Source organism: Acomys minous (genome assembly GCF_964271855.1).
Source record: "Acomys minous genome assembly, chromosome: 3".
Taxonomy (NCBI): Eukaryota; Metazoa; Chordata; class Mammalia; order Rodentia; family Muridae; genus Acomys; species Acomys minous.
In genome coordinates this window covers 24,809,973-24,882,061 of record NC_140485.1, presented here as the reverse complement: position 1 = coordinate 24,882,061, position 72,089 = coordinate 24,809,973, and the positions used below count along the sequence as shown (strand labels likewise).

Genomic DNA, 72,089 nt, shown 5'->3' with positions numbered 1-72,089 from the left:
GAAGCTAACATCTCTGTAACTGCTGGAAACAGAAGACGGGAAAGGCAGCATTAGCCAACATGGGTGGAGGACCAAAAACAAAACAAACAAACAAACAAAAAACAACAAAAAAAGACCTCACTTATGATCTGCCCCTCAGAGAAAATAGATTGCAGCTAGACAGAAACGGCATTACTAATTGTGTGACTGAACGCTTGTGCCAAGTCCTTGCCTTGTGTACAAGTCCCAGCTCTTGACGTGGTAGTTTCCCAGATAAGGCTTTCAGCATGTAATTTTATGATGAGGGCAGATCCCTCAAGTATATTTGTAAGTATGAAACAAAAGAGAGAGGATTATTTTGTGGCCATGTGAACAGTGAAGACATAAAGCAAGGTAGGCATCCAGCCAGGAACAGTAAACCTAGTACTTTGGACACAGGGTCAGGAGGTGACTACAACTTCCAGATCAGGCTGAGGTACATAATGAGTTCTAGGCCAGTGAGGGCTACATAACAAGACAAGCGCCTCTTCCTCCTCCACAATAAAATAGGAATGAGGAGAGAAGAGAAAGACAACAATTTGCAAGCCAGGATGAAGAACTCAACCTTACTGACACCTCATCTCAGACTGTGAGATTCCTGTGAGGTAAATGTTTTGTCTTTAGGGTACCAAGTCCGTGGAATTCGGTTATAGCAACTGTACTAACACTGACCCCTTGACTGTGGGTGGAGATGGTACTGACAAGGATGCCCTGTGAGTGACTGTTCAGTGTGGGGGGTGGGGGGTTGATAGGTTGTGGAAAGTCAGGCCCATATGTCCTCTTCTTGTATTTTAGGCATCCTTAAACACCCTGTAGGGAAGGCCTTGTATAGTGGTACAGCCTCCCCACAGTAAGTCCCTTTCTGTTCTTTGTTCACACCATCAGTCCCTCCCCAATGGCAACAGCATGGTTAATAATTCTTATTAAGCTCAGTTGAAATCCCTGACTCCATCAAACTGTATGTGTCTAAACTCACTTTGGAGAGCAGAAGGCGTTTTTTTCCCTGCCAGTTATTATATTAGTAACAATTGAATCAAAATTAGGAGGCAAGGCCTATATAAGACACGTCCATCTTGCCAAAATATTAATATTGCAAGCAGTGTACGTTGTGTATAAACAGAACATAACAAATCCTTTAATTTAACACAAGCTCTTCTGGGTATTAATCTTTGTCTTGGTATCATATCCAAATCTGATAAAATCCAATATGATTTTAATCTCATTTGGAAAAAAAATGCAATATACTTATTGAACTATTTTGTAATTGAGCAGAACTCATCGCGAAGCTTTTTCTCGATACTGAGATTAGACGTTTCTCTGTCACTAGTTTGCAATCCTTTTCCCTAGTTGCTAGAAAGTTTGTCTCTGATAAAAGGTTTCTTTCATCAAACATGTTTGATAGGTACCTCAGTTTTCCACCTTTGGCTTGTGCCATGTCCTGGATTTAATCCACCATGTGCCTTCAGTGCATAGAATTTAACACAGAAAGCCACAACTGGCCAACACCCAGAGAACAGAAGACTATGGAATGCTCAGCCCTAATGAGATATCTATGGCACACACCCTCCCTCACGGTTCAGAGATCTGTGTGGAAAGGGGGACAGAAAAAAATGTAAGAGCTACAGGTGATGGATAGGTGGGTGCACATATAAACTTACTAGTCTGGCAGCATGAAAAAGACCTGCACAGATAAAATCCTAGAATGGGGTGAAGGAGTAGTAGCGGATGTGAAATCCCATCCCTAACCAAGGAGCTACAGGCTATTGCTAGCTCCTGCTGGGAATGAGAGAGTTAATATTCTTCTATGGAGTTACACTGGGCACATCCACCGTGCCCCAGGGTAAGCCCCATGCACAGGGGTAGATGGTCAACAGAAAATTGACTTTATGCCTTTATTTTGTTTTGTTTTTAAGAGCAAGAAAGGACATGAAATTGAGTGAGTAGTAGGGTAGGTGGTTTGGTAGGAGTTAGCAGGCATGCACACGTGAAGGCCATGGGCAGATGTTAGGAACCATGCTTCATCAAACTTCTACACTCTTTACTAAGACAGAGTCGCTCAGTCCCACTTGAAGCTCATAGATATGGCTAATCGTGCACCTGCTTGCTTGGAGGATCCTGTCTCTGCCTTCCATAGGCTGGAATGACAAGCAAGCCATCACACCCACCTGACATTTACATGGTTTCTGGAATCCAAATTCTGGTCCTCAAGGACAGACAGCAAGTGTTTTACCCATTGAGCCATTTCCCTAGCCTGGAATCATTACTTTTCAGTACAATGTCACATATGTAGCTGGTGTTTGCTAGTGGAATAATGGTCTAAAGCCATAGAAAAGGAAGGCTGTTCAGTCTCTGCTTAGTCTCTGTTCTCACTGCTTTTGTCTGTCTGTTCTTTTCTGGTATTTACATTTATTTTGTCATCCACAGTTTATGTGTAGTATCTGAAGCAATGTTTTACCCAAGCTTTGACTGATCTAACTGCTAACAATATCTTTAGTAGGTGTTTTAACCGTATCCATGTACCTTAACACAAATATATTTTATTAATTTATTCATATTACATCTCAATTATTATTCCATCCCTTGTATCCTCCCATTCCTCCCTCCCTCCCATTTTCCCCTTACTCCCCTCCCCTATGACTGTGACTGAGGGGGGTCTTCCTCCCCCTGTATATGCTCATAAGGTATCAAGTCTCTTCTTGGTAGCCTGCTATCCTTCCTCTGAGTGCCACCAGGCCTCCCCTTCCAGGGGACGTGGTCAAATATGGGGCACCAGAGTTCGTGTGAAAGTAAGTCCCCACTCTCCACTCAACTGTGGAGAATGCCCTGTCCATTGGCTAGATCTGGGTAGGGGTTCAAAGTCTACTGCATGTACTGTCTTTGGCTGGTGCCATAGTTTGAGCAGGACCCCTGGGCCCAGAACCGCCCGAAGGCCAGTGTGAGTGCAAGGAGTGGAGGAGGTGTGCCACGACTACAGCTTCTGTTACTGCCTATGCCACACCGATGCACACCACCAGAAGTTCCTCAGCCACCACCTAGCCAAGTACATCATGGCGCTCAGGCGTGGGCCCTGCAAGCCCAAGAGGATGACGAGGTCCCCGAAGTCATCGAGGCCAAAGGGGAGCCCGAGGGGGAGGTAGAGAGCAAGGTGGGTAAAGAAGAGAGCAAGTCAGAGGAAGACAGTGAGTCGGAAGAAGAGAGTGAGACAGAGGAAAACAGTGAGCATGAGAGCGATGAGGAGAGTGAAGAAGATAGCAAAGAAGAGATGGAAGATGAGCAGGAAAGTGAGACAGAGGAAGACAACCAAGAAGGAGAATCTGAGGCAGAAGGGGAAACCATGGCAGAAAGTGAATTTGACCCCGAAATAGAGATGGAAGCGGAAAGAGTGGCCAAGAGGAAGTGTCTGGACCATGGGCTTGATTTGAGCACCTATTGCCAGTCAGACCTTAACACTATTTAATGAGTATCATAACCATGTATTCTAATTCGGTTCTCTGGTGCTGGGATAAAACACTGACCATAAGAAACTTGGAGGGGGAAAGGTTTTATTTGTTTTACAGATGACTGACTGTCATCCAGAGATACAGAAACTCGGGATAGGATGTCGAGGGAGGAACTAAAGCAGATGGCATGGGAGCACACTGATTAGACCAGACCGACCTTCCCAAGTATAACACTACCTACATTGAGCTGGGCACTCTACATCAGTCAGCAATCAAGCAAATGCACCCACAGACATATTCTCAGGCCAATGTGACAGGAGCAATTCTTCAGTTGTCATTCCTCCTTCCAAGTTATACTTATGTTTGTACAAAGTTGACAAAAACTGTGGCACCATATCTACCTGCCTTCATAGCATCATTCACTATGCACTGTGATTACATTCACCTACCTCATGCCCTTCTCACTTCTGAATTTCTTTTGTTTTTATTTATCTTTTATTTTCTGTATTCGTGTTTCCTTTTTTAAAGAGTTTCTTATAGTTCTTGATCAAAACCCAGTTCCCTGCAATGAGAAAAGGTCCCCGTTAATTATCACAGTTAAGGTTAGAAACACTTTCAGCATTGCTTAGAATAAATACAGGCAAGGCGCATGAATGCAGGAGTGTATTTCTTAACCAATTTCTGTGATGTAGAACAAGAAATCCCAAAAGATGGAAGATCGGAGTTAGCTTAGTGACGCCAACAAGAGACAACTGCAGCCCTTTGTCAAAGGTAAAGTGGTCATCAGTGGGCTCTATGCACTAGTTTCCACTGAATAACAGAACCAGGAACTGTCAACTCATTGCCTTTTTCATTCCCATATACCTGGACATCTGGGACAAGAAAGAGTGTTTACCAAGCAAGTGAGTGATTATGGCTTCTACCTGCTAGAGGCAGTGATGGGTTTCCCCTTTGCCATAACCAATTTGTAAGAATGTAGATGACTTTTGACAGAACCTGGAAAGAAGTATAGTGTATTAACAGAAAATTAGAGTATAACAACTTTTTATGTGAAGGCAATGTTGGTTGAGTTTGACATAAAAACAAATGTCTAGAAGAGTAAGATAAGTGCATCTTTCTGTACACATGTATTCTAATTCAGCAACTTTGACTGAGTGGCAGTGAAAATATAAGGATGTTGTCTTGTTTCTTCTACCTACTCTTCCTGTCAGACAAGCCTAGCCCAAAGTGTTGTCAGATTCTTAGTCAGTTAACAAGACACGGTGTGAAAAGTACTACATGAATTATTCTAAAAATGCACTGGAGATGTATTTGTGTTTTCTCATAACCTCAAGCTTATAATTCAGTTTCAAGACCATACTATATAAATGTAGAAACACTGTAATTATGTTCATAAATTGTTTTTTTAAACATGCAAATGAGCACAGTACATACTGAATGCATAAGTGAGGGGCATGGTGTAGAGTGATGATCAGTGCCATTGGGATTAATCAGAGAAAAGTTTTTTTTTGGGGGGGGACTGAATTTTAAACAGAGTTTGATATATTTGTTTATGTAGAACTCACTTTATGTTTTCTAATTATAAATATAATGTATTCTCCTAATCTCATGGCAATAAATGTGCAAATTCCAAATTAATAATAAGAGTAAAATGAACTAAGATCCCATTGACCAAAGAAACTGATCACAACTGACAGGCAGGCATACAAATGTCTCAGGAGCTTCATTTTGCATTAATATACAGATCAATATTCTAATCAAACACTGTTACCTGGTAGCTAATCATTTAAGAATTTTCATATTTTTATTAATGTAAACAATTCCCAAAAAAGCACTTTTTTTTGCTGATAACTTTCTTGTCCTTAGTATTATTTTGAGATGCATTTCAAAAATTCAATAAGTCACAATGTGACTAGTTAAAACTTCCTATTTTAAAAAATATTCATGAATAATAAAATATCACCTCGGTAAAGTTATGATTCTATGTGACCCATTTCTATACTTACCAGCATTTCCAGAAATATGTCAACATACTAATTATTAGTTTTCTCCCAATGCTTTCAGTAGCAATAATTTTGTTAGGAAAGTAATTTACAAAATTTAAATTAGTATCATTAATGTATTAGCTAAGGCCATTTTTGCTGCCTTTTTCAGGGAGATATTCCATCAAAGCTCTCCTACATGCTACACTAGCAGACAGCCTTTGGTCTCGCTGACTACTGCCACCCTTGACTTGGAACCATCCCCTTTTCATGTCTTCTGTTATAATATTTACTTCTACTTTTTAATTTTCTCAATGTTGATTTATGTTCTTGAGTTATTTTTTAAAAAGATGCTCATCTTGCTTGATATCAGCTACCCACCGAACTGCTCTATGGAGTAGCCTGAGCTGGGATGAGAGTAAAGGATGCTGTGGGGGTTGTAGGTGGTGACCACACAGGGACACTGCAGAGGTAGCAGAAGCCTACAAGGACAGTCAAGAAATAACAATGTGGATACTTTGTAGATGATTTGATGTTATATGGAAGAAGGGAGATTACAATTAAATTATATTAGGAGGAGGAGGAGGAGGAGGAGGAGGAGGAGGAGGAGAAGAAGAAGAAGAAGAAGAAGAAAGTGGTTATCAAAATTAACAGCTTAGAGAAACAAATCTTGGAAAAATTCTGACGAAGGGATTTGAAAGTAATAATACTAAGATTATAATCCAGAAGGACAATGAAGTTTAGAAATTTTTACATTGTGTCTTTAAAAAAAGAAACAAGGAAATAAATTTCATTGAGGTATAATGAAGATAAAATAGATATTTTAACAGTAGACCTGAGAGCTGGATCAAGTGTAGGTTATCACTGTGGATAACAGTGTGTACTGCTCTTGCATGGGCCCCAAATTCAGTTCATAGCACCCACGTTGGGCAGTTCACAACTGCCTGGTTGAGCACCTTCAACCCTAGGGTGTTCTGTCATCCCTGGCTTCCATAGACATCTTATTCATGTGCACATGCTATTTTTAAGTTAATTTCTCAAGGCTTCTGCAAAGTACATAACAAACGTGGTAACTGGCTTCTATGTGTATCTACTTTATCTTATTATTAAAGACCAAGAACAATTAAACAGACAACATGTCCTGAGTTACCTCCTATCTAGCTTCAGATATCACATGTTGAGCCATCAAAGATGAGAATAATGGAAGCAGGTCTTTGTACAGACCTGCTATCCAACAGGACCTGGTGGAGAGTAACAAAGCATCCTTCTCCATCCACAACCCACCCAGGGGGAGATGTTTGTTCTTTCTTACTTTATGATGGGAATAACATGCTTAGTATTAGCAACAGTACCCCCAAAACCAGAAGGAACACTACAAAAGGTGAAACACTGCAAGTCACAGCCAGTCACTCACTTGAAAATTCACATTTGTTCTTCCCTGTAAACACTTACTCATGGACTAGGAACTAGAAACGTAGTAGTGAGCAAAACAAAGATTTCCTGGCCACATGTGGTCTGCATTCTAATAGACAGAAGTAGCAATCTCGCAGCAGCCAGGGAGTAAGCAAGTCTACCCAGACTAAACCCTGTTTAATTATAGCAAGAATGACACCTGGAAAGGGAATTGTGGCAGAGAGCCAGACTTGAACTCCTGTAGATAAGGAAGGGAAGACTATGTGACTGACAAACATAATTCCTATTTTTGGAGTGCACTGTCCTAGAAAAATACAAATAAACAAACAATGGATGACTCTTAGTGCAAGACACAGCTCTGTGGCATTGCAATTCTGTTTCCCCAGAGAAGAGGGCAGGGTGTAGTTACAGAGAAAAATTGGGAATGCCAGAGTGTCCAGCAAGTTTGTCAGGTGCTGGTATTCATCTGTAAAAGCCAGTTCACAGAGTAAGAAGTGACTGACCCCAATAAACATTTTAAAAAATATTTATATGTATATAGTAAAATGACTGGAGAAATAAAGAAGAGATGAGCTGCCATGTATATAGTACAGTATATAAATGTGTGTGTGTGTGTGTGTGTGTGTGTGTGTGTGTGTGTGTGTGTAGAAAAATAAGCCAAATGGAGACCTGGATCTTAATGAATCACTGCCAGAGCAGAAAATTTCAGGAGAGCTTCAAGGTCAGACTCCATCACAGCAAAATAAAAATATGTTGAAACTCAGAGATAAGTCATTATAAAGGGTCCGGGACTAAGAGGAAACCAAGACTGAGAGTGAGAAAGTCTATGAAATTACAAGTAAGAGGATACCTTATTGTACAAGCTCAAGAAGAAAATGTAAAGCAATAAAACTTATTCAAAAAGATATGATAAAGAAATCTGGGGCCAAAGAGCACCCGGATGAGCGTCCTAATCCAAATGACTCAAGTCAGACTATGGGATGGTTGTACCTAAACAAGTGACCACATAAAAGCCAAGTAAATAGGGATGAAGATTACCTAGGAAAAGTAATTTATCATGACTTGACAATCTTAGATAAGGCTCTGAATAGACATTTTAGAAACAACTGTCATAAGCCTGGATGGTATATTCAAAGAGCTGAAAGAAACAGGAAAAAAATCCTGGAGGTCAAGAAGACTATATATACCCTGTCGGCATCTATCAATGCTGTCCTTTAGTGAAAATGAGACAAAAAAAAATCTTCCCAATATAACAAAATCAAGTTCCTGCACCAACATTAGGCCTTTAAGAAACACTGAATGCACTACTCCAAGTTAAAACTGAAAAAGAAAAAATAGGATGCTCATTAAGAATACTATATTTAAAAATACTGTGTACTGACAAAGATAAATGTTGCTACAAGTACAGACAAGTGTGATATTGAAGTAGACACACATCATGAACTTACACGAAGTGAAGGGGTCGTGGAGAGTGACTGAGGAGGAACCGTTGGTGAAGGTGCAGTCAAAGGAGCAGTGGTAGCCGCAGGATTGAAGAAGTCATGGAGAACCTTTGAGGCTTTGCACCATGAAGAGAGTCCAGGAGAGGCTATTGGTGGAAGTGCAGCTCAGTGGCCATAGGAGATGACAGCATTTTGGAGATGCCAGTACCATGGGATGACCACCAAGAATAGCAGCAGTGGTGAAACAAAGTCAGCCAGGGCCTAGACATCAAACTAGGTGTGCTACAGGAGAGGATACAGCCAGAGAAATGACCCATGGTCTAAGGAGGAACTGAGAACATCATGAATGGATCCCATATATTGAATGTTGAGTTACTTATACTGTTGGAATTTGGGCATTGTTGTTGTTTGTGTTGTTGTTGTTGTTGTTGTTGTTGTTGTTGTTGTTGCTACGATTGTTACTGTGCCCTGGTACTTTCCCCTTGAAGTGAGAAGGGATTTAATTTAATTTTGATTTTTGCAGGACTCTACAGCTGAAAGACTTTGAACTTTTAAAAGAGATTTTGTATTTTTTTAGAGCAATTGAATGTTTTAAAAAGACTGACATTTTAATGTGCTTGAATTTATAAAGACTGTGGGATGTTTATTAAAGTTATTTCTGTTTTTAATGTGAAAAAAGAACTTACATCCAAGAAGTAATCAAAAGTTGGTTACTGGAGTTACCTAACCTGGAGAGTAATTTACATAAATATGTATGTGTACCCATACACACACACACACACACACACACACACACACATATGTGTGTGTGTGTGTGTGTGTGTGTGTGCGCGCGCGCACGCGTGCGTTAGTACCCATCCAATAAAGCCATAAGGGACTGATAATTATCAGTTCCACTTAAAATTCCCAGTGTCTCCAATCAGTTGTCCCTGATGGTAAACACATGGCTATATGGACCAAGTTTGTTCTTCCGAGTTCATTTTTGTGTTGAGGCAATCGGGCCAGCCTTTGATTAGCAATCATGTTTTTTATTTAACACATTTTGGGATGTTGGGGAGACCCCTGGCTTGAGTTAGCATTTCAGACCTATTCAAAACACAGGGGCCATGAAAGAGGGTATCTAAAGCTAACTGTTCTCTAATTTTAACCACCATGAATTTTTCTTTTGGTGTCTCTGTTAGATAAGAACATAAACATGTAATTAATAGTTAAGGTTTTACTATCCCCTGTGAAGCTCCAGAGCCACAGATTGGCTACTCCCCACTGTAGAAATGCTCATTGAAATGCATAGACTTCAGTGCGGGTCAAGTAGTTTTTATTTGAATTACTATGTTAATTTAACTACATGATGTTTTTAATTTGCAAGTTTTTTAAAATAATAAAGTGATGTTTATTATAAAAAAGAATGTTGAAGTTGCAAAGCTTGTTCCTCTGATATCAATTGTCCATCTTCCAGTTTAATTAGAGCTCCCTTCAGCTCCGGTCTGTCATTCATAATTCAGACCAGAGTAAGAGTTCGCTTTCCCAACGCATGAAGTTTCTCTTGGTGTCTACAAGGACCCTCCGGCTAAACTCATAGAGCTCTCAAGCTTAAATGTTCTTTTAAAGATAGTTACTGTTGTTTTTCAAGTCAGGGTTTCTCTGTGTAGCTTTGGCTCTGCTGGACTCACTTTGTAGACCAGGCTGGCCTGGAACTCACAGAGATCCACCTGCCTCTGCCTCTCCAGCTCTGGAGTTACAGGTGTGGGTGGCCGTACATGGTGAGATTGTTACTTTTTGAGTTGTTACTTTTTAATGTGACCGCCAGTCATTCTGACCATTGACTATACTTGTCCTAGTTTGTGTTCAAGACTATAAAATAAGAATTAGCCTCTGCGCTATTAAAAGTCAGTTGAAACTCCCCTGGATTCACATAGAAGGGCCTGGAAGAAGCTCCATAGCTCTTTTCCCAGCTGTGCTGTCTGTGGGATGTTCAGAATTTTGCTAGCTGTGGTTTTCTTTGTTCTCTCCATTGACTCTTCTATCAGAGTGTATATTGTTTACAGTTCAATCTCTCAAATACCCATGGCCTCTCTGATCAAGGAAACAAAGGAATTGTCAAAATATTAGAGCTGTTTCTCAGGGGTTCCATTGACCCAAGGATCCTAAGCATAACACCCTAAAGGGCAATTCAACTGCTTTCTAGTTCTAAGTTTAGAGTAACATTTCAATAAATCTCCATCAAAAAACCAAATTCAAATACATTCAGATATTTTTAAAAGAACATTTTCTCAAGAGGTTAAAAGCCTATAGCCCTAACACAAATTTACAATGACATGAAGGACAGTTGAATCTAAATTACCTTTGTAACACACAACAGTTTCAAGATTCCCTGTTTATATATAAGTAAGCTACAAGGGCCTTGTCTGTTGCAAATGTTAGGGCAACTTCATTAACTCTTGGATTTCCTTAAAGGCTCTTTTACATACTTTTACTTCTCACAAAAGCTTGAGAGTTGAATAGTGTTACATTCCAGCAAGGGCCATCTGAGATGACAACCCCCAATAACATTGGAAGGAAAACTATCTTGGAAGTAAGAAAATTTGCAAAGAGCTGTAAGTCTCCAAATGTTAGCCCTGAAGTTTCAGTTTGGGATATGAAGGCACCATTTCCCGGAAGAAGTGGGGAAGATAACAGAAAGGGAGTCTGGTGACATTGCCTGGACAAGCTTGTTCCTGACTTCATTGATGAAGGATGGACCAGGACACTGGTCCTTTTAATGACTTTTAAATGCTTGCCCAGCCACACTTCCATTGCTCACTGAGTTGGAAAGGGGAGGAGCGTTCACAAGAATTAGAGTACAGGAGGCTGGAGAGATGGCTCAGAGGTTAAGAGCACTAACTGCTCTTCTAGAGATCCTGAGTTCAATTCTCAGCAAGCGTAGGTGGCTCACAACCACCTATGATGTGATATGATGCCCTCTTCTGGCCTGTAGATGTACATGCAGGCAGAATATTGTATACATAATAAATAAATAAATAAATAAATAAATAAATCTTTAAAAAAATCAGAGAACGTTATCTTCTTTCCTCAGAGTAACTACTTACAAACAGGGAAAGCTACCAAGAGAATGCTTGGTTATAGGCTAGCATTGCAAATTGCCTACTAGTCTATGTTAAAATAAAACAAGTTCATACTTAATTTTATTCCCCACAGACTTTTGACAAGTTGTGTAAGTACTAAAAACAACTTGCTCATAAAATAAATCATCCAAATCTGGATCCACTTTAGAACATTCCAAAAGTTGTGGTTGTATCTTAAAGAGAGTTAAGTCTGGGTACAGGGAAATTTTTCCTGTTCACCTGAAGACCAGGTTTAGTTGGAGGGGGATGTTAGAAGTTAGACTGCCATTAATAGATCACATTTCAGGGCTTGGAAAAATGGCTCAGTCTGCAAAGAGCTGGTCATTACACAAAAGGCCACTAAAAGCACAAGCACCTGAATTCAATCCCCAAGCGCCCATGTGAACAGCTGGGTGTGGTCCACATACTTCCAGTCCTAGTAAGGAGCATAGGGTGGTGTACAGGCACAGACAGATTCCTGGCTCTCTGGCCAGCCAGACTAACTGAATCAGTGAATTCCAGGCCAGTAAAAGAGCCTGTCTCCAAGGAGATGGTTCGTATTCCATCCTCTGGCCTAAACACACACACACACACACACACACACACACACACACACACACACACATTTAAAACCAGACAACAACAAAGAGATCAGGTTTCTACATTCCCCATGTCATAATAGGACCACCCCATGTTGTGAAAGAAGCCTCCTTGTTAGGAGAGTGTTTGACTCACACATGTGTGTGTCAGTGGCATGCAGCTAAAGGCATGTTTAAAGAGAAGGGGAGCTGATGTCTCATCTCAGAAGGTCAGGTTTCCTCCTTTGTACAGGAAAACACTAAACATTTTCCCTCAAGGTCTGAGAATCAAAGCAGTGCTCTGTCTCAGGATGCACTTAAGATTGCACATTGAAGAAGATTACTTACCCAGTGGAAAAAATAAAGAAGAAAAGGGTGTCCCTTTGGTTCTGTCTCATTTTTCCTTTAGTTCAAACTCCTCAAGTTTTGGGTGCCTTGCAACAAGCACTCATGTTTGAGGAGGATCACATTGTCAGGAGTATGTGCTTTTACCGATGTTCAACCTGGAGTTTTCTAATCCTCTGCCAGTTTGTGTTTTTCAGACTTAGCAAGCAAAAGCTGTGATTAGAGTGACTGACTTATACCATCTTGTCTTAATACCAGTCTTCTCTTCCTGTGTCCTGGGATGATGTTGATCACACCCCCTTTCAGTGTGTTCTATTGCACACTGACCACTCAAGTTCAAATGCTTTCTCCCATGTCCCTCTTAGCTCCCTTCCCTCTATCACTTCTATGCCACCAAAAGGGCGGCTCCTGTAAAGAAATGCTACCATACACATGCTTGAGGTATCTAGCCATCTTTACTTAACATGCCTTCCTTATCTCTGTTACTTGCTGTTCCCACCTACATCACAATATCTCAAATCTTCCCCTAACAAAAATAATAATAATTTTTCTATACTCATTTATTCTTTTCCTAGGTCCAGAGGTAACTGTTTTTGATGCCCACATACCTGAGTAAAGTTACCCTTTATCTTCTGGACCACATGCCCTGCTCTAATTTTATTTTCTATCTCATTATATGCTTCATAATCATGACACTATAGTCAAAATTTCACTAATCTATTCCGTTTATGGACAGTGGCCTCATTCAGTCTAACATGAGAAACCCAAAGGGAGATTAGCCAGAGTAAGACAGTCTTAAGGGCTTTTGGCATGGTGGTGCAAGCCTGAAATCCCAATACCCAGTATAAAGGCAGGAGGATAGCAGTGAGTTCGAGGGCAGCCTGGTCTACAAAGCAAGTCCAGGACAGCCATGGCTACACGGAGAAACTCTGTCTTGAAAAACAAAACAAAACAAAACAAAATCAAACAGAAGCAAGCAAACAAACAAACCAAATAAAAAAGGTTTTGGTCAAGTTCCGTTTAAGAGAGACGGAAGATAAGCAAAAGGCCAGACTGCAGATCTCCACACAACAGCCCAATGAGTAGTCAGGGACCAAATTCAGTAAAGAAGCCTTCCATCCATCAGTGCTGGGGTGCTGGCCTTTCCAGAAACCTTTACCTGCCTCAGAACCTTAACTCATCTCCTCACAGCTAAGACATTTCCATGAAATGAAGCCATACCAAAACAAGACCAAAATTTCAAGTGCCAAGCATAGGAAGAGATGGACCACGTGGACCTCAGCCAGCCTGACTCCTGGGAATTCACACCAGTAGCCATGTTACTCGTCCTGTCAGAGTTCAGTGCTGTACTGAAAAAGATGAGGGTGGCATACAGAGGCTACAAGAAGCAAAAGCAACTTCCAAACACCTTTCCAAAGAGATGCCATCTGTTTCCCTTCCAAAGTTTCTTTTCGAAGATTTTCCCAACCAATGCACCAACTGAGACAATCACTTCTCCTCTTCCAACAGGGTCCTAGCTGTTTCCTCTCCACGAATTAAGTGGGCAGACAAAGGCAATCGAATAAGAACATGATTAATGTGAGATTGACTATCAAAAGATCCCCACCATGGAGTGAAAGCAGCAATACAGGAACCATGCACAGAAGCAGGGTGGCTTAAAGCTTGATAACAAGCCTTAGAAGTGCTGTAGCTCCTACAGGTCTCAGAAGCTGAACAGTAGGTCTTGGAGGCCACAGGTCTGGTCTTGGAGACAAAGAACTGGTAGGTCCCTGTGCGGCAGTAAATTTCTGTCTATATCCATGTGTTCAGTCTTGGAGCCTGAGGCAGGAACAAGCCCCCATTCCTGAAGTCACAGGTCTCAGACACGGGAACAGAGGAAGCCCACAGGATCCCTGCCATTCTTGGATGAGTATGTCTCCAACAAGTCTTTTTAAAATATATGTTATTAATTTATTCATATTACATCTCAATTGTTATCCCATCCCTTATATCCTTCCATTCCTCCCTCTCTCCCATTTTCCCCTCCCCTATGTCTGTGACTGAGGGAGACCTCCTCCCCTTGTATATGCTCATAGGGTATCAAGTCTCTTCTTGGTAGCCTGCTATCCTTCCTCTGAGTGCCACCAGGCCTCCCCATCAAGGGAATGTGGTCAAATATGGGGCACCAGAGTTCGTGTGAAAGTCAGACGCCACTCTCCACTCAACTGTGGAGAATGTCCTGTCCATTGGCTAGATCTGGGTAGGGGTTCGAAGTTTACTGCATGTATTATCCTTGGCTGGTGCCATAGTTTGTGCAGGACCCCTGGGCCCAGATCTGCCCATCATAATGTTCTTCTTGTAGGTTTCTAGGACCCTCTGGATCCTTCTGTTTCCCCATTCTCCCATGCTTCTCTCACCTAGAGTCCCAATAGGATGTCCTCCCCTCTGTCCCACTTTCCTGGTAAGTGAAGACTTTCATGGAACATATATATCCCTTGGGCTAGTGTCCAGATATAAGTGAGTGTATACCATTTGACTCTTTCTGCTTCTGGGTTAACTCACTCATTATGATCATTTCTCCAGAAAGCCTTAAAAGCAGGCACAGTCTTCCCTTCGTGACAAGTAGCCAGTGAGTCCGATGCAAAATCCTGTCTTCTTTCTTTCTGTAGCACCTTGAGCCAGCTGAGGGCTTTACTCAGGCCTGGATTCAGACCGGCAAAAACACAGTACGTGTGTACACACACACACACACACACACACACACACACACACACACACACACAGAGTTATAGGTAGGCTCTGATTGGCTCGTTATGGATATGTAAATGAAGTATGAACTGAGGACCAATCAAGAGAGAGTTGTAATGCTAGTAGAGGGGAAAAAGCAAGCCTGGCAAAAGGTTTCCCAAGCAAGTCAGTGGTTCTGTTTCTTGCTAAAATGGTGGTAAGGAGTTACAGAGTTAGCTGACAGAAAGATAGTCTTGGTCCAGGAATTTGAAACAGTTTCAGATTGCTGTGTGATGACTCACATTTGCACCCAGGGCTGCTCCAAGCAGGATCTCTGTGTGGACCTATCATGCTGTTTTAAGGGCCAGCTTTAAACTTCAGTCCCTGATGTTGGGTATCAAACCAGTTCCAGTTGCATACGAGGCTTCCACACCAATCCACTTCCTCTATTCCTTTATTGCTGGCTGCAGGCTAGACAATTCTCAGAACCCTCTCTGGCTCTACCTGCTGGTATGGAGAAGAGGGATGAAACGTTTCCAACACTAAAAAAGAGGGTTGGGAGATGGCTCAGTGGAAAAGGCTTTCACTGTGAAAAAATTAAAAAGGCAGGAGTTTGGACATCCAGAACACACATAAAAGCTGGGAGGGTGCAGAGGCCCCTATAATGTTAAAATTCTGAGGCAGAAGCAGGGCATTCCCAAGGCGAGCTGGCAAACTAAACTAACTAAACCATTGGGCTCCATGTTCAGCAAGTGACCTTGCCTCCATGTATAAAGTGGAGAGTAAAGTAATGTGCCTTCCAGATATGTGTGCTTTTAAAGTGCCCTGTGCCTCATGGGGTGACACACTACTACCGGGCTGTGCTGAGAGCCTGTGTTAGCTTCAAGTTGTTTTTTCCTCCTCTAAAGCAATAAGAAGACACAGAGTGCAAAGCCTACCTCAGATTTCTGTCTCTTTTAGGGTGTCTATGGTTCTGAACATAGATTATGAGCCTCGTTTATATACTAGCCTATTAAATATACAGTATCTTGAAAGAATACTTTTGAAAACTTTTAAATAATATAAATGTCATATCTAATTTTGAAATATATTTCACTTGGCATTTGGTGAGTTTTACACATATTTGTGTTTGTATAAGTCATTTGAATTCTATGCAATATTTACTTAATTAAATAGACTTTGTCTTTAGAAAAAGTGAAGTTTTTTAAAAGCTTATTTAAAAATGTGCTTTAAACAATATCCTACTCCTGTAGGAATGGGAAAACATTTCTCTAGAGGAGAAACTCCATAGAGAATTCAATAAATCTCAAAGTATGCTCTTTCTCAACTTTAAATGGTATTGCCAAATAGCTCCTCAAAGAAATTATTTTAAAGCTGTTCTTTGTTTGCAAAATTCTATTATAATGTGTCATGAAGAAAAGCATCAATTTTTTCTTGGAAGAAAATTGAAAGTGTCATATGGGTCAGGCCCACTTAATTTGCAAACTCTGCCACCTTCTTTTTCTAAGATAATTCTTACAACCACAAAGTGGGAAAGACAATTTCATATCTCAGTCAAAATGCCCTCTCATGCACTTCTCCGAAGCATCCCTAATAACACCAGCAAGGGAATAAACTATGAAGACCTCAACCACCCCTAGTGCAGAGTTTGTCTTCGCTAGGGAAATGAGATGGATACTTGAGCAAATTATAATACATAATTAATGGCAGGGGAAAAACCATCATGGTCTTTGACTTGAAACTGTGCAAGTTTGCAACCCAGTTGGTTCACAAACCTGGTCTTCTTGCATTGTACATAGTTTGGAAAGTGACAGAACTTATAGCTATTGGCTCATGGCAATAACTATATTAAACAAATACAACACATGTACTTTCCCTGGACTGGCAGGCCTCTGTGACTCTGTGATGTGGAAGGAGAGTTGTGGATGTCTCCAGACAGCATTACAAGTGGGAAGATGAGGTTTACTTGTTAAGCAACATTCCAATTAACCTTAGAATCCTCCAAAAACTTTACAGCATTTTTCTATTCCTAGACAAGATTCATTTACTGTTTAGTTGGTATGAATGTATTCTTCTCTGTTTTTCTCTTCTTTCTTCCTTTATCTTTTTAAGGAAAAATAGGTGAAAATTTTAATGCACTTGAATAATATTATCAACAAATTGACATTGCAAAAATATTCTAGCCAACATTTATAGAATGAACAATTTTCAAGTACATCAGGAGTGTTTATTGTGTTAGGCTTTACTCTGGGAAATAAAAAAAGGCTGAACAAGTATGACAGTATTCAAGCCATATAAAGTATGCTTCTGACCCTAAAGCTTTAAAATTAACAGTATAAACACAAGTGTGTGGAAATTCTTTTGATACTGAAAGCATAGATTTAATTGTCCCAGGGGTTAATAAATATATCTCAAAGGGAGTTTACAAACATATTGAAAAATTAAGATAAAAATACAGAATACTAAAAAAAAAATGGCTACTACAAAGCTATGCAGAAGGTGGGGGGAATTCAAAATAAATCATTTAACTTTCTTCTCTAAAATACTTGACAAATAAGATCAAAAAATGAAAAAAAAGAAGGTAGATATTTAAACAAAATGATAGCACAGAAATTTAATAAAAGCAAAATAAGGCCTTTGAGAAATGAACAAAATCAATAAACCTGTATGTAGATATAAAAAGTTACAAATGAAATGTTTGTTGAGGGAGGAAAAAGACAGTTCCAAGTGTAGAAGCATTATGTTGCTTTCATTGAGATTGACTGAAAATAAAGAAAGAATAAAAACAAGAGTACACCAGCAAATTAGAGAAAATGAACAAACCCTTTGAAAAGAACAAATAAGCCAGAACTGTTGTAAAATAAACAGCACTAACAGCTATCCACCAACTGGAGAAATTGAACTTATAGTTCAAACTACCAAAATATTAAATTCCGTGCCCATCTAGCTGCCCAGAAAATTCTCTGGACTTATAAGTAAGAAATAATTCTAACTTCTAAATATCTTTTCCACAAAAAAAGGCACAAGTCGTACTAATTTTGTGAGGCTAGCAATATTATAATTCCAGATTAAGGCAAAGACATTATAGAAAGAGAAATATAAAATATAGAAGTATCTAGAAAGATAATGCAACATCTACAAGGACAATGTATTATGTATTATGTATTATGTATTATGTATTATGTTCAGATGTGGTCCATTCAAATTGATGAAGCTTTTCTAACAATTAAAATTCAGCACATGTGATAATAAGGATTACTTCAACAGAAGCAAAGTGCTAAGAAATTTTTATGGAATGAAACATCTATTCATAATGAACACCACCCAAAAACTTACAATACAAGGTAATGCCTCTTTTATAGTGAGGGAAACCACATGCTTTCTTAAAATGTGAGCTATGTCAGTATTCCTAAGAAAATAAAAATGATTCAATGATCCTAGGCTATTTGTGAAGAGCTTTATTTTTCTATCAAATGTTCTCAAAGTTGGTCAAAGGTAAATAGAACACATTGTTTGGGTATATTTCTGGTCTCTTTCTTGTTCCATTCTGTTCTGTAGCCTTTCACAAACCCCACATTTTCTTGTTTATGATAGCATTAAATCAGTTTGAAATTGGATAGTTTCAGTCATTCAGTTTTGTATTTACTTTCTTAATTATTTACTCATCCCAGTCCCTTTGCTTTCCATATTAATTTAAGGATCACCTTGTCTTTGTCTATATTTTATGTAATTCACAGCTACATTTTCACTGGTGTTAGGTTAAATCAATAGGAAGTTCTCAGCAGCTACTTGCACTTATTAGGCCAAAGCTTCTCGTGATGGGAAGGTAGAGTGTGCCTAGAGCTAGCTCAAATTGAAATATTAATACTTAGTCTCCAAAGTCACAAATTGTGAATCTCTCATACCATATGGTAAGGCATTATAGATTTTACTTTTTTGTCTGGAATATAGCTAAGGAGTAGTACTTTAAAGACAATATTTTGTTTATTAATATCCCATTAGCAAGATTTAGTTGTAATAGTTTATTTGACATAATTCCAATGCTCATTAATATAGCTCTCAATAATTAATAAATGCTCTCAAAAGTAGAGAGAAAGTTGATACAGTCGTGTGATTGAATAGCAATGGAAAGAATGAAATCAATATACACACTTTATCCAATGGCCAAAATGAACACGTTAACTACAGCAGCCTATGCAAACGGGCACGATTCTACGATCTCATTTATCTGAGAATACAGAAAAATGTGAGCTAATTAATAGTGACAGAAAGCAAGTAAGGTATCTCTAGGGATAGGGTAGTGGTGGGAAAAGAGAGTGGGACGGAGGCTTTAAAAACTGCAGGTAAACTTTGGGAGTGGATGCATCTGAACTCGGACCTCCTCCTCACTATGCTGGTAGTGGAGTCATGGGACAGAGATTAAGGTCAAAACTGACCCCATTGCATATTTTAAATGTTCACAATGTGTTTTCTGGCAATTGTAACTCAATAAATGTTTGAATTTGTGACTGCCTATTTAACAGCACACTAATACCTACTGTGCCGCCTGCTCTTTACTCTGTCTTCATGTAGCTTTTTGGAAATTTGATGTAGATAACAAAATATATAACTCAATGACACTCTACAATGGGTCTATTTTTCTCTGAATTTATTCCACTTACAAAGCAACAATCTGATCACACATTTATAACTAAATGCTCAGGAAGTTAAAGTGGTAATTTTGTCCCATAGAAGTCATAAGTGGCAATGCTATATTGCATTAGGCAATTACAATTTTGAGGAATAGATAGTGTCCCACTCAGAGTGGTTACTTAAGACCTCGTAATGGCAATGTCATGCTTATCACAGCACATGGGAGGCACAGTACTTAAATGCAATGGAAAGGCCATTAACTTAGAAACGTTTTAGAACTGTCATCAGATCCATTAGAGTCAATACTAGTATTTTACATAAAAACTGCCTGACATAAGGAGTCTGAAATCAGATCATTTAAAGAAAAGGAAATCAGCTATGTGATTGCTAGATGACATGGCTGTTAAATGGATGGACACACACACACACACACACACACACACACACACACACACAAACACTGCTCTCCTCCTCCTCCTCCTTCCCTCCCTCCCTCTCTCTCTCCTTCCCTCTCTCTCTCTCTCTCTCTCTCTCTCTATCTATCTCTGTGTGTGTGTGTGTGCGTATAAAAGTTGGATTCACTGAAAAGGAAAATGACAAGAGTCCCCTAAAGAAATGACCTGGCTCTTGGATTTAGAGATGAAATAAAATGGAGCTGTTTTCCAGAACAAACCCAGGGAAAATATTTTTGTTTATAGTGGAAATATATCCAACACTGTGCATTCAGCCAAGTTACTCAATCAAGTAAGTAGTCACCAAAGTGACCTTTGCTCACTTTCTTCTTAAATCTTAACATAAAAAAATATCACTTGAAACTTGGTTAAGTTTTCAATGTCCCGGTAGCATGATTCAAACTCAATGTTAACATTGGTCAAGATGTACTCATATCTATGTTCAGTATGAACAAATTAGGGTACGGTAACTTTGAATTTTAATCATGATGGCTTCTTTCACATAACGATTTGTGTCTAATACCAAATATTATACATCTGGTATCATTCAAAAAACAAAAACAAACAAACCCATGTTCAGTGTCAGCTGATAGGTTAGAGATGTGTGTTTTTATACAGGAAACAGTTGAAAGAAGACAGCCCTGGTTAGTGGTACATATTTATGGGGCAGGACTGTAATAAATATATAATCAGATTGCGGGCCTGGCTGCGAAGCAGTCTATTGTTTGTTCATGATTTCCTTTGGAATTTTCCATGCTTTGTTTACTAACCCAAACCCACACAGGTGCATGCTCTCATTTGAACAGCTAGAATCTGAATCAAGCAGGTGACTAAGGATCATAATTAAGTGGAAGGTGTTATTGATTAGAAGGGCAGTGCTCTGGGGTTTGAGTGGCCACAGGGATGCCTCAAGCCTAAATCCTCCTTTAGCTGTATCTTAGGAACTCAGACTGCTGGCAGCAGATTACCCACAATGCTGACCTCACACAGCAGCCCTCCAAAGCCCCACACCCGTGCCACCTGTGCCTGTCTTTAGCCTGTGGCCACCATCATGGACAAGTGGATTCAAAGTTAATCACACTTGTGGCTGTGCATCGGAAGCTTCTCAGAGGTGTTCTGACCACAGCATGCGCCTACAGGACACACAACCAGACAACGTATTCACCCCAGAAGTCACAGTGAGGACGAACACAGCTTCTTCCACCTACATGGCCTTCATTTTCAGAATATGGTTAATGAAATTACATTCACTTTTTTAAAAACTGAAAAGTTAAAGACAACGTTACAGTGGCTCTTACTTAGAGAAATATTTTAGATAAATTAAGACATGAAATGGTAAGAGTTACTAATTGAAAGGCAATTTAGGAGGACACTATTCATCTTCTGTAACATAGAGAGGCCAAACCGGAAGCGCAATGGCCTACCACCAGTTGAGTAATGGCATCTTTCTTCCTGTAAACCTCTCTAGTATGGGTCATTGCTTTCTAGTTTGTTATTTCATGAGATCAAAGCCCTGCTGCTTCACAGTCCTTCACCTTAATGAAGACTGCTAGCCCTCAGCTTAACACTACTTCCTGCTGACTGTTTTACTTTGCTGGCCACTTTTGGGATTAGCTTCACATGGCTTGGTGCGCTCGGAGGAGAGGGCGCAGTGTTCTCTCTGTTGGTCTAGCTTGTGAGAACCTTCATCCTAATTGCATCTGGAGATCATTTTGATCTTATGCTGCTTTGGGATTTTAATAGGAAATACTCAGTCCAAACCATTTCTACTTTGCCAGGTAGATTTAGACATTATGTGGGCCACGTAAGAGCTTCTAATCATACTAAGAGGACACAATTCTTAGTGTAATCGCTAATGGCACAAAATAAATCATACTTAGTCATGATTGTTTCAAATATATTTTAAGAATAATAGAATTAATTACATCACTCTCTCTCTCTATCCTCCTTACAATACAGCCCAGGCGCTCTCCTTCCATCTCATGCCTCCCACTCACAAACTGATAGCCTCTTTTTAAATTATCATTATATATAAATACATATATTACATACAAATTACACATACTATGTGTGTAAATTATATATTACAATGAATATATTATGTATTCACAAATATATAAATATAATCTGCTGAGTATGGTTATTGTTTGTGTGTACATAGTTTCAGGGCTGATTACACTGCATTAGACAACCAATAAAGGGATAAATTCTCCCTTTTCCACCAGTCATTAGTTGCCTATACTGTTTTGTTTAGGCAAGGATCCTACAAAATTTCTCCTTCATTAATACTGGCATTGTTTCAGTCTTGTTTATGCAGCCATTTCTAGGAGAGACTGTTTTACAGCAGACTTCCTGATGTTCTGGCTCTTAAAGTCTCCCCTCTGCCATGATGGTCCTTAAGCCATAGATGCATTTGTTGGAGCTGAGCTCCTCATGATCCACCAATCTCTGCCTTGGGTGTGATTCTCTGTGATGTTCTATGTTTACAAGAAAGAAGTTAGTTTCTTGGTGATGGGTGGTAGCTACACTTATCTGTGGATATAAGTGTAAGAGTTAGAATGTAAAAAGGAATTATCTAGCAAATTGGTCGATTCTTTTCCAAGGACCATGAGCTTGCATAGTATTTTCTGGAATCTAGATGGCAGGAGAGACATATTGGGGCAAGATCTAGCTTCACTTATAAAAGTCCTGTGCACCAAGCAATAGGGGCCTGCACTCAACTCTGAGAGGCAACCAAGGACTACATCAATAATCTATATTGTTTTGGGAGCCACTTGGAGGATTTTATGTTTGGTACTTGAGTTCTTTAGCCATTGTTTCTGGTGAAGAACACTGAAATAAATTTGAAATGTCATCTCACGTCAGTCAGAATGGCTAAGATCATCATCATCATCAACAACAACAACAACAAAATGCACAAAATTGCTAATGATAGTGTGAGCACTCTCACTGGCTTTGGTGGGAATGCAGCCATGGAAATCATCACAAAGAATTCTCAAAAACATAAAAGTAAATCTACCACATGGCCAAACTTGGCATATGCCACATGGCATATGCTCCAAGGACTCACCACCCTACTGCACAGATACTTACTCAATAGCCATGAAACAGGTGAACAGACAGGGAAAATTGTGATGAATGTACCCAACGGAGTATTGCTCAGATAGAAAGAAACGTGACCCCATGAAAACTTCAAATACATAGATAGAACTATGTGAGCGTGTGTTCAGAGACATAACGCTAACAGCCTCAGAGACTCAAAAAAAAAAAATATATATATATAATGAGGATAGCAGTTGAGGGAGAAACCCAGTGCCAACCTCTGACCTCCACACACAGGTGCACATATGTATATGTGTACATGTATACATACACGAAACACATAAATGCACACAGACACATACACAAGATGTAAATTTTGTTTTATATTAAAATATTTAGTTCATCAAGAGAATAGTTTGCTTCGCACTCAGGGTTGTATATCTGCATATTCTATCTTAAGAATTATATGCACCAACTTATTCATTTTTACTCTTTTGTTTCTTCTAATGCCTGTTTATGACATCACCATTAGTTAACTGTTGACTAAACCTCAAATAGTGCACATGAAACTTAAGAATGAAGTTGCCTTTGATGGGTGCAATTAAAAAAATCGCTCTAAAAGTAACAAAACATCTACATTTAGCTAAATTTTATGCTATCTTATAGTCATTGCAAATTTATTTTTCAGTTGGGGCTGAAAATATTTCTATTTTTTAAAGGGAAATAAAGAAAACACCTGTTTGGGGTCCAATTATGTATTGCAGAGAACTATCATTCCTAATTACTAAATAGCTACAGAATTCCCATTTAAGTCAAATCAACTACACTTGAAAATAAACCCAAAATTCAAATGCTATAATCACTTATAATTCATTCCACTTCTGCACACAAAAATAAGGCTCAATTCAAGGCAAGCCCAGGATAAGATGTATGCCTTACAAGTCTTGCTGGGTGGTTTTTTTTTCTCTAACATAGATGACACCAAGATTCAAAACATGCAAAGAGAGTTATTCTTTCTTACAGTACATTTTGAAAATTAATCTTGGCATATTATTGACAGTTTTAACTCCAGACCTAAACGTGTCAGCTTGCAAGGGTTCTGAACATTTTTAATGTTACCATTTGAATAATCTATAAATTTTTACTATGCAGTCATAATTGAGAAATTTTTGAAGATGAAATAATTACATTTAATTCACAAGGATAGTCATCTCTCAGGGGCTGGAGATATGGCTCAGTGGTTAAGAGCATTTGCTGCTCTTGCAGAACACGCAAGTTCAGTTCCCAGAACTTAGATGATGGTTCACAATCACCCAGGACTCCAGTTCCAGGAGATCTGATGCCCTCGTTTGACCTTCATGTGCACCAGGCATGCCCTTGCTACACATATATGCATGTTGGAAAACACTTATAAATGCATATTATAATAAATAAATCTTGGGACCAGAGAGATGACTCGGTGGTTAAGAGCACTGACTGCTCTTCTAGAGGACCTGGGTTCAATTCCCAGTACATACATGGCAGCTTACAACTGTTAACATCTGTTCCAGGGGATCTGACACCATCACACAGACATACAGACAATCAAGAAACCAATGGACATAAAAATAAAAATAAATTAATTAAATCTTAAATATACTGTTTTAGTTACGATGGTGAAACACCATAACCAAAGCAACTTATAAAGTGAAGCACGTAATTAGGGACTTGTTTTTTTAAACAATTTTCAGAGGGTGAGTCCATGAACATTATGTGAGGGAACATAGCAGATGGCATGCAGGCATGGCACTGAAGCAATAGCTAAGACTCACATTGCAGAGAGAGAGAGAGAAGAAGAAGAGGAGGAGGAGGAGGAGGAGGAGAGAGGAGAAGAAGAAGAGGAGAGGGATGAGGAGGAAGAGAAGAGAGAAGAAGGAGGAGGAGAGGAAGAGGAGAGGGATGAGGAGGAAGAGAGAAGAAGGAGGAGGAGAGGAAGAAGGAGGAGAAGAAGAAGAAGAAGAAGAAGAAGAAGAAGAAGAAGAAGAAGAAGAAGAAGAAGAAAGAGGAGGAAGAGAGAAGAAGGAGGAGGAGAGGAAGAAGGGGAAGAAGAAGAAGAAGAAGAAGAAGAAGAAGAAGAAGAAGAAGAAGAAGAAGAAGAAGGAAGAGGAGGAGAGGAGAAGAGACATACAGAGACAGAGATACACAGACGTAGAGACACAGATACAGAGAGACAGAGACAGAGACAAACAGACACAGAGAGAGACTAGGTCTGATATGGGCTTTTGAAATCTCAATGTCCACTCTCAGTGACAGATTTCCTCCAACCAGGTTATACCTTCTAATCCTTCCAGCTGAGGTCCAAGTATTCAAACATATGAGCCTATGGGGTTCATCCTCATTCAAACCACAACAAATATTTTTCTCTGAAAGGCTAAGGTAGATACCAACCACCACTTACACAACAGTAAGATCAATCACCCAGAGCATTCTAACCATGATGGATCAGACTGATGCCAGACGTTAGTCTTCGCCAAGTGAACATTACCTGGATATGAATTCTTTAATTTGTAGGCACATTCCAGTTTTCTAGTATTACCAGTTTCACCAAGTAAGGAGAATTCATATTTCAGAGGGCATTTCAGTCATCAGTTCATCCATGTGTCATTAAAATGAACATGTCTCTTCTTCAAAAAGGCATCTTATTAGGTTAGAACACTGTGAAATGCAGTAAGTGACTCGAAAGGAAGAAATCAATGGCCACATCTTTTTGAGACTCGAGTTTGTTCACCAAGCATTCTCCAATAGGGTATTTTAGATGTGTTGTTTACTGCTCCTTGAAATAAGGTCACAAATAACTGCTGGTTGCATAAAATTCTCTTTTCATAAAATTCACCTGATCAGCACATAGTCCGACCAAAGCACACATCCCGGGATTGATTTATAGGAATATGACAATAACCTGGTGAGGTAGATGGGAGGTTTAGCACTCCCTCATGATTCTGTGTGTGTGATGATTTACTGGGATCAGTGGAAGGGATCTTAATTAAAATCTGTGTGCAACAACAAAAACAAAAGCATAAATTTCTTTGCCATAGTTACTCAGTTTTTTTCATCTCTGTTTTTTGCTTGGCTTTCTCCTGTTTGGTTTTGGTATATTTCCATGTCAGAGTATTATAGGATTAGCTTCTTTATTGTTTATTTAATTTTCCTTTTTATGGTGGCAAAGAATAATCTTTAATATGTACATTAATTAGTACTTTGTCCCTGAATTTCAGCTTTAACCTAACACTGCTATTTGAGCCACAAACACAACACACACACACACACACACATATCATTCAACACATCTAAATTAGATACACATATTTGTATATACACATATATAGCCCTTTTACATACAAACATCCACACACACATACACACTATCACATGCATATCACACACATCATAAAAAACACTCAAATACAAACATATACACAAACACAATCCAGAAACACATACACACAAATCTTCACTGCACAAGCTACATCAGATACACACACACACACACACACACACACACACACACACACACTCCAGATGCTCCTCTATCTCTCTCTCTCTCTCTCTCTCTCTCTCTCTCTCTCTCTCTCTCTCTCTCTCTCTCTCTCTCACACACACACACACACACACATACACCTTCACACAGGCACACACACACACATAGAATGTGGAGTGTCCAGACTCTTTGTAAGAATTAGAATAATCCTACAGCTATCAATTTCTTTTGTTTGGTATTTAAAAACACCCCTCTACCTTTCTCTTGATGTACAACCTTGAAAAAGAGTGCCTATGTAATAACATGCTCAACTTGATAGGATCTAAAACACCAAAGAGGCAAGTCTCTGGGTGAGTCTGTGATGGGTCATGTGGATTTATCCTAGATAAGGGAGGCATCATCTCCTAGGCTGGGGGCCTGGACCAAACCAAAAGAAGAAAGCCAGCTGAGCACAACCATTTCTTGTTCTCTGCTTCCTGAGTGTGGATGCAATGTGACCAGACAGCAACTTTGGCTGTCATGTCTTCTCTGTCTTCATTGACTATATTCCTTAGACCTGGAGTGAGCATAAACCCTTCCTTCCTTAAGTTTCTTTTTTCTTAGCATTGGTGACATATGATTAATTCACACTCCATTCCCATTTGCCTGTACTCTAATGGCAAAGTTTTTTGAATAGTAGTGTTGGAAACATGTATTTGAGGTTGATCGTTGCCATTAAAAATGTGTTTTTGGAGTAGTCCCTACTATCTTCAGATTTCTGTTATATTTTCCAGTTTAATCAGTACAAAAAATATGTCAAATTCTATAGATAAGCACACATGTCAAGCCTTTGTTCCCTAAATGTTTGCCCAGAAGCCAGTGCACACCAAGAAGGCCAATCACCTGCCAATCACCCTGAAGTTTATTGTAAGCAAGGGAGAAGATTTGACATTGCCTGTAATTCCAAAGGTCAGCGTCTGGACCATCTTGGAGGCCAGTCAGTTGACCACTGAGATTTTGACCTCTGTTCATGGTTCCAGAAGTCAGTGTGAACCCCAAGGCTTTGGCCCAGCTCATCATCCCGACATCAGATCCAAGCTACAGAGCCTTTGGTTTCCCATTTATCAAGCCAGCGGTGAGTTTTCCCACAATAGGTTTGACCCTGCCATTGTCCTATTGCCTTTCACTCAGCAAAGGTGAGATAACTTCACCTACAAAACTCAGGAACCAATATCAATCGTCTCCAAACCGCATGTTAGAACCTCATGCATAGCCAAAGCCAGTAATCTCACACTACTAAAAAACAAACACAGCTTTAGGATGGAAACAGAGCTGAGTCCTTTTGTTTGATTATTTCTTTTGGTTGGTTGGTTGGTTTGTGTCTTGTCTGGATAGTAAGTACATTATTTCATTCCATATCTTTATTTTTGTTGCATATTTGGCTTTTTATTCCATGTATTTATTTAATAAATTTACAACCTGATAGCAAACCCCTCCCTCCTCTCCTCCGAATCTTGCTCTCACTCCTCCTTCCTCTTTAATTCAGAGAATGGGAGGACACTCTTCCCCTCCATGGGTACCAACCCACTCTGGCACATCAAATCACAGCAAAGCCAAGCAAATCCTCTCTCATTAAGGCCAAACAAGGCAGCAAAACTAGGGGAAAGGGATCCAAAGGTAGGCAACAGAGTATGAGACAGCCTCTACTCCCATTGTTAGGGACCCACATGATGACCAAGCTGCACATCTGCTACACATGTGCAGGGGGCCTAGGTCTGGCCTACATATGCTCTTTTGTTGGTGGTTAAGTCTCAGTGAGCCCACATGAGCCCATGTTAGTTTACTTTGTAGCTCTTCTTGTGGTATCCTTGACCCCTCTGGCTCCCTCTCTTTTCTCCCATTCTTCCACAAAACTCCCAAAGTTCAGCCTATTGTTTGGCAGTGGGTCTCTGATTCTATTTCCATAAGCTGCTGGATGAAACTTCTCAGAAGATAGTTATGCTAGCCTCCTGTCTGCAAGCATAGCAGAATATCATTAATAGTGTCAGCAGTTGGCTGTCTTCCAGGGAGTGGGTCTCAAGTTGGACCAGTCACTGGTTTGTCATCCTCTCAATCTTTGCTCCATCTTTATCCCTACACTTCTTGTAAGCAGTATTGGTAAGTTGGTGTCCTTCTCCCTCCATTGGGAGTGCCCCCTGACTATAGGAGGTGGCGACTTGATTACAAGTCAGTTGAACTCTGTAAGCAGAATGGAATAGGGCGTTTTAGTCGAAGCATAGAAGGCAGTAATGCTGAAAGTAATGCCAACAGCAGAGACCTGACTCACAGAAGGGAGCAAAATCTCTATTAACAACTGTGGTAAATGCTGTTCCTTTGATATTCTGAAAACAAACAAACAAACAAACAAACAAAAGCTAGCTGCATTCTGCCTTGTCATAAAAGCTGACTGAAGCCAATTAATCAGTGATGGGCCAATTTCTTTTTCAAAGAAAATTTCAAGGTAGAGTAACATGGGGTCTGTGGCATGATTATTACTGAATATTCTTAAGCTCTAAAATGAAAAAAGGAGAGTGAGAGAGACCACAAAGAAGTTAAAATTTCATACTTCAAAGAGGAAGAGGAATACCAGGAAGGGAAGGATTGCAGCCAAGGCCTGTACTGAAAAGGAGGCTGTAATTGTTAAGGCATGTAATTGTTAATACCTTTGCAGCCAAGCTTAGGGAGAAAAATGAAAGATTGCCAGAGATTCAACCCCAGCCAGCTAAGACTCCAAAAGAGCACAAGAAGGATTTTTCCTTGAAAGCATACAAAAGTTACTATAAATGAGATTAAAAAGGAGTGAAGGTCCATCCCAAGATAGTAGCCTGACTTAGCAAAGTGACCCATGCAGTACTGGTATCGGCGATGAGAAGATTGAAGGGGTCATGGATTCTTCTCATGAGGTTTCAGAGACCTGATGAGGCCTCAGAATGTGTGGTTAGTAGTGTTTGAGTCCTTGCAAAATGCCCCTGTAATTGGGGGCAGTTTTACAGGGGAAGCCTGGGTTTCAGGAGAGACAACAAGATGTGGAGATGCCAGAGAGATGCGACATCTGCCAAGGAGAACTATATACACAGAATAGAACCAGCATACACACACACACACACACACACACACACACACACACACACACACACACACATACACACACACACACACGAATGTTGCAGGCAACAAAGCTTGAATGGCAGAGCCATCTAAGCCCTTTGAAAATTAAGCCTTGGATGTTTGTTTTTCTGGGCTTACGTATTTCTCTGGTTTAATCTTTCCTCACTGTGCATACATTTCCTCACTTGCAGAATAGTAAAGCATATTCTGTACTATTGTATGTGGAAGGTATGAACTTTTAAAATTATTTTATAGGGTTTATATTTAATAAAGTGATTTGAATCTCTAGAGAGATCTTGGACTTTGAACTATTGAGCAGTATTAAGACGGTTAAAGACTATGGAGACTTTGAAGTTAGATTAAATGCATTTTTTTTTCATCATGAGATGGCCGTAAGCCTATGGGGGCCAGGCACAGAATGTGGGGATTTTAATGAGAACTATCCCCCATGAGTTCATGCATCTGAAAAACTGGTCCCCAGGTAGTGGTGATGTTTTCTGACATTGTGCAGCCATCATGAGGTTTAGCCTTGCTGGAGGAAGTACATCCATGGAGTCAGGCTTTAATGGTTTATAGGTTTTTCTTGCTTCCTGTTCTCATCCTCTCTCTCTCTCTCTCTCTCTCTCTCTCTCTATATATATATATATATATATATATATATATATATATGTGTGTGTGTGTGTGTGTGTGTGTGTGTGTGTGTGTGTGTTATGCCATTATGACCCTAACCCTTTGTAACTTAAAGCCAAAATAAACCTCACAGCAGCAGAAAAGAAATTAATATAACTAACATCCTGAAATGTGTCATGCTCATTGTTGACTCACTATGGTTTAACTTCTATCCTTCATGAATGTTTCTAATTCTCACATACTCCACAGAAACCTATCTTCTCCATTTCCACATCTCTAGTAGCCTCCTTACTACCTCTCACACCGCAGTCCATGTTCTAATTTCTATACATTTTTCATTCACACTATACCCACTCTTAAACTGCTTTCCCCATTCCTTCTTCATTTTACTTCTTAAATATTGATACACTGTTTCAAAAAAAAAATCTATAAACTGTACCTCCTCTGACCAGTAGGCCCATATTAATATCTATGAACCAGAAGAAGGACACTGGTTAGATTTAAACAAAACCAGAACTAAGTGGTGGCACTAATGCACCATTGCCCTAAATTGCTGCAGGAAATGCAGTTAATATTGAAGATATCTGTCTAAGAGGACTTGCAGCAAACTAAAAAAAGTGAACCAAATAGATTAGAAAGGAGAGAGATTAAAATTTTAAGAGAAATTATTAATAATGGATGCTAAAAACACAACAAAGCAACACAAAGTGACAGCCATACACCATGATGATCCAAACTGCTCATCTCCCTTTAACACAGGTCAAAACTCCTGAGGTAGCTGGGATGTCTAAGAAAGAATTCTGATTTCTACATTTGAAGACAATGAATGACTAATACAGACAACTCATATAATTAGATCTAGAAACTAAGAAAATTCAAGACCTTGACAAGACTGTTTACAAAGTGAACAAAAGAGCAAGCCGATTTGAGGAGAAAGTCCAAGTTGTGTAGGATGATTTAGGGAGAAAATTAACATTCTGAAAAGGACTCAATCAAACATTCTAAAAAGAAAATAAACAATTAAACAAAAACCGAACCAGAACACATCACCAAGAGACAAGGCCACGGAGACAAATGAATTTCAGGAATGGAGGCCATGATGAGACAGTAATACATGGAGAGATACATAGAGAATTTAGGAACTACATGTAGACTTCCACTGAGTTTGAGATACATTCAAGTCAAGTCCGAGAATCAGTGGGGGGGGGGGGAGGAAGAAAGATCTTTAACAAACCAAAACGAAAAAGGAAAACAAATCATTTAATGAAATATAATAGAAAAATATCCCAACCCAGAAATGTAAGTGAACATCTTAACACAAGAAACATTTAGTATTTCAAAAACATGTGGCCTATGAAGACTCTCTCCACCGTATATTATTAATCAAGATGTCAGAAGTGTGGGCCTTTGTAGGTGGAGGAGATGCCCTCTCCTGCTAAGCTTCATGATGGGAAATAGGCGAGTGCTCCCCCTGCTGGCAACAGTCCACAAGACCCTAAAACGTGTCAAAGGCTAGTCCCTTGCAGAGACACTTTCAAAGCAAACTGCACAGACTTTAGGCCAAAAGGTTCTAAAAGTTGGCTCTTTGAAGAAACACATATCAAAGCTGCCCTATAGACAAGCCCTTGGAGGTATCCTGGAAATGCCTCCTGCAATTCAGATATTCTTGGTTAAAAACCTAGAGGTCAAATATGGGGACCCACTCCCCTTGGTGGAGAGACCTGGTGGCATTCAGAGAAAGGATAGACAGGCTACCAAGATGAGACCTGACAGCCTATGATCATATAGTGGGGGAGGAGGTTCCCCTTGGTCGTTGGTCACTGACATAGGGGAGGGAGGGTGAAAGCAGGAAGGAGGGAGAAATGGGTGAATACAAGGGATGGGATAACAATTGAGATGTAATCTGAATAAATTAATTTTTTAAAAGAGTAGAAAGTATTTTAAATTGGTTAATTCAGCTTAAAGCCAAAATAAACCAAATTAAAATTGAAAAAAAAAAACAGAAACAAAAACCCAGACGTCCGGGGTGGAAAGTTGGACTCCCCACTTTCTCCTTCTGTAACTCCCTGTCTTTGTCTTTCTTTTATCATTAAGTTTAGTGAATTAAAATCTAGCTCTTTGACTCTAGGCTGTCCTTATTTTACCCAAGCGTGCTCTCTTATCTGGCCTTTATACAGGTCTGAGCCCTCCTTCCCCGCCACCTAAAAGATCCCTCAGTGTCTCAATCCCAACTAAGTTCATGGCCACCCTGCACTCCCTCAAGCTAGGGAATCTGACCAGAAAGCTCCTTCACCGCCAAGGAGGTCTTCCCCATGACCGGTTCTTGGGACAGAGCCTTCCTCAGCTGGCCTCCAGAAGGCTGAAGAAAACTCTGTGACCAGATTCCCAGCCCAGCCTCTCGGAGAAAAAAAAACCCACACAGAAGGACAAAATAAAGAAGCAGTAATAGAAAAATGTCAACTCATCCACAAAAACAGGAATGTGAGAGTAACTCTGAGTCTTTCATCGGCAGAAAAACAAAGAAAAATGTATTGTTAGCCCCTGGTTAATTCTTCATTGGGTTTTGTGAAAAGTAAACCAGAGTGCACGTGACTGACAAGAGAAAGGAATGTCTGATCAGTCACTGTCACTCTGTACCCCTTAGACTGGCACCTCACCCACAAGCATCTAGTCACTGTTGAAGACCCCCCTCCTAGTAAAAGGCGTAGCTTTCCTTTCAAGAGCGAGGGAAGCAATTATGAAAGGAAATAAATGAGAACAAACTAGGAGACCGAGGCTAAGCAGTCCTCTGCGGCTACACAACTGACAGTCCATACCTTGGAAGAGGCTTCCTTCCTGTCAGAGCGCCTGGCTGGGAGTCTGAATGTAGCCCCAGGGAAAGTCACCCCAGCATGAAGACCACTGAGGTAAGAAATACATCTAATTTTATCTAGGAAAGGTTTTTATCTTACATTGCTCTTTAGACCTCTATTAAATTACATCATCAGAAAGCTACAGCTCCCCCAAGAACCAGTCTCAGTGAGGCATAATGTGCCCTTAATATCTTTGAAAGCCGAAAGAAAAAAAGTAATATGCCATTAACTGGGAATAAGATTAGCTGAAGCTTGTACCTGCAGGGCCATTGATAAAACAATTACTTTAAGATAATCTTGAGACCTTCAGTTTTCAACCCGAGAAGAGCTTAGAAGTGGCCATCCCCCATTAATAATAAGTAAAATGCAGAATAAACTGAAAAGTTAATCGTTAATGCTTATATTCATCTGTGATGTAACAGGGTAAAGACAAATACTATAGAGAGGCTCAGACAGATACCCTAAATTCCAGTTTATCGGACTAGTAATCCATATGGGGATGAGTAGCAAGTAGGGGAAAAGATGAAAGTAAAAGAAAAAAAATTCTCGAGGTCTAGTGTGGGTAATTGGAATAATCATAAACTCCAAGGAAAGTGGTTTAAGCAGGTGGCAGGTGCTGAGGCTCCACTGCCTTCCACAGGAACTTCTATTAGCTGCCAACCACAAAGGGCTGCGCTCTGCAAAGCACTGCAGATGGATGATATACCTAAGAGCTTTGTGTGGGCCTTAGCAATGAATTCGTTTCTTACTTGAAAAGGTTCATGCCGCTACCTTTTCCACAGCAGCACAGTGGCGCACAGGAAGGATCCCGAATGCCCAAGACTTCACCAATGGCAAAAGAGAACCAGAGGCAAGCAACTCCCCAAGCGTGCTGAAGACTACTGAGGAAGTTCATCCAGAGCACCTCACAGGAAACAGTACAGAAGAGAGGCCAGCTAGATTGCCTAGAGCTATGATGTAATAGCAAGAAGAAAGCAAATGGTTAGGTCTCCTTGGTGCAGCCAGCCAGCTGTGCACACAACTACAGATGTCAACAAACCTCACACCCATTGACACCCATTGCCAATGGGCACAGGCTAGGAAGTTTGGCCCAACTTAGGCTTCTTGATGACTCATCTGAAACCCAACTTCAGAATACAACCAAATAACCTTGCCCAGGTACAGTGATGACTGTCTCCATTGGGGAGGTAATAAGGCTACACAAGTGTGATTCAGTAAATCACACAGCTGACGCCAACAGATCCTATGCATTGTCAGGGAGATTTTGAACTCCTTGCATTTTGGAGAAGAGTGAGATGAGCCTGACTTGGAAGATACACAGGAAGACAAGCAGATGCTCATATCATCTCAGGCCTAGACCACAACAGAGACAAGCACATATATATCCATGGTGTGTACTCTCATTTTCCTCAACCTCAGGAACAACTCTGCCTACCTTCAGAGCTGAGCCTATACCTCCGTAGATCCTCTGGGTTAGAACTGCCCAGGCAGAAACCTCATCCTGAGACTGGTCTGAACAGAACTCATCAGAGCACACAGCTAGGAATGGCATTATTGTTTTAGCCACAGAGATGCTCAGCCAGATATCCAGCTCCACTCAACATCAGAAAACAGGTCTTGGACCAGCCACTCAGAGAATACAGCATACTGCATGCCCAGGGATACCTCCGGGTGACCATGGGCATGGTTGGGAGACTACTGTAAAACTGAGGTGCTATCCTTCCCACAAAACACCAGCCAGGGTCAGAATGGGGAATGTTTGCTCAAATGGACAGACAGCAATGCAAGTACCGAAGGGACCTACGCAATTCCAAAAACTGGAAGCAAAGTAAAAAGATGGTTGAAATGACCGATAAAAGCTGAAAGTGGCTTTTGAACAGAAGTTCAGTGTACTATGAAGAAAATGTGCTGAGAAAACTATAATAAACAAAGTCTGATACAGCAAAAAAAAAATTAAAGCAATAGAAATTAATATGGTGGCTGAATGAATATATGGCTGAAGGAACAAATGCCAGAGGTAGCTCTTACAGTGGATCCAAGCGAACAAGGAAGAGCTGTGAGCAGGGAGACAGGACACTTACATTTACCCACCTGAAACAACAACAACAACAACAACAAAAAAGAATAAATAAATGGAGGTGAAGAAAATGAGAGGAAATCCTGTGAAAACAGGGTGGCCCCACCGAGAGCCAGATCCTTCTCATGGCAGGAGACTCCGAAGTAAATGAAAGAAAAATGGGCCAAGAAAAAGACTGTTAAAAATAAAATAACAGCTGAAAGTTCCCCAGTCCAAGTTAACTCACCAATATTCAGGCATGGGAATTGTGGAGAACTCCCATCAAATCCAACCCCAAAAAACGTTACCAAGACCTGCAGCGCTGCACTGTCCAACTTCAGAGTGAACGGTGACTTCCTGAGGGGAGTAGAAGATAAATGTGTCACATACTAAAGCATGTCAACAGAACCATCAGCAGACTGCTCATTGGAAATAAAAGAGGCCAGAGAGAATAGGATAATATGCCCAATGTATGGAAGCCATGCAGGCCTGCCAAGTGTCAGGGCAGACAAAAGCTGATTATGCTCGCCACTGTGCAGCAGCCTTGTAAGGGTTGCTATGGGGAGCATTAAGCACGAGCAAAAGCCCAATCATTCATCACACTCAAACACAAAAACGGTGTAAGCAATACAGAGAAACCCACAACGCTTGATTTTACAACTGCGGTAGCCTGTACCACAACGTTATCCTAAGGACCAGGATTCAAAGATAAAACTATTAATAGCTGCTAAAGTAAACTGCCAGGGGACAAATATTAAAATATGTCATTAAAAATCATTATAGACAGGAATAGAAAATAGTTCAGGTTTATGTCATGAAAGTTGGGCTGGAGATACAGTCTAGTGGTTGGTCACTTGCCTAGCATATTTAAGGCCCTGGGCTCTAATGCCCAGTAACACACACACACAGACACACACACACACACACACACACACACACACACACACACACACAGAGAGAGAGAGAGAGAGAGAGAGAGAGAGAGAGAGAGAGACAGAGACAGAGACACAGAGACACAGAGACACAGAGACAGAGAGTCAGAGACAGAGAGACCATACACACACAATTAAATATTAAAAATTACAATCAAGTTAATTTTTTAAAATCAGATTATCAGTCTTTCAAATGGAATTTGAAACAAGTGAGAGGTACTTCTGAAGATGGAACCTGTTTTAGAAGGTGCCTCCATCAGATTAGTCTTCAGACAAACCTGGGGGTTATTTTCTTGAATAGCAATTGACTTGGAAGGGCCCATCCCACTATGGGTGGTGCCATGCCTGCACCCTGGGTTGTATAAGAAAGCAAGCTGCGGAAGCCATGAGTAGGCAGTGCTCCTCCGTGTCTTCTGCTTTGGCTCCTGCCTCTAGTTCCCTGCTTCGTTTTTCATCAGTGATGGACTGTGAAATGTAAGCTAATTAAAACTTTCCTCACCAAGTTACCTTTGGTCTTGGTGGATAACATATCAATATTATACATTGATATGTACATCAATATCACCATCACTATGCAAGCTAGAACAATACTGTTACAGAAATCCACTTATAGCTCAAGGAAAGAAACAGAGGAGGAGGAAAAGGAGAAAGGGGAGATTTATAAAATAATAACAAAATTCTAATAGCCCTTCCTTACCTATCTATATTTTCTTGAATCCACAGGGAATACATTATCCAATAAAAGAACAAGAGGAACTGAAAACATTTTTTCAAAATTTAAAATGTAACTGTGTGTGGTGCTCCATATTTCTAATCCCAGAACGAGGGAGGCTGAGACAAGAGAGCGAGCCACATAGTGAGATTGCATGTCAGGAAAAAATAAAGGTTTAACCACACACTATTCATAAGAGACTCATCTCAGAGTTAAGAATATTCTTAGACTGAAAGTGAAGCAACAGGATATACCGCATACAAACAGAAAAGAAAGAAGAAGAGGGCTAGCACACACAGACTGAAAAGAGATTTTATGTTAAAAACAGTATTTTAAAATGGGCAGAGAAGAATGTTAAATAGTGATTAAAAGGATGAATTCACCGAGTGATTGTAACAATCAAACACTTACATAAACCAAATATCAGATCACCTAGCTGTGTAAAGCCATACATTAAAAGTCATAAAGTGAAAGAATAGGGAGACGATAACAGGGCGTTGAATACTAACCGACACATCATTGAGAAAATTGATCAGAAAGCATCAGCCCTAAGAAACATGCAAGGCAATGAATGGATGCTTAAAGAGAGGAACATTTCAGAGCAGGACTGGCAACACACACCCAAGATCCCAGCACTCAGGAAGCTGAAGGAGGAGGATCTTGGGTTCAAAGCCAGCCTGAGCTAAAATGAGACCCTGCATACAAATCATACATACATACATTCATGCATACATACATACATACATACTTACTATATGAACAGTCTGAGGAGTAAGCAAAACTGAAAGCTGAGCTTTTGAAAACTCTGACCTGATCATTTCAGCTAGACTCAAAAACCAAAAAGAGGAAACATTAATTGACAGTGCCCGAGTGCACAGACTTAATTGGAAGATGCTACTTGAACACTTACATGCCAAGAGATAAGTTTTTAGGTGAAACAACTAAATCGTTAGACAATTACAACCCACTAAGGCCAAGTCATGAAGACGCAGAAAATCTGGACAGACTAATGATTGTTATGGAAGCTAAATCACTGAAGAAAATCTTAATCAGAGAGAGAAAGAGAGAGAGAGAGAGAGAGAGAGAGAGAGAGAGAGAGAGAGAGAGAAGGAGCTGACAGCTTTAGTGATTAAATATAACAAGCGTGAATGAGTCTGAGGTAGAGGAAAGTGTGGTTAAGTGGAAAGAATAAAGGAAGAGAAAACTGTAGGCAGCAAGGTGTATTGTATGGGGGAAGAATCCATTTTTGATAGAAAAGAAACAAATGCAAATCTTTCACAAATGTAATGAGAACGAAATAATGAAAGAACACTTATAATCTGGATGAGGAATATTTCTGTAGGCTTATGCAGTTGAGCACTTGCTCCACAATTGGTGGCTCGTGTATTTGAACACCGGCTTCCTGGTTGTGACTACTCAGGAAGGTTGTGACTACTCATGTAGTTGAGCGCTTTGTTCCTTAGTTGTGGCTCTATTTGGGAAAGCTACGGAGTTTTTCAGAGATGGCAGTTTGTTGTAGAAAGCGTGACGCTGAAAGAAGGCTTTGAGGTTCTAAAGACTGGCCTCTTGCTCTCCCTCTCGCTCTCGCTCCTTCTCCGGCGGCAGCTCCTGCCAGTCTCGCTTTCTTCCTCTCCTGGTTGCTATGCATTCCCTGTCTTGATGGACTGTATATACTCTGGAACAGTAAGACAAAACAAACCCTTTTCTCCTCTGAGTTGCTTCTGGTCATGGTATTTTATTACAACAACAACAGAAAAGCAATTACCCAGATACCAAAGCCATAGAGACAATGCAAAGATGGAAGAGCCAGAGGCCAGACAGTACCGAAAGCAAACCGCGGTCTTCCTGATATGATGAGACCAGTGCGTTTAGGAACTCATGGCAGCCATGGTTGCCTGCATAAGATGAAGATAGGCATCTTTCCAACAAGGACAGAGGAAGGGCTCGTGAGCATTCACTAATAGGTTTCTAGAGGAGGGAGTCAGTTTTCTTTAAGAGTTGACTACTTTCCAGGGTTGCCCAAGCTGCTGTGGCTGTGCACACATGAATGAGTATATGGGCAGCACAAGTGGAGACAGGACAGGAACTCCACGGGAGGTCAGACAGAGCCAACTAACCAGGTCCCGGGGAGGGAGGCGCTGTGGAGACTGGGGCTCCAGCCAGGGTCCTTGCATGGGCTGTCTGGGTTCCCTACACAGATGTAGCCTATGGGCAGCTTGGTCATTGGTCATCATGTGGCTCTCTAATGTGGGAAGTGGGGACTGGCGCTGACATGGACTCTGTTGCCTTTTTTTCCCCTCCACTTTCCCCTGCAGGAACTGCCTCCCTGGGTCACAGGGAAAGGGAATGCCCTCAGTTCTGTTGACTTAATATGCTGCGGTGAGTGGGTGGGGGTTCCCCTCGTCTGTGGAATAGGGGGTGGGGGATGGGGAAAACAAGGGGGAAAGGTGAGGTGGGGGAGAAAAGGGAGGGGGCTATGATCAGGATGTAAGGTCAACAATTAATAAAAAATAAAAATAAAAATAGAGAGTGTTCTCAAGTTGGGAGTGGAAAGTGGGTTGTTAGATCAGAAAGGAGTTAGGGAAGTATTGGAGGTTTAAGTAAGACCAAAATACATGTGTGCATGTATGAAATTCTCAAATTATTAATAATATTATATTTAAGGTTTCTTTTATTTTTGCTATTATAATTGCATAATTTCTCTCTTTGCTCTCCTTACAAGCCTTTTCCTGTACCCTTTCTTTCTCTCGTTTAAATTCATGACCTCTTTTTAAATTAATGGTTATTACACACATAAATTCATATGTATATACATATATATCCCTAAACTAACCTGTGCAGTCTGCATACTGTTACTTATATGCATGTTTTCAGGGATGACCATTTGATATAGATAGCCAACTGCTGTGCTCTTCCCTGCAGAAGACTTTTCCCCCCGCTTTTAGCATTCCTTAGCTGCCTATAATTCCTCCTGTGGGGTTGAGGCTTGGTGGGTTTTCCCCATTCACTTTAGCATGCCTATTGTTGTTGGTTTTGTTCAGTTCATGTTTAGGTAGTTAGGCTGATGATACTTTCATGGGTATATCTTCTGACATCACTAGGAGACACAATCTCACAGCAAACTCCCTGATCCTCTGGCTCTTACCGTCTTTTCACCCCCTCTTCAGCAATGCTCTGTGAACCTTAGGTGCTGCAGATGGATTAGAGATGTATCCGATGGGACTAGGCTCCACAACCCTGCATTTAATTGCTTGTGATTTTCTATAATGGTCTCCAAGTGCTGCAAAGAGATGTTTCCTCCAGGAGGGATAAAACTATGCTTATGTGTGGATTCAAGAACAAATACTTAATGGTTATTTTCTAAAGAAGTGCTGTGAAACGATAGCAATGTAAAAAGGAGATTATAGGCCAGAATCCTGGATGAGCATAGACACAAATTCCTCAGCAAAACACTGGAAAGATCCTTTCAATAATATGGTCAAAGGATCAATTCACCTTGTTTTTAAATGTGAGAATTTAGATTTCCTGCATTTCAGCAAGGCAATACATTCTTCTGTCGTTACCACATAAGGCATCCTAGATAACCCAGTAAGACAACAACAGTAATAACCATAATAAAAATAAAAAATAAGTAATTAAACTGTCTTTGAAGATACCATGAATGTTAACTCTCTATATAGAAAACAAACAAAAAATTACAAACTAAAACAAAACAAAGCAAAAAATCAAGAAAACACCCTCCAGGTACTAATAATAACTAATAATTACCTCCAGGTAACAAATAACTACAGCAGGAGTTTGGAATATGACATCAATATGCAAGTCAATTTCCTTACTGGATACAAGCAATGAATAAACAGTTTTTAACAGTAGCATTACAAAATCTAATTGTGAATCCAATATGTATATTTTCTTTATACTTTTCATTGATTGTTTGCAAGACAGAAACATTCTGTACCTTTGTGTAATTCGCAGTGGTATCAAAATGTGAATAAATAACTTTTGCATTATCCATCATTGAGAATATATCAAAAATTATTGCTTGCATTTTATGTGAATTTAACATCACTCTCAAGCCAGAATAGAAACTTGAGTTTACTACGAAGACTTTATCAATGAGTTCCCAGCTTCTAAGTTCCTAAATGTTAAGTTTCTGACCGTCAGTGCTACATCACTTCCCTCTCCTTCCTAGCTCCATCCTCTTTGTTACTCTCTATCTTAGCCCTCCCGTTCCCCCAGTCTCAAGTGTAGAGCCCCTCTAATTGGTTATCATTGAGTCTGCTTTGTTGTTTGTATGTGTATGGCTTTAAGGCTGACAACCAATGAGGGGCCTCATCCCTGTGAGCAGATAATTATCCTTCTTCCAATAGTCAATACTTGCCTATGTTTCTTCTTCCACGAGGGGGGACTTATGGAATGTTCCAGCTTTCTACATTCACATGTAGGCTGACGTGGCTATGGTTCTGGTCTTGTTAATGTAGCTATTCCAGAAGAGACTGTTTTACAGAAGACTTCCGAGTATTCTGCTCTTACAATCTGTATGCCCCATCTTCTTGAGCTATGGATACAGGGGCTAATACATAGATATGTCTGTTGAGACTGGGCCCCTCAAGATCAACTGATCTCTGCGTTGTATCCAGCTGTGGGTTTTTTGTTTTTGTTTGTTTGCTTGTTTGTGTTTGTTTTTTGTTTTTGTTATGGTCTACATTTGCTGTAAAAAGAGGCTTCTTTTATAAGAGATGATAGTTATATTTAAATAAATCTATAATACTTAGAATGTAGTAAGAAATTATGTTGCTATATATCTACTTACTGTGTTTTAGGTAATAAACTTTGGCCATTATAAATTCAGGCATCACTCATCTAATTTTTCGAGTGTATTAGCAATGACGGCTGTGTAACAGTTTTAATTACAAAACAGTTAATACCACATTTATATGGTTCTGGTTGTACTTTTTATATTAAAGACAGTTTTTATAGAATGTGCCTGTTATCCTGAACATTATGCTATGGGACAAATGAATACATATTACTGGAACTTAACCATCTTAGCTCTAATTGACAGGTCCATGTGGATAATAAAGCATTAGATATCAGAATGGAATAATATCACATCTTAGCCAGGAAGAAATGTTATATTAATGAAGGGCCTGGCTTGTGGTCTGTCTCCTTGCAGAGGTTCTGTGTACTTTGTTGGTCTTATCAGACATTGTGCAGAGGATCCCTGTGACTTCAGTCATCGGTAAATTATATGCTTTCAATCATCTTCCGAGAGAAAAACCTTTGTGTGTGTGTGTGTGTGTGTGTGTGTGTGTGTGTGAGAGAGAGAGAGAGAGAGAGAGAGAGAGAGAGAGAGAGAGAGAGAGAGAGAGAGAGAGAATATCCAATGATTCCTAAGCGTAACATATTAGCACCTAAGAATAAAGCTGAAATCTATTTTCCTTGTGTTTTCCTGTATTCTACAAGGATTCTATTATGTATACTTATAGTATAATATCAAAAATAAAGATAGATAAATATATAAAGCAAAATGACAGGAGTCTGACAATAGGTTTTTGTAGAAGAAAGGCATGGCATTGAATTAAGTCTCAACCCCAGTGCTTGCAGCCTACCTGTCTTTACAGTAGAATGCTTTGTCATAAAATAATGTTACGGTGTTGGGTGGCCACCTCATGGGAGGTGATCATGAGCTGCTTAGGGTTCTCTGTGTGGAGCTTCCCTTCTGCAATGGGCTGCACAGGTACTGATTTCATATAAGATCAAGAATTCTGTGCCTAGCCTCTCTTCCTATCTCCTCAATTTCCCCAACTATTGACTCTGGTGTCCTTTCTCTAGGGCAGCTAAAACATGCAATTATACTAATGAGCAAGAAAGTAATTAACTGGGTGAGAAATATGCCCAGAGTACATTTTAGAGGAAGCTTTACACCAAGCGTTCAATTAGTTAAGAAAAACCAGGTAGGAGATAAGGCCTCAGAACAGCCTAATAAGATAAAACAACAGCCGGGGCAACCGCCTTGCAAGACAGTAGGAGCAGACAAAGTTATAAGAAAGTCATTCTGGAATGTCCTGCTTATATAATAACCTTGGCCAGACTAAGTCTGGACCTTCTTCAATTCCACCAGGCCTGAAGGATGAGGAAAAGCCCTGTTCTTCATCATAGCCCCTGGTAGCCTGTCCACCCTGCTAAATAAAGTATGGCCTTTCCAGACAGAAACATGGCAGAATCCGAATAAAAGCTAATGGGGCTGGGTCAATGGGTGGGGACCTCACACATCTATGTAAAAAGGGTAGAGTAGCTGAACATGGTTGTAATCCCAGGGCAGGAAAAAGAGTAGAGAGAGAGTGGAGAGGGGCAAATGCTTGAAGCTCATTGGCCAGCCAGCTGAGGCAAGCAGTTAGCTCTGTGTTCATGAGAGAAACTGTCTTTTAAAAAGTAGCTGAAAGGCTAGAGAGTTGATTCAGCACAAGGATGCTTGCTTCTCTTTCAGACAACATGGGTAAAGTTCTCAGCCCTCACAGGGAGGCTCATAACCACTTGTAATTTCAGTTGCAGAGAATCTAATGCCCTCTTCTGGCCTCCCTGTGTACTAGAAATGCACATGGCACACATACATACATGCCTGCAAAACACTCAGACACGAACTATAAAATAAGTAGTTAAAAAGTAATAATACAATGACCTCTGGGCTTCATAAGCATGTGAACACACCTACATGAATATGTTTATATGCTGTATTCACACAATTAAAAGAAAAAAGGTTCAGAGCTGGTAAGACAGCTCAGTGAATAAAGCATTTATCTGAGCTTAAGAACTGGAGTTCATGTCTCGATAATGCACATGAATGCTGGATAAACATGAAGGCTATGGAATTCCATCACTCAGAAAGCAGAAACAGGGTATGCACTGGGTAAGACAGCTGGCTAACCTAGCAAGAATCCGAGAAGGGATTAGCAAGAGACTCTGACTCAACCAATAAAATGGAGAAGGAAAGCACCTGGCATAGACTCCAATCACCCATACATACATGTGTGTGCTTACACACATGCAAGCACGCAAACATACACACATGCACACTACATGTGAATTACATACACATGCAAATGTGCATACATAAATGTACAAAATGTATGCCTATAATATACATATACGCATAGGTCAAAAACGTTGATAAAGTTGTGACTTGTATTTCAAAGTAGATGATCAAATACACACACAATAGTGTGTTTGAGAGCACAGAGTGTATATTCATTTTTATCGGATCTTTCTTCCCTTCATTCATCCTTTTGCCAAACAGGAACCGAGCCCATCTTAGATATGGAATCCAGTTCTAAATGGCTTTGAAAGGGAATTAATAAAGAAGACCAAAAGGAAGCATGGTGGGGTTAGAATTCTGCGCTAAGCTTAGTTGTGCTAAGTGAGACAGACCGAGAGTTGGGGATCCGCGAGTGACAGGGATTCTGATAAGCCAGTGTGTGCGAGTGTCCTTGAAGCTGAAGTGTCCTCTTGGAAATCGACCCTGAAGCTGGGTCCAAGTTTGACTTTCATGAGACTGTGAGACTGATTGGGAGAGTCTATTCCTGGAAGCGACTGAATGAGAGGCCGGTTCCATGCAAACACAAGAGGAAGTTTTATTGGTCCAACACGACAGGGTCCACGTGCACCCAAGGAAGAGGCAACCCCAAGTAACTAGAGCACTGAGTTCTCATACTTTCCTTCAAGCCAGATTTGTAACAATCCTATTGGCTACTTAACATGACCTTGAATTCTATTGGATAGTTCTGTAATTATGCCTCTGACCTTTAATTTTATTGGGTAGTTCTAAAACTATGCCTCAGCCCAGAGGTGTTCAGGGTCAGAGGGGATCTTCTTGTTCTGACTGTCTTGGGGTCAGGGCGAATGAGGTGAGTTCCTGTTTGTGTAGTCTAGAACTGTCAGTTCTGCAGGATGGAATTCCTCAGGGACCATCCCCCTTTTTTCACCCTGCTTTAAAACCAAGTTAGGCGGTGATCAAGTTACTCGTTGCCATCAGACTGTTTTCTGCAAAACAGTTTCATCACATGACCACTGTGACAGGTGAGTTCAACCACGTGTCACGAAAAGCTCTTGTCTCTTGCCTGGCACTTCATATTAAATGACGTCGCAGGTGCTGTCGGGGAGAAAGCCACAGCTCAGACCTCTGTGCTGTTTGCAGGCATCTCCACAGGCCGGAACCTCTGCTTTCCCAACCCTCTGTTACTTTCTCCCAAAATACATATGGCGCAGTTCATTTCCTAGAAGCTCGGATAAGTGCTTCAGTGGCCAAGTACATTTAAACAACAGAATGCCGACCCCATGGGAAGCAGTAAGAGAGTTCAGCTGGCCGCAGGTCCTCTTTTCTGCTCGGTTAATTGGATTCACTGAACTGGCTCTCACGATGACAAAAAGCAAATGTTGGGATAGAAGGCTTTCATCAGCAGAGAAGAGCGGCAGCATTTCAAACAAACATTTGATCAAACATTTCATCTTACTGCCTGTGTTTGCCCAAGGAGGCTCTTCTGTCGCTCTGCTCACCTCCTTTTTCCTTTCCAAAATATTTGCTTGTCACTTTCATGGCACAGGTTGAGGACTGAAATCTCCCTCCCTCTTTTTCTCTCTCTCTCTCCCTCTCCTTCTCTCTCTCTCTCTCTCTCTCTCTCTCTCTCTCTCTCTCTCTCTCTCTCTCTCTCTCTCATCTTTTCTTTTTCTGTTTTGTTTGGGGTTCTAACCAGGCACTGTGGAGATTTTCTGCCATTGTGAATGATTTTTTGGGGGACAGTTCTTTGGTTAAGGCCAGTGGTATATAGTGAGGAACATTCTACATTCTGTGAATAATGCTTGCTTTTTTTTTATTTTATTTTGTCCTCTGGTCTGTTTGCTAACTTCCTAGCTAAAAAGCCATTCTCTAGCCTCATCCTCCCATGTGCAGGCCCCGCTTCTGCATCTCTATCTTTTTCAGTACATTTATCATTTATCAATTCAATTATCATATTTGCCCATATTTATTTAATAAAATAACTTCATTCATGAGGTTTCAACTCTCCTCCCCCCTCCAAAAAAAATACCTAAGCTACAGTTTCATTTTCAAGACACACAGAATCTGGAGGAAGATGAACACAATGAAGTAACAATTCTATTATACTGTGGAAAATTCCTTTATAGGGATATGCTCCCTCACCCAAGGACTTGCAGAAAATTATGTTCCTCCCATGTGCCAGGAGCTAGAACAACAGCAAAGGGGATGAGGATCAAAGCAATAAGAATAGCTCAAGTTTTGTTAAGAGAAGTCAGTTACTTGCCAAGATGAGAGAGAGTATGTAAATATCTATTTACAGCAAAACACATGCACACCAAAGGAAGCAGAGAAACAAAGGGCACCGAAACGTGACTTGCACAAAACAATGGATAAAAATGGACAGGACTTGGTGTTTCAAGAAGATGCCTGTCATTCTTAGGAGCTCAGATTTAAATCTGTAGGAAGTTAGGTCGTTAGGGGATGTATTGAGGCAGAAGTTTACGTTGTGGAAAGATTAAGATGGCTACGGATTCTGTTAAAGGCGACTAGGGACTGAAAGAGGCAAGGCTGGAAAGTCACCTATAAAGCCATAATGTAGTAAAATCAAAAGTGAGAATGTGAGCCGAGGTAGAGCCCTGAAGAGCGTGAAGAAGGGAAATTTCAAATGCTCTCTAAGAAAAAGAATGAAGAAAGATAAGAACCAGGGAAAGACTGGGTGAATCTTGGGTTTCCTTATCTCACTGAATCTTATAGAAGAAGCAGGCAGGCACACACAACACACAGCACACACACACACACAACACACACACACATACACACCCACCATACACACACAACACACACATATGCACACACACCACACACATATGCACACACACCACTCATACACATACACATACCACACACACACAACACACATACATATGCACACACATCACACACACATACCTCTTAACAAGTGTGATCATGCAGGTCATGTAGTCCCCTCCCATACACACATACACACACACATAACACACACACATACACACATGCACACATCACACACTATGACTGTATAGACTGACCTAAGAAGCCTTGGATGAATTGCATCACTAAGTGTCCTTTTACATTTATGAATCTGTTATTGATCTTTTACTTCTGTATTCTTAGTGGAACACAAAGCAAGAAAGCCATGTGACATTTGCAGGAAATCTAGGTGCCAAAGTATATTCATTTCTTGAGGGTCAATTACTCACATCTGAAATTTTAGTTCAGCCATTACACTAAGTAGGGCTGCAATGTAATATTTCCTAGATGCTTTTTTATTATATTATGTCATAAAATATAATAAATATTCAACATACATTGATTATATTCGTATGTTGAACATTTTAAGATTTATCACAAACTCAGCATCCTACCTGGCTGTAGAAATAAAAGCGAATGACACTAGGAAGCTTTTGTGAGCCTCTCAATGACCTCACCACAGACTTTCCTCCTATCTGCCTCTCAGGTAACTCACAAATCCAATTACTTAGGGTTAGCGATCTCTTTTCCTTCTCTTTCCAGGTTATCACCTATGGCCTCTTAACAAGTGTGATCATGCAGGCCATGTAGTCCTCTCCCATTTATGATCTTGTGTGTCCCCAAAAAGGTATCTCAGGGTTATTTCCTCATGTGAGTGTCACAGGGTTCACTTAGTGAAACTCATGTTGCACAGCCTACTGCGTATCTAAGCTAGTACTAGTTTCTGCTAGATTTTTAATTGTTACTTTTATTAAAGTCACATGGCATGAACACATGCATTCCACTAGCCTAGGTCTAGACACCATTAAGTACATCTGCATCTCAGTCTATAGTGGAGATAAACATGTTTTTGTGTTGACCCCAAGTGTGGAATGGGGAACAGACTTGTGAGAGAGCAGGATGTTTTTGCACTTAGGAGTCAAACCACCTCGTTGGGGAGCTTGGATGTTGCCAGCTCATATATATATATATATGAGCCCAAAATAAGAGGCTTTAGAGAGAGGACTTGTGATTGTTTTTGGCTGTTCATCAATACTCCAAGAAACGCTCCTGGAGAGAACTGCTCCAGGGAAACCTTCAAGGCTGAGGCTTCAGGTTCTGGTTGCTCCAGGCTCCAGCAGCAACTTTGGTGGGATTGCTGGTTTGCTGAGGTCCGCTGACTACGCCAGGAGAATCATTCCTCAGAACCGATATCCTTAAGGTTTCATTATTGTGTTCTTTAATATCCTTTTCCTATTGCTTGGGTTTAGTCATGTTGTAAGTGGAGCAGGCTCATTTTATAAGTTCATAATAAAGTATAATTGTTAAGAAACTTGAGCCTGGATCAGTCCTCCATCTCCACACTTGGAGCTGTCACCTGCAGTGATGACAATGCCTTCTCCTAAAACTCTTCCTGAAAGACTTGCCTTAAGCTGCTTCACAGTTAAGCTTTCTATAAGAAATACTATGCTCTAGCAATTAGTACAATTGAAGGCATGCACAAAACAATAACTTAGCACCTTACAATTCTTACCAATTATTAGTATTTCACATGGCTTTATGTGGTGTGTTTATTTAGCACTGGGAGGAGGATAGGTTTGTTTTTACTACCATCACCCCAAATATATGATCAATGGCATTACATTGCACCCTGGCTACTTTACAATAAGTTTGATACCACAAAAACAAAAATAAACAAAAAAAACCCTCAATCAGAATCAGAGAGTAGATATTGAACTGAGAGAAGGAAGAACAGTGATGCTGTAAACAGAAGGAGATGGGGCCTGGCTGCCAACGTTCCACACTCAGCCACCAAGAAAGCCAAGGATCCACTGTGACCTGGAGTAGTTCATATGGGAATGACAGCTTGTGTCTTCAAACCTTCAGATTAGTAGAGGCTTAAGAAAGAGTCTGAAGGGGACAGGGAAAGCTTATTCTCATGAGCAGGGACAGCTGTTTATGGAAAATGTGTGGTGAAGACTACTCCATTCTGGATTAGTGTCTGGGAATGTTCATACCTAGGGGAATAGAATGTGACACTGGACACACGACTGCACACCAGGCTAAGACTGTAAGGATTGATTGAAAATTATCATTACAATATTCTTAAGGCCATGAACTAGTACTGGCCTACATTAATTTTTGGAATCAGAACTAACATCTCTCTTTGGTAGTAACACCTTCCTTCTTCCTTTGGAGACCATCCATTCTCAGTACCGTCATGATGCCTCTGCCTCCAGAGGATCGTTACATCCCGGCCAACCAGCTGCACAGCCTTCTGTATTTTTATTTACCCACTATCTTAGTTAATGGGATGCTGTGTGAACTTTCCATGAAGAGAAATTAACAAATGTCCTCTTCCACCAATAGATCAGCCTGCAGTTCTATCAAAGTCAAACCTGGTGAACCAAAGAGTTTGGGACTAATTTACAGGGACTGGGGGAGCATGACCTCAGTGCAGCTGAAACATGGGTAGCGATGTCTTTGTGGCTGCAAGATAGAATCTCCCATTCAGTTAACCTTCCACCCTGCATACACTCTAGCATCTCCTGAGACCATGAGGCCATATGCAATTAGAGCAGAATTACACTCAGCTGACAGGCAGGCACATTAAGCAGTGGCTGAAATGTTAGATGAGGGTCTGGCAACCCTCCACTTTCTTCTATGAGTGCATTTCAACAGGCTGGATCTTAGGCATCTCTGGTAAGTATTCCCAGCTGCTGTGATGATGGTAATGGCTATTGTGCTCAAAGGACAGCATCCTACAACACTTGAACATCACTAAATCTAGGAAGTTTCAGTCTGTATACTCAAAATTTTATCCAATTGTAATAGTTTATACTGGTAAATAAAATTCTCTCCTGTTGACTCATGAAAGCCAGAACACCATGTTGGGTAATCTGGGAGAGTAATGGAAAAGAACAAGGAACAGAAACATAAAGGCGGATCGAGATCAGGGGGAAAGACAGTGTTGCCTGGATCACACAGAAACCTAGACTGTTGATGATACAGCAGAGCTCAGGCCAATAGGCAATAAAGCATTCTCTGAAACTAAAAGCATGTTGTGATGAATTCCGATATAATCATAATCAACAGGTATATACTGACTTAATGCCTATAGTATGATCAGTTTAAAGTTTTTCGATCCAACAAAATTCACAGACTTGTAGGTATATTGTGATATCAGGGGCTGATAGCAGTTCTGTTCATGCATTGACCACCCCAAGTTTAAAACAAACGACCATCAGAAAGAGTGGCATGGCAGATAAGTATCTGCTGAGTGGAGGAATAAACGCTTGTCTCTGACTTGGTGGTTTGGTTGTTTGGTTGGTTGGTTTTTGTTTTGTCGTTCTTGTTTGTTTGTTTAACCAGGATCATCTGATGAAACTATTTGATTTACTTGTTAAGGCTGATAAATATTGATAGTATTTAGCTAGTACTTAAACATTTAATAGACTTTCAAGCCTTATCACAAAGAACCAATTTGGGAAAGGAGAAATTTCAGATAAAGGTATAATATTAACTGAGAAAATAAAAAGAGTGATAACATCTAGCCCACTTTTCTACAGATCAAAATAGAGCACATGAACAGCATAAGAGAAAAATATGGAACAGAACTTATTTTATCCATCTCTTAAATAAAGCTTGGTGTGTATTAAAGATGGGCACCACCCTCATGAGAGAACACTGACAATAAACACAATGAATAAGGACAATTAGTAATAAGTTAGTGTCAAGGTGCTAAGTATTGTAAAATAGTGTTTAGATCAAGAAAAGATATTTATGGAAGCAAAATAAAGAAACGATTTAAATTATATAGTGGTCTACTCAACCAGCAGTTCATATGTGTACATTGCCAGTGATTGGAGTATAAGGACAAAGCATACATTGCCCTGCATAGTTCAGATAGTGCACAGGCGCTCAGAAATAGGACAGCTCTCCTGCTGCGAATTCTCTAATCAGGCAGATAAAGAAGGAGATGGCCTAGGAAAGTCTTCGTAAAGGAGAGAAGGCATTGATATTAACTCTTAAGAATGGGCATGCTACTTGAGAGCTGTCATGGTATGGGAAGATTCTTTGTATGCTACTGGGGAACAAAAATCCTCAACAGTCTTAAACAGCCGTGTGTCCTGTGAACTACAGTGAAGACTGGTATCTCGTGCAATAGGGGCATGGATATTATAAAAATAATGAACTACTTTCTGATAGAATTCAAATCCCACTCCGCACGATGGAATTAATGCCTGGTACTGTTAACTTAGTCAGTCTGGCTGGATGATAGGCCCTGGGGATTACCTAGTACTATTATTCTATCAAATTGACAGAGTTGAAAACTGAACCCTGATTATATACATAGATTAGTGCATCCAAGCCATCATTAGAGAACTCAGTTTTTTTAGTGCATGGTAATCAATATAGAGACCAGCACCAACACGTGGCCACTGTGCAGAATAAGGCTCTGGTGAGTGCTCAACTCTGAATGAGACATCTTTATCACACTAACTCCCCACAAGGCATAGGAAGAGGAGTATGTGAAAGCTAGAGGGAGTAGAAGCCAAGAGAAACTGTAGCATTTGGTGGGCAGGACAGGACAGTGCACACATGAACTCACAAATCTGGGACTGCATACACAACACCTGCACAAGATCAAGCCAGCCAAGGTCCCAGAGTGGATTGTAAGGGCCTTAAGAATCCTTACCTTTGCTAAAGAGCTATTGGTAATTGATAGCTGCTGGAGGCAGGACACTCAATGTTCTTCAGAGATGTGGGCTCTGGGAGGCTATACATGCTCCAGTAGGTGGCCCTACACTTATGCTCATATAGCCATCACTAAATTGACTCAGTGGATTAAAAATAAACAAACAAAAAAGGAGACCATGCAGTTGACAGAACAGAAAAAGTGGTAGAGGGATAGGAAAATGGTTAAAGGGGAGGGAACAGGGTAGATTAAAAAACACATATGAATAATTGACATTATTTTTTTATCTATCCTTTATTTATTCACTTTACATCTTGGTCACATCCCCAATATCTCCTGCCCCTACAGTCCCACCCTTCCTCCCTTTCCCCCTCCCCACTCCCCTATTCCTCAGAAAAAGCGGGAGCTCCCTTCCCATCCATTCCAGCTTATCCAGTTGTATCCAGTCATATCCAGACTGAGCGTGTCCTCTTCCCTTGTGCCTTGGCAAGGCAGTCCCACCAGAAGGAAATAATAAAAAAGCTGGAAAGAGTCCATGTTAAAGAGAGCCCCCACTCGGAGACTTGATACCCTGTGAGTATACACAGGAGGAGGAAGTCCTCCTCAGTCACAGTCATAGGGGAGGGGAGTAAGGGGAAAATGGGAAGGAGGAGGAATGCGAGGATACAAGGGATGGGATAACCATTGAGATGTAATATGAATAAATTAATAAAATAAATTTTAAAAAAAGAAAAAGAAAAAGAAAAAAAGAGAGCCCCCACTCTTCTTACTAGAGGACCTACATGAACCCTGACCTGCCCAGTGGAGACATTTGTGTAGGGGGACTAGGTCTAGTCCACTCGAGGTCCTTGGTTGGCTTTTCAATCCCAGGAGGCCCATGTGGGCACTGATTAGTTGGCTTTGTTGGTCTTCTTGTGAAGCTCTTATCACCTCCAGGTCCTTTACTCCTTCCCCTCACTTTTCCGTAAGGCTTCCTATGTATAGGCCAATGTTTGGCTGTGAGTCTCAGCATCTATTTGGAAGTATTGATGGGTGGAATCTCTCAGGGGACAACTCTGTTAAGCTCCTGTCTGCAAGCACAGCAGCATGTTGTTAATAGTGTCAGGGGTTGGTCCTTTCCCATAGAGTGGGTCTTTTGGACCAAGCACTGCTTGGACATTCCCTCAATGTCTGCCATATCTGCTCTATCTTTATATCTGCATCTCTTGTAGGCAGGGTGAATTTTGAGATGAGGTTCTTGTGGGTGGGTTGGTGTTTCCCTCTCTCTATTAGAATATTTGTCTAGTGAGAGGGTGTTCTCTTCAATCACTATGGCCCCTGCTACTAAGAGTCTCTGCTAGAGCCCCTTTCATATCCTCCAGGGAGACTATTCCGACCTAGGACTCTAGTTTGTCACAGAAATGACCCAGCCCATAGTTTCTCTTTTCTCTATAGGCCTTCTGTCCTCCTGCTCCTGGTGTTCCCATCCTCATAACTCTCTGTGCTTCCTCTCCTACCTTTTTTCCCTCTCTTCAACCACTACCTCTGTCTATTCTATCTCCCCTTCTGAGTAAGATTTAAGCATCCTCCCTTGGATCCTCCTTGTTACTTATCTCTGTTGGGTCGGTGCATTGTTTATCCTGGGTATGCTTATCCTGATCCATGATATTCTTAATAAAACCAGATCTGGGCATGACACAACGGGTGGTGTTGAAAGGCAAGACAGGACCTTCCAGGAGGCAGAAACAGCACCTGTGACACAGCATAAGTAAAAGAGAGGCAGCTGAAGGAGTGGTGGGAATACTGTGGCATCTTTAGCACATTTCAAGCAGAGTGCAAACATGATGTTTTTAAGAGAGTGGCTGTGCAGGCATGAGACTAGAAAGCTGCAGTCATCCCAGCACACGTTAGTAATCTTACAGACACTGAATGTGTTGGCATGTTGTCCATATTTTAATCATGTCAACCAGCAGGCCTCAAGGTATTGTGGGACAAAGCTATGTACTTTTGGGAGGCAGTTAGGTATGTTTGGCTCTAACTAGACTGAGAATATAAAATCCAAGCTAACTGTGATATGCTGTGATCCTACATTTGGAAAAGGGTTTTCCATTCTTTCTCACCAAATATAAAGCTAGGACTTGAGTTTTTGATGCCCTAGTGGCACCAGGAAGCTTTCATAATGGAGGTGGCCCTGCATTCTCCTGACTCAGCAGACTAACTTTTTCCTTTTTAATGATAAAATTCTATACACGAAAATCATAATGTCTCTATAAAACATGAATTTGTGTTTTTATTAGTACGCCAAGTTTAGCTTTCACTTACTACATCCATCTTTCCCTTACCAAACAGAAAGGAAATTCAAATCAGGACAGCCCAGCCCTGCAACTGGAGAAGAAGGAATAAATGAAGCCCACAAAAGCAACGAGGTCCACTGAATACCCAGGGAACATTAACAGGGATCAGCGGCATCCTGTAGTAAATTGACACCAAATGTGTCCATTGATGAGCAAGGATTAAGGGTACAGCAACAGGAAAATGATGGTGTGTGAGGTTGGTCTGGTGGAGCATGTGAAAGCATCAAAATTGCATAAGAAGTACAGTGTCCTCTAGTACCATGGGTAGTATTGGTACTTGTTAAGACGCTTCATGAGAGCCTTAATAAAGTGATGTTTGCCAGGATTAATGTATTGGAAATCTGTCTTTACCATTTATCATTTTGCCATTTGAGCTTTTAGTAAACTGGTGTTTGTTTTCTTCCTCCCCTCATCTGCTCCTCCTTCTCCAACTTTCTCTTCTGTTTTATTTTCCTCCTCTAATTTTTTCTTCCAAAGTAACACACCAAAGAATATTGCCTTCTCCAGGAACCTCTACTGTCATAATTTTCTATGATTCTGTTATTGATGCTTAAATTGTCACCAACGTGAAGCTTAACTTTTCAGCCAGTAACAGTACTATTTTCAATGAAATCTTAATATAAAATATAAAAACTATTTACATTATTAATCACCTACCCATATTCTGTAATATAATACATATGTTTATACATTCACTATTTAAAGCTAGCATGTTAGTGACAAACAGCAGATATTTGTTCATTAAAACTAGGGAAGAAAGGCAAACATATTTCCTCTCCAACATTTTAATGAACATCATAGCTGAATAGTATTCCATAGTGTATATGTACCACAGTTTCTTTATCCATTCTTCTATTGAGGAACACTTAGGCTGTTTCCATGTTCTGGCTATTATGAGTAAGGCTGCTATGAACATGGTTGAGCAAATTTTCTTATTGTGTGCTGGAGCATCTTCTGGGTATATTCCAAGGAGTGGAATAGCTGGGTCTTGAGGAAGCCCTATTCCCATTTTTCTGAGATAGCACCAGATAGATTTCCAAAGTGGTTGCACTAGTTTGCATTCCCACCAGCAATGAATGAGTGTTCCTCTCTCCCTACATCCTCGCCAGCATGTGGTGTCACTCAAATTTTTGATCTTAGCCATTCTGATGGGTGTAAGATGGAATCTCAGAGTTGTTTTGATTTGCATTCCCGAAATTTATAGATAAATGGATTGAGCTAGAAATGATCATAATGAGTGAGTTAACCCAGAAGCAGAAAGACTCAAATGGTATATACTCACTTATATCTGCATATTAGCCCAAGGGGCATGTCCCACGAAAGCCTTCACTTACCAGGAAACTGAGACAGAGGAGAGGACATTCTAGTGGGACTCTAGATGAGAGAAGCATGGGAGAATGGCAAAGTAGAAGGACCCAGAGGGTCCTAGAAGCCTACAAGTAGAACATTATGATGGGCAGCTTTGGGTTCAGGGGTCCTGCTCAAACTAAGGCACCAGCCAAGGACAATACAGTCCATAAACCTTAAACCCCTACCCAGATCTAGCCAATGGACAGAACACTCTCCACAGTAGAGTGGAGAGTGGGATATTACTTTCTCACATACTCTGGTGCCTCATCTTTGACCATGTCCCCTGGAGGGGGAGACCTGGTGGCACTCAGAGGAATGACAGCAGGTTACCAAGAAGAGACTTGATACCCTATGAACATATACAGGGGAAGGTAATCCCCCTCAGGAACAGTCATAGGGGAGGGGAATAAGGGGAAAATGGGAGGGAGGGAAGAATGGGAGGATACAAGGGATGGGATAACCATTGAGATGTAACAAGAATAAATTAATAAAGGAGAAAAAAATTAATGAACATCATGTCAGAGTGATTTTCTAAACCAATATGACAAAAGAAAAGAAAAAGTTACAATGCACATATAAATTTTCATCTATAAATTATGATCATCTGCACAGTAAATAATATAGAGTATTTCTTATAGCGCCTGAAACACTTGTTGCTATTGAGTTGGATTTCTGTTGGCCATCTTCTGCTGCATATTTTGTGTCCCTTCAGGGCACTTTGTTTGTTTCTTAGTGAGACTTCCTTGGAGAAAGGTTTTCCTCTCATAATATTTGGTCAGGTAATTGTGTTTAATCTCACAGATCTTTGATATATATTATAGTTTCAGGTTCTGTGTTTTTATTGGAGTCCTGTATATGAAAACAACTGTCTCTAGGTCTATATGTGTTTCTCAGACTTTGTCTTTCACTTATTTTCTTATTTATTTGTTTATTCCTAGTCTAACTTTTAAAAAAAATTGTTTTACCTTATTTTATTTTATTATTATCCTTAGATGCTTTTTGTTTCCTAAAGAGAGACAGAAAAGGTGTGGATCCAGATAGAAGAGGAGGTGGGGAGCAACAGGGAGGAGTTGGGGGAGAAGGAATCATAATCAGAATATATTGTATGAAAAATCTATTTTCAATAAATAAGATGAAAAAAGAAAAATAGATGAATTTTGGAGGTGTGCAGGACAAGAAATGAACATTCTCAAATACATTACACCTTTACCTTTCTATAAATCTGTAACAAATGATTAGAAAATGAAAATAAAGAAAGATGATTTATGTTCCTACCAAATGTTTAGGAAAAAACAAAAAATCACACATTTAAGATCTCTGTACTTAAAACAAAGAACACTTCTAAAGGACATTAAAGAGGTACCTGAAAATACAGCAAGGTCAGGTCCCTAGGACGGGAATCTCAATCCTATTAAAATTATCATTCTATCTAAATCAATGCACTCAATGAAAATCAACAAAGGGGTCAGGAGAAAGCTTTAAACCAAAATTGATAAAAAACTACATTTGAAGGTTTTAGAAAAGGCACACTACCTGACTTTAAACTTTTTGACAAAGTTTTAGTAGCTGTCAATGCTACTACGTTGCTAAGAGGGCAATCCCATGGATTGAGGAAACAGGGTAGGTAGGTCCCTAAATAGGGCCAAGAACATATGGTAAAAGTATTTGTAACAAAGTCACCAAACCAATTGATGAGGTCTAAAGTCTCCACTTTAGCAAATATGCCAAAACATCTGAACATTGTCCTTAAGATCAATTACTTCATGGTGAAGCATCTTTTGGGTATAAGCCAGGAATTGTATAGCTAGGTCTTAAGGTAGCACTATTCCAATTTTTCTGAGAAAGTACCAGAATGATTTCCAAAGTGGTTGTACAAGTTTGCACTCCCAGCAGCAATGGAGGAGTGTTCTCCTTTATCCACAACCTCACCAACAGGTGCTATCACTTGAATTTTAAAAATTAGCCATTCTGGTAGGTGTAAGATGGAATCTCAGAGACATTTTGATTTGCATTTTCCTAATAACTAAGGGCATTCAGCACTTCTTTAAGTTTTTCTTGGCCATTTGATGTTCCTCTATTGAGAAATCTCTGTTTAGCTCATTCCCCACTTTTTTAATTGGATAATTTATTTTGGTGGTTTTTAATTTATTGAGTTGTTTACATATTTTGAATATTTGTCCTCCGTTGGATATAGGGTTGGTGACAATCCTTTCCCAGCCTATAGGCTGTCATTTTGTTCTGTTGACAGTGTCCTTTGCCTTACAGAGGCTTTTCAGTTTAACTCATTTATTAACTGTTGATCTTAGAACCTGATCTACTCTTGTTCTGCTCAGGAAGTTGTCTCCTGTGCCAATGAGGTCAAGGTTGTTTCTCACTTTTTCTTCTAACAGATCAAGTGTCTCTAGTTTTATGTTGAAGTCTTTAATCTACTTGAACTTTAGTTTGTGCGGGATGATAAATAAGGGTCTATTTGCATTTTTCTACACATAGACATCCAGTTAGAACAGCACCATTTACTGAAGATGCTATCTTTTTTCCATTGTGTGGTTTTGGCTTCTTTGTCAAAAAGTAAGTGTACATAGGTATGTGGCTTTATTTCTGGGTCTTCAATTTGATTCCATTTGTCAACCATCCTATTTCTATGCCAATACCATGCTCAACTATCTTCATAGTAGCTTTATTTGTAGTAGCTAAAATCTGGAGACAACCTAGATGTCCCTCATCTGAAGAATGGATAAAGAAACTATGGTATGCTTGCACAATGGCATAATACTCAGCTATTAAAAACAAGGAAATCTTGAGATTTGCAGGCAAATGACGGAACTAGAAATGATCATTCTGAGTGAGGTAGCCCAGACCCAGAAAGACATGTATCATATATATTCACTTATAAGTGGATATTACCCAACATAGATGTCTTCTGAGAGATACTACCCAGAGAGTAATTGGGACAGATGCTGGGACTCACATCAGGAATTGGGCTGAGCACAAGGCAGGTAGCTCTTGACCCAGGGGGACCTTCACAAACTAATGCACCAACTAAGAACAATGCATGCAGAGAACCTAGACCATCCTGTTCAGGTATAGCCTATGGCAGCTCATCCTCCAAGGCTGTTGGGGGAGCCAAAACTGCCTCCGATATAAACTCTGCTACCTTTGATATGATCACTTTCCCTTGGCAGGGAGGCCCTACAAGCACACAGAAGAGGATGCAGGCTATCCAGATGAGACCTGATAGGCTGTGGTGAGACAGTGGGGGAGGAGGGCCTTCTGTCAGAGGTCTAGGGGAGGGGGGTAGGGCAGAAGAAGGAGGGAGGGTGGGAACAGGAAGAGAAAAGTGAAAGGGTAACAATCAGAATGTAAGATGAATAAACTATAATAATTTCTAAAAAAAATAGCAGTGACTTCAGTTTAATATCCATTACACATTAGTTCAAATGAAGCATAGAGTCAAATATAATAGCTGGAATTTGAAGCAGCCAAGGAAGAAGCTAAGAAGATACTTACCAGATGGCAATGCACTGAATGTAGGAAGTTGAGACTAGTGATCTTTACCCATGTTCATGTCTTCACACCTTTCAATGTATGGTAGGGAAACCTGAAAGCTCATTGGCTGGAAGAAAAGCTGTAAGGTGTGCATACGATTAGCAGTCAAATCAAATAAATAGCCCTAAGTAAACTGATCACTGAAAAGTTAACCAATAGGCTAAGAAGATGACTCAGTGGGTTTGCTATGTAAGCATGCAGACATGAGTTTGAATCTGAGGAATTCATGTAAATCTGGAGGCAGTGGCAGTGTATGTAATCCCAGGGCACTACAGCTAGATGAGTGCCAGACAAGGGAATCCAAGAAACTGGATGGCCAGTGAGCCTGGCAAGATGGAAGGCATGGAAGTTTCTTGACCACACAACCACACATGTGCTATGGCACATGTAACATATATATACATGCATGCATACATACACACACACACAGACACACACACACACACACACACAGAGAGAGAGAGAGAGAGAGAGAGAGAGAGAGAGAGAGAGAGAGAGAGAGAGAGAGAACAAACACCCCCCAAAATATGGATCAATGCATCATTAGACACATACATAAGTACCATTCCTTTTAACTGCTTTCACCATGACCTGAGAGTTGCTGGCATCAACCCAGTGAAACACACAGCAGAATGTACTATACTGGAAACACAAAACCCACAAATAAAGGTAATAACATATTAATGATCCATTCTCCTGACATACACATCCCATTACAGCTCTCATTATCTTTACAGCATCACAGTCATATAAATGCTGACTGAATAACTTCCTCTTCTCCCTGCCTTGCCTAGAATTCACCCAGGGCTCCACTGGGGAAAAGTGTGGACTTCACATCAAACTCAACAGACTAGGGTGGGGACTGCACATGTACCTAGCTGAAAGGACTGTCAAAATGCAATTACCTTATTAGATTAGGAACTAAAAATACATGCACAAATAGATTGTTTTATTATGTTTGAACATTAAATCTAATCAGGGCATAATCATTTAATTGCTGTTTTATTATACAGGTAAGTAATATCTATTAAATCATGCCTCATAAATGCCATCTACGGCTGCATAATTCTAAGAAAAGAAATCTCAGGCTAGAGAAATGGCTCAATGCTTCCAAGTGCTGACTACTCTTGGAGAATGTTTCGGTTCCCAGCATCCATATGATGGCTCACAACTGCTTCTAACGAAAGTTTTGTGGATCCCATGCCCTCTTCTGACCTCCTTGGGCACTGCATGTATATGTAGCATATACTGTCACTCAAGGAGATCCTCCGGAGGAATCTCCATACCTGATCTCAAGCTGTACTACAGAGCAACAGTAATTAAAACAGCATGGTACTGGCAAAGTAATAGGCTGGTGGATCAATGGAATCGAATTGAAGACCCGGAGATGAACCCACACACATTTGCTCACTTGATTTTTGACAAAGAAGCCAAATCTATTCAATGGAAAAATGATAGCATCTTCAACAAATGGTGCTGGTCTAACTGGATGTCTACATGTAGAAAAATGCAATTAGACCCTTATTTGTCACCATGCACAAAACTCAAGTCCAAGTGGATTAAAGACCTCAACTTAAAACCAGAGACATTAACTCAGTTAGAGGAAAAAGTGGGGAAGAGCCTGGGACACATAGGCACAGGAAACAACTTCCTGAACAGTACACCCACAGCCCAGGCCTTAATGTCAACAATTAATAAATGGGACCTTATGAGGCTGAGAAGCTTCTGTAAGGCAGCAGACACTGTCAAGAGAACAAAGCGACAGCCTACTGACTGGGAAAAGATCTTCACCAACCCTTCATCTGACAAAGGTTTAATATCCAAAATATATAAAGAACTCAAGAAATTAAACACCACAAAACCAAACAACCCAATTGCAAAATGGGGCTTAGAACTAAACAGAGAATTCTCAACAGAGGAATATCAAATGGCTGAGAAACACTTAAAGAAATGCTCATCCTCGTTAGGCATCAGAGAAATGCAAATCAAAACAACTCTGAGATTCCATCTTACACCCATCAGAATGGCTAAGATCAAAAACTCAAATGACACCACATGTTGGCGAGGATGTGGAGAGAGAGGAACACTCCTTCACTGCTGGTGGGAATGCAAACTAGTACAACCACTTTGGAAAGCTATCTGGCGTTTTCTCAGAAAAATGGGAATAGGGCTTCCTCAAGACCCAGCTATCCCACTCCTTGGAATATACCCAGAAAATGCTCGAACACACAACAGGGACATATGCTCAACCATGTTCATAGCTGCTTTATACACAATAGCCAGAACATGGAAACAGCCTAAGTGTCCCTCAGTAGAAGAATGGACTAAGAAACTATGGTACATTTACACTATGGAGTATTACTCAGCTATTAAAAACGAGGAATTCCCGAAATTTGTGGACAAATGGATTGACCTAGAAATTATCATAATGAGTGAGTTCACCCAGAAGCAAAAAGAGACAAACGGTATATACTCACTTATATCAAAACACTAGTCCAAGGGATATGTCCCATGAAAAACCTTACTTACCAAGAAAGTGGGTCAGAGGAGAGGACATCCTATTGAGACTTTAGGCGAGAGTAGCATGGAAGAATGGGGAAATAACAGGACCCACAGGGTCCTGGAAACCTACAATAAGAACTTTATGACAGGCAGATCTGGGTCCTGGGGTCCTCCTCAAACTAAGGCACCAGCCAAGGAGAAATAGGCAGTAAACTTCGAACCCCTACCAAGACCTAGCCGACGAACACGATATTCTCCACTGTTGAGTGGAGAGTGAGATCTGATTCTCACGTGAACTCTGGTGCCCCTTTTCTGACCATGTCCCCTGGATGGGGAGGCCTGGTGGCACTCAGAAGAAGGATAGCAAGTTACCAAGAAGAGACTCAATAATCTTAGAGCATACATAGGGGGAAGAAGTCTCCCTCAATCACAGACATAGGGGAGGGGAGAAGGGGGGAAGTGGGAGGGAGGGAGGAATGGGAGGAAACAGGGGAAGGGCTAACAATCAAGATGTAATATGAATAAATTAATTAAAAAAATAAAATAAAAAGAGAAGAAAAAAAAACAAGAACATGCACATAAAATAAAATAATAAAAACAAAATAAATGAGTAGATATTGTTAGTGATCTTAAGAAGAAAAATTAATTTACTGGAAATAGATATATCTCAAACTATACAAAATGCCAGCCCCAACTTTATAAACCATATTACAACCAGGTTAGTAATTCTTATTGATGTTTAAAATCTGAATTTTCTTTTTCTGACTATGAAAGTAACCTGTGCTTATAAAAAAGTACAGTACATGTGGCAGCTGCAAGTGGCTGGTGTGCTCCAATTGGTCGGAGCTAACTGCTGCTTAATGGACCACCATGGCCCAGCACAAGCCCCAGTGAAGATGATGGGCTGGAACAGTCCATCACCCTGGGCGCTTGTGGTACCCTCTTCATCTGGTACTGCATCTACTTTGACCACAAAAGGTAGAGTGACCCCCAACTACAAGAACAGGCATGGAGCACGAAGAAAGAAACAGAAGCTTGCTAAGGAGAGAGGTGGGCTTTCCAAGTTACCTGATTTAAAAGATGCTAAAGCTGTTCAGAAATTCTTCCTTGAGGAGATCCAGCATGGTGAAGAGTTACTCATTCAAGGTAGATACAAGAAGGGTAGAGAGCACCTGACAAAAGCAATGGCTGTGTGTGGGCTGCCTCAGCAGCTGCCGCAAGTGTTACAGCAGACTCTTCCACCACCAGTGTCCCAGATGCTTCTGACCAAGCTTCCAACCACTAGTCAGAGAACTGTAAGAGCTTGGCTGAAGATGATGTGGAATGAGCCGGATATCAACATCCTGCAATTACAGTAAAATGATCGGTTCTGGGGAATAAGAGCAAATACACTTGTTATGAACTGTCCTACACTGAAGCCTACCAAAGTGAGTGTGCACCTTGACTAGATCCACTGTCGATTCTATTTATCTTTTCCAGTGAAAAGTACTTTGATACAGCTTTTTATTTTATAAATACACTAAGTTAACCACCACCACTCCCCTCCAAAAATTCCAGTACACAAAGGTAGGAAAGAGAAAAAAAATTACTGCTCATTAGAAGAACAAGAAGAAATCATTGTTAAAATCCCCAATGGCACTTAAGGTAACATCATTAATTGCTGTGGTTTTTGTGAAATGTCCCGCATCAGGCTCCAGTGGTTAAGCCTAGACCCCAGCTGGTGGCACCATTATTGCAAGCACTAGAAACTTTGGGAGGCTGTGCAAAGCTAAGCCAAATGGGGAGCAGGAGGTCTGACTTGGGGACAGTATTTTGTTTTGGGCTTTCCTGTATCCCCCTTTTTGTTTCTTGAGTATAATGAGGAAAGAAGCGTTCCTCTATTCAGGCCTTGTTCACTCACTTCCAGCCTAGTAACAAGAGAGGGCAAGCATAGTCTTATGACCTATGAAAGCACGAATCCAAACAAATCTTCCTTCCTATTAAAATTTATTTTATAAAGCTGTGTTTCTCAGATCCTCTCTTAACCTGGCTATCACAAAAATAATCGAGACTCTTATATATTTGTTTAATAATAAGTTTCCCAACACAATAACTGAGCAGTTATTACTCTATTCTTAACCCTCTAGGCAAACTGGCTTCCTCCCAGAGATCCCAGAGATACTTGCACTTAGTTGCTTTCCTGCTCCAGCTCCTCTCTCCTGATGCCTCCTGGGCCTCTGCCTGAGATTCAGTCCCCTACTTCTCCTCTGACTCCTCCTTCCCTGGCTGGCATGAAGTCCAACCCTATTCTCTCCCCTGCTCAGCAATTGGCTGTAAGCTGCTTTATTGGAGTATCAGGGGACAATTGTGAAGCACTGTTTATATAACACTGAGACAGGAGATTCTCAGAAGAAGGATTGCAACCATGTATTGGTGGAGGGGGGGAGTGTTGTAGTGAATTTATCATTATGGCCTAATAATGTTTATTATCAGGCCTATGATTATTATTATGGCAGTATTTTCTAACTCATTAGCAATCAGTCAAGATAAAGACCCCTGTTACATTTTAAAATAGCCTTAGCTAATCTGGGGCAGGGTAGCTATTAATCCTATAATCTACTTCCCATATTGGGGCCAATCCCAGGCCATCTGTTTCTAATAATTTGTATTGCACTACCTCCCATCCATAATCCCAAATATTTGCTAATTATCATCATCTAGGCCAAATCATCCACACCAGGAGAAACCACGCCATGTGTTTCTCCTCCACCTAACCCATGGAAGAGCCTTCTTCTCTTCCCTTCTCCTCCAGTCTCCCCTCCTCTCAAGATCCTCTCTGTCTCCGAGAGAACCCAGGAACCTTAGCCATGCCTGTCCTATTTGGTCTGCCCAGGAGTGATAGCCCTTTATTGGCCAAACAGGAAGGTCCTCAGGCAAGGTTATATAGCAGTCTTGGGGCACAGAGACAGCAAGCAGTAATTAGTATGAAAATACATCAGACCAACCTCCAACACAGGAGTAAAAATCAGCATTTGAATTACACAATAACCTTATGCCTAAACCTTTCAGTCGTATCTTGTAAGATGGACAGGAAACTCACTACCATATGTATAAATCTAAACTTGTGATACACTGAATGTGTTGGCACTTACCAGCTTGCTTCCCATGGCTTGATCAAGTACCTTCCCTATATAGGCCACGCCCACTCACCTCACCTAGGACTGTCACTTCTCACAATGGACATCAATGAGCGAAATACCCCCACAGACTTGCCCACAGGCCAGTTTGGTGGAGGCGATTCCCCACTCTGGTTCTTGCTTCCTAGGTGTTCCAAGCTGACTGGGAAGATTAGCCCTACTTACACTGACTGATAGCTTTGGTACCTACATTTTCATTTTATGTTTCTAATCTTCTATGTTTCCAAATGTTCTTTGGGATTTTTCAAAGACTCATTTGCTGTTCTTCTTAATGATTTATAACATTTACCTGCAAATTATGAGTACTGAACATTGTCAAATCTGGTATAAGTTATTTTCCCACATGGCCCTTTAAGATGTTTAGTCCTTTTCTATACAGATATTTTTAAAATGGCTGGGGGATTGAAAAGATCATCCCCTATGCACTACCTATTGCTTGCTAACTTGGGCAGACCCTGTACACACAGTGTGATGCTCATACTCACCCTCTTCTGATTTGTTGTTATACAAGTGAGCAATTATCAGGGCCTACTCTACATGCTCTGTGAGAATGCCCTGCATGGGTGAAGAGTTCACTGTATCAGTGTGTTTCATTGCTGTCTGTTATATTTCATTTAGATAAATGGAATTCTGCATCATTTACGAGATCACCTTGTTTCATTCTAAAATGTATTACAAAAATCATATACCACAAATGTCTTTAGTGACATTTATCAGAAACCTGTAGAATGCTTATTTCCCATTGCCAAAAGTTAGCATGAGCTGAGTGTCGTGGCGCATGTCTGTGTCCTAGCACTCAAAACGGCCGAGACAGGTCGACTGTTATGAGTTCAAGACCAGCCTGGTCTACAAAACAAATCCAGGACAGGATATCTCTGTGTACATAGCCTTGGCTGTCCTGGACACGCTTTATAGACCATTTGGCCTCAGATTCACAGAGATCTTCCTACCTCTCTGAGTGCTGGGGTTACAGGCCTGTGCTACCTTGTCCAGCTTATAAAACTTTCTTAACCAAGATGGTTTTGGAGCTACATACATGACAAGATTTCATGTTTTTGTGCCTTGATTATCATTTCTTGCACAAAATTAGAATTCCCCTATATATTCATATTCAACTATGCATGAAACCTTTATGCAAAATTATATTTTCTTTTGAACAACTTTCAGTGCTTTGCTTTTTATATACTGATTTTAAATAACTATATTTCCCAGAGATAACTATTTTTAGAAATCTTTCTGAATTTTAATCTATTCGGATTTTTTTCTAACTCATCATTTCCCTTCTCCTGCCTTCTTTGGAGCTATCTCTCTTACAGTGTTCTAACTTCTTAAATAAAATGCTATTTCATTCATCATTTTTTTTTTATTTCCTAAATGATAGCCCTTAAAGATATAAATGTACCTTTGAAATGTATTTGAGAATTTTCCAGAAATCTTGATACATGTTTTCTTGGTTTAATTATGTCCTAAAGACATTTTAATTGCATTCTTATTCCCTCTTTAACTAAATTGTTTTTAAATTGAATCTTAATTAAATTTTAGTTTTGTTTGTTCTTGAGAAAAGGATGTAACCTAATGTCCAGTTTTTAAAAGTCAACATCATTGGCATGGTTTTGGACCTAATTAAATTTTATAAACATTCCCCAGGCACTTGACAAAACAATTTTCTTTATTTATGGTATAACCTTATAGAAATCATAAGTAGGCACATTTGCCTAATCTGTGACTTGTAGTAGCGTTCTCTGTGCTTCTCTCCCCCCCCACCCCTGCCCTTGTTCTCTCACACCCCCTCTCTTATTCTCTTTTTCTTTTTCTAATTTACACTTGTGCTTTTAGGCACTTTGCTATCTCATAACCACATGCAGTTCAAAAACTGAGAATCAGCGGGTTCATGCAAGTGCAAACTGCAGTCTATGGAAACTACCCTGTATGCTAGGCAATGCAATAGGCCCTTAAGAGTGAACATTCACAAAACAGATTTCAGGTCATTGTGAGTGTTCTGCTTAGAGATGCAAATAAATAAATAAATAAATAAATAAATATAAATAAATATAAATAAGTGAATAAAGATAAACAGTAGAAATGACCGTAGTTAAGATTGTAGATAAGAATGTGATTTTTTTTTAACTATAAAAACAGCAGAGTTTGGGATTCTGGGAGTGGTGGCACTGAACATTTACATAGGGCATTAGGGAGAAGATGACATTTAACTAGGATGTGAAAGAGTCAGAGAGTGAGTTAGTGCTGAAGGGTTCCCAGGGGACGATGTTCCAGGTATTACAAACAGCAAGATGTTAAACCAGGAGTGGTCCAGTCTAAAGAGGAAAAATTCTCCCTGCTATTAGCACAGAGAAAACAAAGAAGACAATAATAAATAGAGACAGCAGAGGAGAGGAAGAGTACATAATTTATGGCACGGCACTTTACACAGACAACTAAAAATGATACACAGGAAAGGACTTAGGTGAGCACTAGGTATGTTAATGTAATAATGCACTTAATTTAATTATGTCTTTTGGTGTAATTTGGAGCAAAGGGTAAGAGGAACCTAATTTTCTACAAGACAAAGCTACCACTTAAAGCCCTTTAGCTTTTTAAAACTCATTTTCAAAAATAGTTGGGTCTTTAGTTCTGAAATTTCTCTTTCCCAAATATTTGAAAACTGCCTGAATCCTGCCCATCTCCTCTCTAAATGGAACCTGCATAACACATTTCCATATGCAGAGTTTGTATTTTCTACATCAAACATAATTACCTGTGAAGCATTCTGTGATATTTCTGCAAAATAAATTATATTACAGAGCATTTGGGGCTCCGTTTACTACCCACAACAATTGGTTTGAGTCTATTGCATCTTAGCATGATGACATGAATTGCAATGGATATTATTTAGATGCCAAGGGTGTTCTCCAGTGGTTCTGCACAAAGCTGATGAATCTGTGAAGGCTCGACTAGCAACCCAAATGTCTGAGCTCATCTGCACGGGAAGAGCAGTTCTCAGGTCTCAGGCACAGCAATGCCTAGGATGAGAAGGACACAGGCACCTGGCCCCACCTCTTTCCACTGACTGCTCACGCCAAGCCTAGCTCCAGCCAACACAGTACTTACTCCAAGCATAGCAGTTCTATGGCAGAAGAGACCCTCTGTCTCAAGAACTGTGGAGAACACACACAGACGAGATCATTTTCGCGTTTAGGGATTTTTACAAATAAAATTATAATTAAACACTTTTAAATAAATGTAACATCTTGTCCAGAAGTTCTACACAAGATATGTCCTCAAACTTTCTTTCTATTTGTGGAAAGAAAACTTAAATTTGTTAAATGAGAACAACCAGGCTCCAAACTCCACAGTTTTGTTTGTTTGTTTGTTTGTTTTTACATTGTTTCTGCAGCACAGTGTTACCTTAGTTTTAAATCCTGACTGTACTAATCAGAAAATCTATGGCTTAAGTTTCTAACACATCTGCGTCTTGATTTAGTCATCTATACATTTAGAGATAGCTTCTTCTTGATATAGATGTTCAATGAGATGAACGTCATAATTCTTCTGCCGTGATGTCCAGGACGATAAATGTCACAACTAATATTAATACTACAAACCAACCATTCCATGCTCCTACCTCTGGGAGGAATTGGGAGGTTCATCTTACATGAATTTTATTTGTTCTAGCTGTAATAAATCTGACACATATCTTTTCTCTTTAGAGTAATATTCTTACCTAACCCAACTGTGGACTGGCTAGCAACAAAAACAAAACCTAAGATGAAATAAAAAGAGGAATATGAAAAAAAATGTTAAAAAAGAAAAAGAAAAAAGAAAAAATTCCATCTTTACGCCCCATTCTGTGATGGAGGGAATCCTGATAATCTAAATTAAATTATTTCTTTTTTCATTGATGGTGATGAAGGACGTAAAAACAATAGACAGTTATTCAGACACCGTCAGCCATAACCTGGACAGTTTAAACAATAGACACTTGACTCTTGGCTCTGGGAGCTGGGTAGTTCAAAGTCAAAATGCTGCCACATTAGGTGGGGGGTCCTCTTTGCAGACAGTCAATAGCTCCACTATTTTGGTGTGTATTTCTATCCTCTCCTAATGCATGCACATAAGGGAGTGAGTAGTTTTCTTGATTGTACCTACTCTTAGATAAATGCTAACCTATCACCTCATGAACTCATCTAAATCTATTTACGGGGCCATACAAGGAGGCACAAGCAAGCTACGAGAGACTCCTTCCTCTACAAATTGTTATTAGTTGTCAATACTTCTTCAGCTGGGGATGCAGCCTCATGTACCCCTATCCCATCCATCTAGAATCATGACTGCTTGACCTTTTGTAGTCTTGTGCGGGTAAATACAGCTATATCAATGAGTTCATGAGTATAATTGCCATTTCAACCTTGTCAGGTGGACAGTTGACATATATGTTCCAGTTAGGACGGAGCAGTCAATAAACACTTATTTCAACATCATTATCAATTATGAGTATTTGTATTTACTGATGCCCACTCTAGAAGAACCTTCTCTGGTCAAAGTAGAGCAACACTGATCCATCAGTATAAAAATAAATATGTAAAGGCAGGTTGACAAAATGTCCATTTAACAGACAACAATAGTAAATTTCTGCCTTAAATTTATGACTTTTATAGCCATAGACTGTTACAGGTTTGCTGTACCACATATGAGTTTCCTCCTGTGTAACACGTCTCATGTCCAGTGCAAAGGTGGTTAGTTGCCCTGTAGCAATCAAACCACTATTAAAATAAGAGGGCACATCTTACTGGAAGGTTAGGATTGTGGCATTCAGGGCTTGTCACTGAGTAAGACCACTGATGAGTTTTATCCATCCTTAGGGCACCATGAAAGCTAGCCAGAAGGGAGAAAGTTTTTAGATCAGTTCCAGCTTGATTTTGCACTGTCCTATAACCTAAATGTGTGCTATCAGTAATAGGATCTTAGTGTCTAGTTATGCTAGATAACCAAAGGAAATGGAAATAGCTTGTACCATATCAATGGTCTCTGAGGTTTTGCTAATCAATAACTCATAGCAAGGTAGCCCATGCCTGGCACTGAGACTTTCATTTAGCAACCCATGCCTTCTGTGAGAAGCAGTGTCCATAGTGTGCTCCATTCAAACACCTTAAAATTACAGTTCTTATTTAGCTTACAGTATGTAGTAGTTTTTGCAAATCATTTTTACACATCTCAGTTTGGGTTGTCTCATAGGTTACTGTCTTTTCTTCCTCATCCTTCTGTCCCCATCTTTCTTACACCTTTACACCCTCATATTCCCCCAACTTTGATATCAGATGTATTCTGCTATCTTCTCCCCAATTTCGAGACCTCTTCCCTCATCTTGTACTATCAGCCTTTCCTGTAGATATCAGGCCCTTGACCTCTAGGGATACTTTAAAAATCTAAAAATTTGCAAATCTAAAATGCCAAGTCTAGGGTTCATATGAGACAGAGCATGTGAGCAGAACTTTTGGATAGCCACACCCTTAGGCATGTCCTCTCTACATTCACCAGGTCAGAAATAAAGATATACGAAGCCCCACGTATCTATTTCCCGGTCTCTGTAATTTTATCGGATGCTTATTGTGTTTTATTTGAACAACCAACACTAACTTAGTAATCTGACTTTCACTGACTAAGCTGGTGATCATAATTCATTGAAAGACATAATTTATAAATTAAGCCAGGTCTTTAAAAATCATCTTCCATTGAAAGCTCACCAGTGTGCTATAAAGAAGCCTGAGCTAGACAGGAGAGTAATAAAAGGCTACACGGAAGGTGAGAGGCCATCCTGGACAGTCTAGCCATGTCACCTCTTGCAGCTATATAGGAACCCTGAGAGGAAGAGGAGACCAACCCGTATCACCTCAGCAAGCACACGGAATGTTAGAAAGTAACACCCTAGTGTTGTTTTCAGTTGTGTTTGTAATGAACTGTTAGTAGAAATTCATGACTGAAACAAACTAAGAACATATTCCCTTAATGCAGTCACGTACCACTGAAATTCAGGATTTCACTGAAAAGCAGGATTTTGTGATGTTTGCTTGGAAAATAGCAAGTCTAGATGAGGAGAGAAGTCTATGCCTGGACAGAGCAATGAGTAGAAGAATGGAAATGGGGAGGTGACGGAAAATAATAATTTCTCAAAATCTGATAAAAAATCCTCCTAGTCTTAGAATTTCATTTATCTAGAGAAAGGAAATTTTCTTGGCTAGTTGATCATATCAGATTAAGGTTTGCCCAATATGATAACATGCAGAGCACAATAACATTCTTTTAAGTGAATTAGATCTTATTTCCCTTGTGTTCATAAAAAATAAAGAAAGCCATGTAGGGTTGCAGACTACTTCTGTGGGTTGTTCTTCTCCCAGCTGAAGGCATTGTCTCATGACAGGCCAGCATGCTCTAAAATCAAGGTCTGTGCTCTAGGAAAGAAGATATCTTGTTGCATAAAGAGCACAAAAATCTTTTGTTTATGAATCATAAGAAAACTGAATTAAAAGGTCATGCACAGATATAAGAAGTAGAGATAAATGGTAGTTATATGAAATGTGGGAAGAGAACAGTGCATATGTCAGGTTATTCAAATACCTTTGCATTTTTTGGGTGTGGAATTTGTTAGAAAATCACATGCAGAAATATGTGACAGAAAACAGCAGTTAGGGAAAGAACGATACCAGAAATAGAGGTGACTGAACCATCAAGAACCATTCACACTTTTCAGCAGATTTAACCTTAAAGAAAACTTTGGAGTGAAAAGCAGATTCAATCCAAAATGTACTACGTCGGAAATAATGATGTCATAGACCCCCTACATACCCAGTGTCAAGCTTTTATGCCTGTAGCTTATGTTGTATCATCGGTTAACACTAACTTTATACTTCCTCTAAGTATCAAAGAATTTGAAAGCAAATTCCAGATATATTACAAGCTAAGTTGGTCTAGATGACAAGGATCAGAGACTCTAAGACATTTATACTAAATGTGGGACAAGATAAAGTCAGTGATTCAGAGTCAACAACAAAGTTTGAAAAGCATAGAGACAAAACAATGTCTGGACAGCCAAAGGTAGATAGAATTGCATAAAAGCAAAGACAATAAACCTGAGAAAAAGAAAGGAAGGAAGAGAGGGTAGAAGGAAGGAAGGAAGGAAAGAAGGAAGAAAGGAAGGAAGGAAAGAAGGAAGGAAGAAAGGAAGGAAGGAGGGAGGGAGGGAAGGAAGGCATAAAGGGAGGAAGGAAGACAACTACTCAGAGTATATTTAAATTTCCAATGGGTAATAAATAGGACTTAGGAAATGAAAATGGAAAGTACAGCAAGCAAATGAGAATGTGACATTTATTCACGTAATTCCTATTAACTCTTCTGGTTAATGCAGTCCCAAATGTGTGTAGACAACATTCTGTCCTGTTGAGAGACACTACCTAACTTCTTGCAAACCCAGAGAGTGAAATGCTTGAATATG

The 72,089-nt window shown here is 40.1% G+C and overlaps 1 pseudogene across 1 annotated transcript; it reads left to right on the top strand.

The window, feature by feature from the left end:
• The first annotated feature begins 27,508 nt into the window (after nucleotides 1-27,508).
• On the top strand, nucleotides 27,509-62,754 carry LOC311593321 (mitochondrial import receptor subunit TOM20 homolog; annotated as a pseudogene). The gene is made up of 2 exons: nucleotides 27,509-27,843; nucleotides 62,307-62,754. The product of its transcript is annotated as a mitochondrial import receptor subunit TOM20 homolog (transcript).
• The last annotated feature ends 9,335 nt before the right edge of the window (nucleotides 62,755-72,089 follow it).